We start from the raw sequence: 72,089 nt of genomic DNA on the forward strand, positions 1-72,089 counted from the left end.
CAGTGTGGGAGTCCACGTTTTCACCGATCGCTGCACCATGTGCCACACAAACGGCCGCACCGATTGCTGCACCATGTGCCGCACAAACGACTGCACCGATCGCTGCACGGCTGCATCGATCGGATGTGGCATGAAGGAGGATCTGCACTTCGGCATGAAGGAGAATCAGATCTAACAGATCGCTGTCTCCATCGATCTTGCCAAGGCCGTAACAGCTATCGGCTCAAAATCCTTTTAACTGTTGATTTGGTACAGTTACACGTATCGGGAATTTGGTACACGTATCGGGAGAACATACGACACAGCGGTTGTGAACACGATTATCGATCACGATTCACGATCATCACGATCATAGTGTATCGATCATGATTTGAATGAGGAAGGAATAATATTTACCGATATGAACAGTGATGTGGCTTTTATTGAAATACTAAAGATAGTTTAGATTTTGATGATTTGCGTGTAATATGATTCAACGGATGTTTATGTGAATCGTTTAAAATAAAAAAGCCTTCAATTTCTGATATTTTGCCATCGCCATATGCAGATTCGCCACGGACCCACGATCGATGTTTCTGTGCGTGAACGTACCCGTTTGTTTGCGAACTTGTACGTTGTTCATGGAAGTCCTTCACGAACTTGCTGTCCATGTCTGACGTGCGACTGAAGGTGCTACAGGAATGTGGAATTTATTGGTTTCAGGCTTTAGCATTCACCGTATCTGCATTGCCTGTTTGCTTCTGGCCTCCCACCCGTGCGTAGCACGGGTATTTCTCTAGTCTTGGAAATGTGGTTTTCCCAGGAAAGATCACGGCAGATAGTGAGACCCAAAAGCTTGAGTGACAGAACTTCTTTGAGAGGATTGTTGAGAAAGTAGATGGGAGGGTTGTCCAGACGGTCTTTTCAGAGAGGCAAAGTGAGAGTATGAGATTTGTCAGGATTGAAAGACATGTTCCACTTGTTTGACCAGTTTGTGATTTTATCCAGGTCTGCAGAGAGTGAGGAGGCTGCAGACTACCGATCTGAGGGATGAGAAATGGAGTGGCAGAGAGTGGAGTCATCAGCAAAGATAGAGAGGATTTTCCAGAGAGTCGGAGAGATCATTAATGAAGATCAAATAAAGCACAGGGCCCAGAACACTGCCTTGGGGAACTCCAGCCTGAACAGGAAGGGGCGATGAGAGAAATCCATTCAGGGCCACACGTTGACTACGACCAGACAGGAAGTCCGCAAGACATTCGTGGAGATTTCCATGGATACCATAGGAGGAGAGTTTGGTGAACAGAGCTGGGTGCCAGACCGCATAGAAGGCACGTGATATGTCAAGGGAGGGAATCTCTGATTTCCTGTTTGGCATTGAGGACCTCCATCCATTGTTGAGACAGCTCTGATTTCCTGTTTGGCATTGAGGACCTCTATCCATTGTTGAGTCAGCAGAAGCAGCATGTCCAAAGTAGAATGACCTGGTCTGAAACCAAATTGATGATCAGAGATCAAGCCATTGGAGAAGAGGAAAGATTTCATATCCGAAACAATGATGGATTCCATGACTTTGCTGATGATTCGGGGCAGGCTGATTGGTCTGTAGTTGCAAGGATCTGTTTTTGCACATTTTTTGTGTACAGTGGTAATGTTGGCTGATTTCCAGGCAGATGGTAGATGTCGTTGATCAAAAGAGAGGGTGAAGAGAATGGAGAGGGGGTGTGAAAGAGTGGCAGAGCAGGGTTTTAGGACCCGTGGGCTGATGCCATCTGGTCCAGTTGAATGTCTGTCCAATGTGTGTGAATGAATGTCCAATTAAAAATCTGATTGCTTTCTTATTTTATGTTCTTAATAGAGGAAAATAATCGTTTCTTTTATAATCTTAATACCGTAATAATGAAGACAGTAAAATAAAGTTTTCCGCTGGTCTAGTTGCCCCCTCCTGCACAGCGGTCCTGTGAAGAGGTTTCCATGTTTTTTCTTATTTTATTTTTTTGTATTCTAAGTCGAGGCTCGTGTAAGAGCTAACACATATAACATATAATAAGGGGAGCGAAAGACAAGAGAGGGAGAGAGAGGTAAGCACAACAACAGTAGGGAACAAGGACATCAGGAGATCTGTGGAAGGGAGAGGGCTGGGGCTGGGTACACGGGATAAACAAGATGGATACTGCGAAGACTTTCAGGTGTTTCATGATCATGACGAGGTGAAGGTTTTACCAGTGTTTCTTCTTTTTCTTTATTTCTGTAACCCTTTATAAACGAGTGGTTTTCAGCCTTGTTTTGGGCGAATTCCAACTAAAAAAACTCCTTTATTCATGGAGAGAAATTGCAAAAAAAACAATCCATAAACATATTAATTAAGGTTACAGTTCGGACAAATTTTAAAGTTGAACTCCCTCACCCTATTTTCCCCATTACACCTTAACTTTGCGCATCGTGTATTTGCGGTTCATGGGGATTTTCAAGAATGGGACCCCCATGATCGGCAGGCAAGACCCTCCTGTACTTCCTGTACAAAGCATTGGTGATGCCGAAGCAGTTTCTTGACAGGGGTTATCCTGGGTAGTTATTCATTACCTTCCCGGCAGTAATTAGGGCAGGAATTTGGAACTTGTTCAAGGTCCCGGTGATAGCTCACCTCCTCTGATGCCAGTCATGAGAAAATATGATTTCCATTTGACTATGAGGACAACAGATAGCTTGAAGTTGTCACAACAGGTACAGGTTGTCCTCATTCCACCTACGATCAGTAATCTCCTGCGTGATATTTCTAAAGAAGATTGACACCTGCATAATGAATGGATAAAAGATTCAGATAATTGGATGTTTTATAATGCCAATAAATCCCTCAACTTCTTCAGGCCCTGGAGACAAAGCTGTTAACACGGGGAATGAGTGACTTCATCAAAATTGCTTGCAGGCAGAAGCCAGAAAATCTGATGCATTTCCTCATTAACATTCAGAGTTATACTGTAGTTATCTTGGAGTTACACAATGTCGTTCCTTAGCAACGATTGCTACATCTTTGCAATCGCCAATGTAACAATCATTGGTAACAGGGAGCTTTACATTTGGATTTACATGAAAACAAACAATTTCATGAATCAATATGCCATCAAAAGATAGGTCCCAATCCTAACTATATCTGCCAACTGCTTTATAATGGCAGCTGTTAGTTTTTAATCAAGATGTGAATTGCATAATTTTGCCACTTATTGACGGCTTGCTATGTTGCATCGGCTGGAGATTGAACGATTCAGTAAAGCTCTGCCTTAGGAGCAGATTCCTGACTAAAATAGATGAGTTACATGAGGAAAGATTACATCGATGAACCTGCGTGCCAAACTCCAGGAAGGCCGAACAATAAAAGAATGAAAAAAGTATACGGACGCTAAGCCAAATGGCAAGAAATATAATAGCCGGCGAAGCCGGTGTTGTCAATGAACGCGTACGTATTATGTTGAAAAGCCAGATTTTGCTGGATCCTTTGAGAATTTCGAAGCTTTGACGCACCAAATCGCTCCATGAAAGCCGCCATCTTGCGGATGTGGAAGTATGCATAAAAAATTGCGAAAAAGTTAAATAGGAGTTTGTTTCACCCGTCTTTGTTTGATTCACAATCTAATGCACCTCTAATTTTTTTTTTTTTTTTTTTTGTATACACGATCGAGGCTCGTGAAAGAGCGAACATTAATCACACAGGAAGACAAACCGACACATAAAACAAATAACATCGGGAGCGGTAGACAATATGGGGAGAGAGGGGGAAGGACACAAACACAACATTTGAGAGCAGGGACCAAGAGACATGGAGACATCGAGAGATCTGTGGGAGATCTGTGGGAGGGAAAGGGCTTTGGGGGGGGAGGCATGGGAAGGGGCGGGGGGGGGGGTGGGAGAGGTATAAAACATATGGACACTGCCAGGACTTCCAGGAAAGAAGTTGGAATTTCAAACAAGGTGGATCTGGGGTGAATTAGTGGGGGTAGAAAAGATCAAGGTTTTGGATGGGGGAAGATAAGAGATGGTGGTGAACAGCTGTTTTAAAGACCTGGAGGGAGGAGTGGGATTGCAGGGAGTGTGGGAGTTTGTTCCAGAGGCGGGAGAAAAGAGTATTGAAAGAGTGAAGGTGAGCAGAGAGCCGAGATTTCGGCAGTTTAACCATCAGAGGGTTGCTGGCAGATCTTGTGCGACCTGTGGGAATATTTGGGGGACAGAGCACAGAGAGAGCTGGGGGAGCAAGGCCGGAGAGGAGTCGGTAGAAGACAGAAAGACCACCTACCTGCCTGCGGTGAGTGAGTGAAAGGCCCTCAGAGATAGCTTCATCGCGGGAGATTCGAATTATTCTGAAAGCTTTGGTTTCAACAGCGTGAAGACGAGCTAGGTGTGAGGCAGGAGCACCAGCCCACAGGGGAGAACAGTATTCCATTGAGCTGCGGATGAAAGCCTTGTATGTGGTGAGGAGCTCAGGTGTGCCGAGGAAGGACTTCACACGACGGAGGATGCCCAGTCGGCGACTGGCTTTGGAGGCCAGCTTGGAAATGTGGTTTTCCCAAGAAAGATCATGGCAGATAGTGAGACCCAAAAGCTTGAGCGACAGAACTTCTTGGAGAGGATTGTTGAGAAAGTAGATGGGAGGGTTGTCCAGTCGGTCTTTTCGGAGAGACATAGTAAGAGTGTGAGATTTCTCAGGATTGAAAGACATGTTCCACTTGTTTGACCAGTCTGTGATTTTGTCCAGGTCTTCAGAGAGTGAGGAGGCTGCAGACTGCCGATCTGAGGGAAGAGGAATGGAGCGGCAGAGAGTGGAGTCATCAGCAAAGAGATAGAGAGGATTTTCCAGAGAGTTGGAGAGATCATTGATAAAGACCAGAAAAAGCACAGGGCCCAGCACACTGCCTTGGGGAACTCCAGCCTGTACAGGAAGGGGAGATGAGAGAAATCCATTCAGGGCCACACGTTGACTACGGCCAGAGAGGAAGTCCGCAAGCCATGCATGGAGATTTCCATGGATACGAATTTGTAAATAAAATACTTTAAGACCAACCTCGTTCCCCGGGCCCGCACGGGCCCTGGTTATCTTCAACGAAAATCGTCACCAAACACCGGAACCAATGAGATTCGAGCATTTGAAAAAATATTTCAAAAAAGCTTATTACCGCATTTCGGAGGCTGAAAACGGCGTCAAATATTCTAAAATTGACGAAGAATTATTTTTTAGAAATCTCACGGCCGTAGGGGATAGTTTTTCACGGCCGGAAATATCCGAAGTTGAGATGGAAATAGTGGCAAGAGGCTTTGGCTTCGCCGGCTCATTGCGGCTTTGCAGTAGGGTCATATTATTTTACAGCGTAAACTGTAGGGCAATGCCATCTGGAACAGCGTTTGTCTGTCTGTCGGGTGTATGTATGTATGTGTGTATGTCCTTCACAAACATCCACCAATCAGAACTGAGGGTCTGGTCACATGACAGGGGGACGCATTTGATAACGATGACAGTTGCATTTTTTACTAAAAGGAAATGTAATAACCTTCTGTGGAACGTTTTGGGGTCCCGGCAGGTGTCGTAACGTAGATAGGAGGTTTCAAAATTCCTCAATACAATTATGATTTTGAAATATGATCCACACGGAACTTGCTTCAGAATCCGGAAGTGAACAGATGATGACAATTCTCTGGTTTGATAAAAATTTCTACAATCGTGATTTAACATTATATTTTGATATATTAATATTATAGTATTAATTTGTGATTGAAATGATGCTGTTTGGAATGTAAATATAAGAGATATTGAGTTTAAATCAGAATGAGGAAATGGCGTCAGGGTTTCCATCCGTGACATTCGCGGATTCCCCATTTGCAGTTTCGCCATTCACTGGATATAGCAACATTCAGACTGGGGACGTTTTTTGTCCAAGTCCTTCACGAACCTGCTGTTCATGCCTGACGTTCGACTAAAGATGGCACAGGAATGTGGAGTTTATTGAATTTTTTTTTTAAATACCGACATTATTTGCTTACTGCTGACGAATATCCCCACCCAGGTCATACTATCCTCAACTAAAGTATCAAACAAGCCTGGCTACGTGTTGTTAGACTATCAGTCTTGTTTCAATGAGTTCCCTGACAAAAACTCCAACGCAGAAGGCCATTAGGTCTTCTAATATAGAACGCTGGGGAAGAGAGTCAATGGCTGCGTCCGAAGGGCGATTGAGGACACCCTTGAAGTGTTCAGCGTAGTGCTCCAGGATCTTGTTTGGATCTGTGATAAGGTGCTGGCCATCTGAGCTACGGAGTACGGTGATACCACAAGAAGACGGTCCACACAAATATTTAAAAAATCATAGTTAACCACACAAATATCATCCCAAAAAATTATAGTTAACCACACAAATATAATCCAAAAAATTATGTTTTTGTTTTTGTTTTTTTTTGTATACAAGATCGAGGCTCGTGAAAGAGCCAACATCAATCACAAAAAAAATCAAACAGACACATGAAATATATAATAAGGGGAGCGGTAGACAATATGGGGAGAGATGGGGAAGCACACGAACACAACATTTGAGAGCAGGGACATCGGGAGATCTGTGGGAGGGAGAGGGCTTGGGGGGATGTGGCGTGGGAAGGGGTGGGGGGGGGGGTGGGAGAAGTAGAGTCCCTTTATACAGAGAGTAACGACAACTGGAGAATACGCCGCCATTTTGGGGCCAATTGTGCGGAACCACTGAACCGGCACATGCACAGTGCACTATGAGCTATGCGTGTATAATGCAATGCACCACTGCACAAACACGGGGCGGGTTAGGGAGTACGGTGAATGTTTTTATTTATTTATTTTATTGTATCGAGATGTCGGTCTATGAGTATTAGCTCCATTATGTTCCAGATTGCCTATAATGGGATATTAGTTTGTCTGAAAAAATGAGCGGTTGATGAGAAGTGAGAAAATGGGTGATTTCTGAATCCTCATTATCGCGATGTTGGCAATAATAATTTGGGTTACTCACGATGCCTGGAGAGAATTTGAACATACTATGTGACAAGGTAGTCTTGTAACCTAAAATAATCTTTAACCTCTTCGATTAAGAGGATAGGAAAAGCGGGGTGGGGGTGGGGGGGGAAGGGCATTAAAACACACGTGTGTTTTGTCTGAAAGAAATGAATTTAATGTAAACATTATCAAACTGTAACAAATTTAATGCGTTTTCAGAGCCTTGAAACTTGTTGCCCTTTTTCATAATTTGAATATTTCAACAACAAAAAATAGATTTAAAATGAAAGTAAGGAGAGATTTTCCTTATGTCTCTTTTATATATCATGACAGGGGCAAACTGTTTAAATTTAAATTCATACATGCATTACAAAAAAGTCTTAAACATTAAACAAAATTGTAAAACAACATACTTACAAGAACTTGACAATCTCTGAAGTTGTGGGTCAGCAGCATAGCTGTGGTCTACAAGGAGAGATGTCTCGTGTTGCTTGGGTGGACACATTTCTTTTGTAGGCCGGTCACGCCTTTTTGGAGACTTTCGTGACTTTGTGGTCCTTCGATGGCAAAAAATGGTAGGTACTGCAGAATTCTTCAGCTTCATTTTCTGATCAGCACGTTCAGATTCAAACTGATGAGGATCAAAATGTGCCTGTTCATCAAGAAAGAAGAAGAAATAGAAAGAAATATGTATTCAAGGTTGTCCGGGCTGCATCCCATTACACGTTAATAATTCAATTTGTTAACCCGTTCTCTACGGGAACCGGGTGCTCCCCGTGTTAAAGGAATACAATACATGGGACTGAACAGTAACTTGACCGACCTCGCAAAGCTTTGAAGACGAAGCTTCCAGCCCACTCGGCTCACTTTATTCTCCCATATTTTACGTCGATTGGGATCTGAAGGGAATCTGTACATCTTGAAACCCTCGTCATGTCTATTTGTGCATCCAAATGCACAACAACCCGGCATTTTCAGTGAACTAAGGCTTCCGTAGGTAGTCGAATCGATTGTACTTGCATAACGCGCGAACGCGAGAAGTTAAGCGAACGCGAATTTGGCTCCAAAATGGCTCCCTGAGTCACGTGACCGTATTTTTCCGGATCGTCATGTCGTTACTCTCTGTATAAAGGGACTCTAGGAGAAGTTAACCACACAAATATCATCAAAGCTATAAACCTAAACTTGTACGGGTGCTTATGAAGTTTGGGGATCCAGAAAAGCCGAGGAATACAAAGATTTACCTCTTTACATTTAATACTGAAATTATTAACTAAAACTTCCTGATGCTCAGAGATAATATCCTGGAGCGACTTATGACAAGGAACATATGTGCTATTTCCTAGACTTCTGAAAGTAACTGGATCAATGCCGAACCCTCTAAATAAAACCTCCACATAAAACTTTTTACAAACCACAACAAAATTATTAGCAGCCTTATCCGCTGGAGCTATGACGTATCTATCATGCAGATCCCGAATATCTTTACGAAAACTCAGCTTGCTCAACATTGGTTTAGAGTTTAGACCGACCCGGTGAAAGAAAGCCCCGTATACTAGTACGAGTACGAATTCTAAAAAACTTAATCCTATTTTCCAGGACTTCCACAACTCTGTTAAACCATACATTGAAACTGTTTGCACATAACTTTAACTTAGTGCACATTCTGTTAACAAAATTAGAAACAGAATATACGATGAATGTTATTTTCATGAGCGATTGAGGCAGCGGTCTTTTGCCTATACACCACCCAAATAAAGGGATGTGTCAGAAGAGCATGTTGTACGCTTGGTAGAAGACTGACCATTAGGTGGGTACTCTGCTATGGTATTAATAGTCATAAAGATAATAACATGACCACCCGGCAGCTCCTGTAGGGAGCGGCGGCTTCTAGGATTATTTATACTAGGACGTGCCCGTACGTGGGTGCCCGTTCCTTGGTGCGGCCCAGCATCTAGTCGAGACCCAGTCACCCAGGCCGATCACCCATTCCGACCCCAAATTCCTCATCGACGATAACTAAACAATATATTATATGAATCGCACCGTACATACCTCCTTCTAGATCTTGTTCTTGTCTTGATATACTCACTCAGGCTCACTCTATCACGACTGAGTCCTCCCAGCTCCTCCAAATGGCGCCCGCTACGCCTCGAATTCACATCGGCCACGCCGACGCAACAACGTGTTCTGTGATTGGCTGGCCTACCCTGCAACCTGTTCTGTGATTAGTTTGGTAAATAAATCGCCATAGCTCGGTAACTACTTCTCCGATTAATATGAAACCTTGAAAAGGCACATCCTCAGGTCCCCAGCAATATATCTGGCAAGTTTCAATTAGATCGGACCCGTGGTTGTCGAGAAACAGCGGTCACAGACAAACACACACACATACACACAGAGATTACTGGAATTATAGATAGATAAAGGGATGTGTCAGAAGAGCATGTTGTACGCTTGGTAGAAGACTGACCATTAGGTGGGTACTCTGCTATGGTATTAATAGTCATAAAGATAATAACATGACCACCCGGCAGCTCCTGTAGGGAGCGGCTGCTTCTAGGATTATTTATACTAGGACGTGCCCGTACGTGGGTGCCCGTTCCTTGGTGCGGCCCAGCATCTAGTCGAGACCCAGTCACCCAGGCCGATCACCCATTCCGACCCCAAATTCCTCATCGACGATAACTAAACAATATATTATATGAATCGCACCGTACATACCTCCTTCTAGATCTTGTTCTTGTCTTGATATACTCACTCAGGCTCACTCTATCACGACTGAGTCCTCCCAGCTCCTCCAAATGGCGCCCGCTACGCCTCGAATTCACATCGGCCACGCCTACGCAACAACGTGTTCTGTGATTGGCTGGCCTACCCCGCAACCTGTTCTGTGATTAGTTTGGTAAATAAATCGCCATAGCTCGGTAACTACTTCTCCGATTAATATGAAACCTTGAAAAGGCACATCCTCAGGTCCCCAGCAATATATCTGGCAAGTTTCAATTAGATCGGACCCGTGGTTGTCGAGAAACAGCGGTCACAGACAAACACACACACATACACACAGAGATTACTGGAATTATAGATAGATGAGGTCCAAGTATTCATGAAAACAATTTTTTTTTTAAACCTCCATGAGTAACTCGTGAAGCTCATCTTTTCAGTCTAACCCTTACTCATCTGAGGCACGATACCTAATCCGGCATTCCAAAGATTGCTTGAAATAGTAATGGAAGGTCTCATTCAAACAGTAATTTGTTTGAATGTCACAGCCTTAAATACGAGATATGTCCAATATGCTACGGCAATAATGTCCACCCACGTATGTTATTTCTTTCCCCCAACATAAAATAGTACAAACACATGGAGTGATGAATCAGGTTAACAAATCGTGTTATTAGAGGATTGTAAGTAATTATTTCACGAAAACAAAACTGTTACGGATCTCGAACGTCGGCTCTCCCCTTATCAAGGGGAGGGGGGGGGGGTTAATCCCCTTGTCCTCTTATCAGGCCGACGCGACCCTGGAAGTTATAACGTCCTTCCCGGCGCGGCGTTAGGTAGGGTTTGTTAGGCCGAGGGATTCGCTACTACCTAAGTACTAACGCCGACCGGAAACGAGGGAATAACTCACGCTCGAATCACGGATATGGATGGAATGTTGCCGAGCGGATAGCAATCCGCGACCCGAGCTGTTAGCAATTGACTAGACCCGATTCTAAGTGGTTGCGATCGTGCCAAGGTTACCCAATGGAGAAAAGACTAATGCGATCGGATGGAGAGGAAACCAAGAAAACAGGAAGAACAGATGGGTTTATTAATTATGTACAAATAGAAGAGGAAATGAAAGGATGTACAAGAAAGAAAGAGGAAGGAAAAGTACACAGGGCAGTCTTAATTACAGTCTCAACTTATTCCCTGGACAAACGGGCCCGTCTCACATACAGTCACTCACACAGGGATTGCAGATGGTAGGGTGGAAGGTCCGGCGATGGGGTCCAGGCTCCAGTCCGGCTCTAGTCCAGCAGACGAAACCTGGCAGGCAGCTCTTCGTGTAGCGTAACGTGAGCGGACACTTATAATGACGGGGGAAAAGCTGGTATATCGCATACGTAATATGCGCACGACTGGCGCCAAACGCCCCCTCCCCAATGTCCTTATACTCGCGAGTCCTTCGTAATCACGACAGTCCTCTGTAATACCATCAGCGCTTTTCCACAACGATCAGTCCTTTATCACGCAGCAAATTGTGCCAGTCCTCCGGTAATCAGCGCCAGGGAGTTCTTTCTGCACAGTCCTTTCAAGCCCTTCAAATCGCAGCAGTCCTCTCTGGTAAGTCCTGTTGAGGGCTTTTCGTGCGCGCTTTTATAATCAAGCCAGCGAACGCTCTCGAAGCCCAAAAGCCACGCCTATCATGCGATGTCACTCCAGCCCTGGTTGGCTGGTTATGGCTTACCGGCCCCGCCCTGACGGCTGGGTGACGTGGCCACACCTCCTCTCTGGTGCTCCGCCCCCTTTTTCCGGGCTTCACCTCATGGCTTATGGCGGCATTGAGCGAGCTCAAGGGCAGCGAAGGCTGCCGGCCAAGGAGCATACCAAATTGGGAGGGGCCATGGGGCACAGACTGGAGAGCGCTTAATGGCGTCGCTTGGAGGGAGGCTGCAAAAATGGATGGAAGGGCCTACTCTTATTTGATTGACGCAACGCAGATTCATCTATTGGAAAATGGCCTTATCTAACACATACTAAGAAATAACTGACGTCCTATGGTGACCTACGTGTTGCTTGTGGCCTATCTATGGGGTGCTACCTTTAACCTTTAATGATGTTATATTTATTTACAAGTGTGGGTTCTCAAAACCGCAACACTGCACCCCTCCTTTTGCCAGGCTCGGCCCGAGCCGAAACCTGGGGCAGGACTACTTTTACATCTACATGTGACACTTACGTGTAGTTTGCCTCTACATTTAACCTAATACCCTGAGTGCGACAGTTTTAACACTAGATATGTCCCACCTGCTTCGTTGTGTCCTACCTAACTGACTCACGCCCACAATTAACCGAATTACGGAATTATTTTCAAACTAAACATTTAAGCCGGTGGGGAGCATGTTATTTACAAGACACTACTAATTATTTTCAACTACGACCCAGGACCTGTCTTTTGTGGGAAAAAGAAGAGAGATTTTGATAAGAGGAAAATGCCCATTGCAATGTACTGCACCGATACACCATACCCATATGTACCAATAAATGCACCATAAAAAAAATGCACGAAAAGCACCATCACCCAACATGCACAAAAACATTTCAATAATTATTAAATGATGATGTCTTGTCCTTGTCTGCTGGGCCGATGGATCTTGGCTTGATCTTCTTACTTGATGTTCTAATTGATAAAAAGGGCACAAACCACGTCCGCCCCTTTATTCATGGCCAGCAGGGCCAACTCAGGTGGTTCGACTGCTGGGCATTGATGCCACTTAAAACAGTGGTCCGCAAGCCAGATACTGCTGGCAGCAATGGCCTGTCCCAGTAACGGTGCCAGGCCACAGAACGTGTGGTCCATAGGTGTCAGGCCACAGAACATGTGGTCCATATGGTGCATCAGTGCAGGGAGGCAGGCAGCAAGGGGGCAGGCAGCAAGAGTGTGGCTGCACCGCTCAGGGCACCTGCACACTCCCCTCGCACAAAAGACCATGGTCCATGAGTGGGGAGGCAGACAAAGCAGAGGTTAGTGGGGTGCAAGGGCGCAAGGGTACACATCAAAACAAGGCAATGCGACATGAAGGGCGCGGAAGAGCGAGCTGAGAAAGCTCGTCCCTACTCATACGTCACCCCCCATGTCAGCCTACACTACCCATGCCCTCCCCCGTATGTACACAATTTACAAATTCGTCTCTACTGTCTCGTCCCCCATATCTCCCCTAAACCAAATTCGTCTCCAATCCCTCCCAAAAAGGAAGGGATGGAATTTCACACAATGCCTCACCCACGTCAAGATGCGTCTTACATTCCAAATCATTTGCCAAAACCTGGTGTGGAGTCCTGTCACCTTGGTGAGTGTATGTGGATGGTGCGAAGAGATTTCCTCCTAACTATACTCTAATTGACATTAACATAGTCTACCCGGGGTCTCGCCCTGCCAATCCATTGGCCATCTTTACGCTATGCGGTTCTAAAAACCAATTCCAATTGCCCATACTGTGGTGCTCTCTCAATTTGGGGTCTCACTCCCCCCATTTTTCAATCTGTGCCCTCGCACAATTTCGGGGTTGGGTCGTGTGGCTCTCCCAGCAGGTCTACTTACCTGCGCACCTCCGCCACTGAAGCCACCTCCCGAGCTTGCCTGCTCCTGACGACTACCTAACCTGGGGAAGGCCCTCCTGGTGCTCTCACCCCGTCTATGCCCACCTTGGCATTGGGCTACCCGGGTCCTCTCTTAGGATCCTCGGGCCCCGCTGAACTCTATCTGAACTCTACCTGGCTCCCAGAGCCTACCTGCGGCCTCACCTGGCCGACAGACTACCAGTGGCGGAGTGCTCAATAAACACACGCACTAACAGGCTCACACGCCTAGCCATTCTACCGACTCATGCACCCCTCAAAGCACTTCTTTGCAACTACTCGCACCACAGATGTCAATATCCAACCAAAATTTACCTACTCCCTCTACCTAACTTTAAACTACCCTCACCGGGTATCCGTGAAGGGGTCCATCCTCCCCCCATTCACTCCTTTGCACCATGCACTCCACTCCACTCATTCCACACTACTCACTCCACACCATTTATTCCACACAACCATTCTCCACTTGCACACCCTGCAAGTCAATCACTCAACACAATGACACACATCCTCAATACTCCACTCATACACTTTCACACACACACACACACACATTCCTCTCGAGCATTGCCTCATTTGCTCACCAGCACTACAAGGACTTCCATTCACAATGCCTCATTTCCGCCTAAACCTCAAGCTCATATACACAGCACCATCTAGCTATCTACTCCCTTCTAATACTAGTGCTTCCCGTCATCCCTTACACTAAGCACTCCCTCGTCATTATCATCCATCTAATCTCTCTACGTCCCCACGACCTGTACAATGTCCCTACTTACATCTCAGTCTCCTATGGTCATCTTTCTAAACTCCTAACATTATCCTAGCCCACCATGGCTAGTTTTCACTGCCAAACCCCATAAAACGATAGCTCCTTTGCCCCAAAATGAATGGTACAACTACCATTCCTATCGCTACCGCCATTAGTCCACTACTCTCGAGCCTCGGTGCGGAAATATATTTCTACAGCTCGGCTTCGAAAAACCGAGCAATGTATGCGGATGGTCAGTCTCCTGTTGGTTGGGTCCATCCGGCATTTTCGATTCTGGGGAGGAGGCATACTCGGGCCGAGGTTCCAGGGTCCATCTCGGCGCGGAGCCTTTCGGTGTCCGGCCCGATGACCCAGCCTCACCTGGTCGGAACACTGTGCCCGCCAGGGGGCGAAGGTCCGACCTGGCCTTTCTCCCCCGGAACCGTGCCGTTCGCCTTGCCCGCGAAGGCGCAGCACCGACCATACAGGGCGGGAACCGGCCAGAATCGTGCACGGCACTCCATGCAAGAGCGCCGCAGCAACTATCCCCGCCGGCCCCCGCAGCACACAAAGAACACCACGCCCCGCGAGCTCGCGTCGGCTATACGTCGGCCTAACCGCTTCCCCGGTCTGCGTCGATGCTCGGATCGCATTCTCACTTTCACACGCAACCCTTCCCATACTCGCACATCGAGGCGTCCCAGCACCTCTCATACATTCCATGCACTCTGTTATTGCATTCTCCCGTGCACACTCTGTTACACACTTCTCTTCCATGCACTCCCTTACCGCACAACCAGGTGCACCCGTGCTTTCCACACACTCTGTTGTGCACTTATCTCGCGCACATTCTTGCGCACACCCTGGTGCACTCTCCTCTATTACGTACTCCATAACACTCATGGGTGTGCACTCTTGCACACACCGAATCACCCTCTCCGGTGTGCACCCCCGCACACGCTCCGGTGTGCATCCTCACACACTCTCCACAACCAACTCTGGTGTGCATTCTCGCACACTCTCTCCATCCATTGCACACTCTTGGTCACACTCACTCTCACACATACACTCCATTGTGCACTCACTCTCACTTCCACACTCTGTAACACACTCACTCTTCGTCGCACACTTTTTTCTCACACGCGCGCCATTCTCTTTCACGCAGCGCACCACGGACATTCCACAAGCGCCCGGGTGATGCCGGGGTCCCAAGCGCGCGAAAAACCCTTTCGCGCCAAACCTTTTCGTGCCATATACAGCCCGGCTTACCTTCGGGATCCTTTTCTCCTCACGCACCTGCAAATCTTTATTGGGATTAGCAAGTACGGCATCATGATGCGAACACAGACTTTGCACATATTCCATCTTTTCCTCCCGCGATTGCTCTTGTATGTCCGCCGTCTTCTTAATCCCAATTTCCACTATAATTATTTCATTTTCCTTTCCCTCGACGACCGCTGGCGCTAATAAAATAAAATTTTCTAATTCAACGGCCGTCGGCTTTTATATCCCCTGTGTCGCGATTTCTACCCCGGTCCAACCGGCTGTGCTTTGCTCAACCTCGCTTAACCCGCGCTCCGCAAGCCACGCTACCCCGTCGCATACCGATGTGCCTTCCCCGCTCGACATGCAGTCAATGTCTTCCCCAAATTTTTTATGCGGTCACCTATTTGCTCCCCCATTTTTTCATTTCCTTCTTAAGTAGAGCCATGAATAACTGCATTTCTTCAACACTCATTTGCACAACGGGGTTGGCCCCCGCCGCCACGTGCGAGGTCCCGCCACCTCCTTTACCAGCTGCCACACCCCTTTCTGCTTCCCTTACCAATTGCCTCTCTCGGTCCTGGGTTATTATTTCTTCATTTATTTCTACCCCCACCGGCATCCGATCGCCTTGGCTATCCATGGCACGAATTAAAATTTAGGTGTTAATAAAAATTTCGGCCACTCGTAATTTTGAACAAATTTGTCCAAAATATAAAAAATTTGGTTCGGACCCCAAATCCCACTCCCAGACACCAATTGTTGCGGTCAATATGCACAATTGGTGTCCGGAATTTGGTCTAAAATAAATTTAGTCCCAGGTTCCAAATCCCCACTCCTGACTCCTGACACCAATTGTTACGGATCTCGAACGTCGGCTCTCCCCTTATCAAGGGGGGGGGGGGGGTTAATCCCCTTGTCCTCTTATCTGGCCGACGCGACCCTGGAAGTTATAACGTCCTTCCCGGTACGGCGTTAGGTAGGGTTTGTTAGGCCTAGGGATTCGATACTACCTAAGTACTAACGCCGACCGGAAACGAGGGAATAACTCACGCTCGAATCACGGATATGGATGTAATATTGCCGAGCGGACAGCAATCCGCGACCCGAGCTGTTAACAAGTGACTAGACCCGATTCTAAGCGGTTGCGATCTTGCCATGGTTACCCAATGGAGAAAAGACTAATGCGATCGGATTGAGAGGAAACCAGGAAAACAGGAAGAACAGATGGGTTTATTAATTATGTACAAAGAGAAGAGGAAACGAAAGTATGTACAAGAAAGAAAGAGGAAGGAAAAGTACACAGGGCAGTCTTAATTACAGTCTTAACTCATTCCCTGGACAAACGGGCCCGTCTCACATGCAGTCACTCACACGGTGATTGCAGATGGTAGGGTAGAAGGTCCGGCGATGGCGTCCAGGCTCCAGTTCGGCTCCAGTCCAGCAGACGAAACCCAGCAGGCAGCTCTTCATGTAGCGTAACGTGAGCGGACACTTATAATGACGGGGGGAAAAGCTGGTATATCGCATACGTAATATGCGCATGACTCGCACCAAACGCCCCCTCCACAATGTCCTTATACTCGCGAGTCCTTCGTAGTCATGACAGTCCTCTGTAATACCATCAGCGCTTTTCCACAATGATCAATCCTTTATCACGCTGCAAATTGTGCCAGTCCTCCGGTAATCAGCGCCAGCGAGTTCTTTCTGCACAGTCCTTTCAAGCCCTCCAAATCGCAGCAGTCCTCTCTGGTAAGTCCTTTTGAGGGCTTTTCGTGCGTGCTTTTATAATCAAGCCAGCGAACGCTCTCGAAGCCCAAAAGCCACGCCTGTCAGGCGATGTCACTCCAGCCCGGGTTGGCTGGTTATGGCTTACCGGCCCCGCCCTGACGGCTGGGTGACGTGGCCACACCTCCTCCCTGGCGCTCTGCCCCCTTTTTCCAGGCTTCACCTCGTGGCTTATGGCGGCGTTGAGCGAGCTCAAGGGCAGCGAAGGCTGCCGGCCAAGGAGCGTACCAAATTGGGAGGGGCCATGGGGCACAGACTTGAGAGCGCTTAATGGCGTCGCTTGGAGGGAGGCTGCAAAAATGGACGGAAGGGCCTACTCTTATTTGATTGACGCAACGCAGATTCAGCTATTGGAAAATGGCCTTATCTAACACATACTAAGAAATAACTGACGTCCTATGGTGACCTACGTGTTGCTTGTGGCCTATCTATGGGGTGCTACCTTTAACCTTTAATGATGTTATATTTATATACAAGTGTGGGTTCTCAAAAAACCACAACAATACCATCACTGGGAGGTGCACATCTATCTGCAAAGCAGCGTTTCCATGCAAAATAATTTGGTCCATAGCGATGACCCCCCTCCCCCCCCCCCCCCCCCCAACAAGCTGTACAATCCCAAATTTCAGTTGTTCAAACAATATATACACAACGAAGAACCTATCCTACGAACCACCAAGGCACCCATCCTCACGAAAAGGCTAATTCCACTACTTTTATAATTTATGACTGGTAATACCGACTTCTACCATGCGGCGCTATACATTACAAATTTACTTTGATTTTGCATCTCACACAAACACATACATATACACACATAAAACACACACATACAGACACACACACACACACACACACACACACACACACACACTCACCCACACACATACACCCACACAGACATGCACATACATACACACACATATATACACACACACATACATACACACAACACACACACACACACACACACACACACACACACACACACACACACACACACACACACACACACATATATATATATATATATATATATATATATATATATATACATACATTATACACACACACACACACACACACAAACACATACACACTCATACACATGCACACATATACATACACACACATTTTATTACAGGTGTGCACATCCATGTGCAAAGCATACATAGTGTTAGGTTTATTGTGGGATAGATAAAAGAATACCTTCGGAGAGGTAGAACTGTATACGAAGTAGCATGGACCGCGTGACGTGTAGGAGCATTTCGATGTATTATGTAGGGAGACTATAGCTTAATGTTGTCTAATTGTGCATTATGCGAGGGGTGATACAGTGCTAATTCATAATAGTGTTGAAGGATCATGTTCCCCAGTGCGTGCCTTCCCTCTGTAAATTTTCCCTTACGTTTTTTTTGACAACCTTTAAATTAATTTTAAATTAAAACAACCGCCGACAAAAGTCAAAAATGAGCCAATCGGACTAAGCCCCGCCCCAATGGACCGAATAAGGAAAAGGCCCCGACATGAGAGGCGGAGAATCAGGGGGTGGAGAGAAAAGGCCAGCAGGCCACGCCACGAGGTACGCTATTGGCCTGTAGAAAGTGTGTGGGGCGAAGTGAGAGGGACATGCTGCGATTGGCTCTCAGGAGTGAAGAAGAGGAGAGTGTGCTCTATGCCGTGGCTTGAAGAAGAAGGCTGGCCATTTTGTGTGTGGCAGTTTTTGTGCATGCTTTTGGAGAAAGAGGAGCACTGGGCTGCGTTGGAGACAATTTAAAAAAGAGGGTTGCGACGGCTGGGCTCTTGGAGGGTTGAAGGCCGTGCTGTTATTGGCTCTCAGGAGTGAATAGGAGGAGAGAGTGCTCTAAGCCGTGGATTGAAGAAGAAGGCTGGCCATTTTGTATGTTGGCAGTTTTTGTGCATGCTTTTGGAGAAAGAGGAGCTCTGGGCTGCGTTGGAGACAATTTAATAAAGAGGGTTGCGACGGCTGGGCTCTTGGTGGGTTGAAGGCCATGCTGTTTGTCACAAGGACAAATACTTAGAGCTAAAGAGGGCCGTGCTCACCACTTGCCTCAAGGCCCTGTGCGTCCTCGATGCGCGGCACCCCATCCACCATCTTGTGCACTTCCCGCGGGGTGGCATCGAGCTTCAACGGCCACCAACTTAAAAAGATCCATTTTGAGGCCAAAGCTAAGTGCTGGCAAAAAGGGGGGATTTATTTTCATTTACCTTTCTAGTGGGGCGGCTTAGCCCAAATATTCAAAAGAATTGTGCATTTTGTGATACAAGCACCAAATTTGGCAGACTAGTAGACTATCATATTATGAAAAGATCTGGATATTGGGCCATCTCAGATTCAGAGATTTGATTTTTGCAAGATTTGCAGATTTTGCAAGCTGAGATTGCAATGCCAGGGACGGCCGACTCCTTCCTACGAGCTGCCCACGTCACCCGCACAAGAAGAGCTCATCAAATTACTGCAGCGGCACTGCACATCCTGCAACACCGTGCGTATGAACGCCACTGTATGACATATGCTGATGATGCAGAAGACCTGCCTGAGTTCGAAGACTGGTGTCACCAGAGAGGAGAAGACATTCCCAACTTTCAGTACTGGGCAACTGTGCTGGAACTAGAGATGTTGGTACTGGTCTACGTGCGTTCTCTGCGGCAGGCTTCATTCACGACGTACCTTGATGCCCTGACGGAACTGGTCCCATGGTTCCATGCCTTAGACCACACACACTATGCCAGGTGGGTCCCTGTTCACCTGAGGGACACGGTTGCACTCCCAATGAAGCACCCAGATGTAGCCAGAGAATTCAGGGCTGGCAACTTCACTGTACAGAAGACGAAGAAGGTGTTCTCTTCGATCCCAATCGAATCGAAATCTTGCAAAAATCAAATCTCTGAATCTGAGATGGCCCAATATCCAGATCTTTTCATAATATGATAGTCTACTAGTGTACCAAATTTGGTGCTTGTATCACAAAATGCACAACAGGTTTGCTATGCTGCTACACTATTCCCTTTGTGTATGTATTTGCAACTGCGTGGAGGCACCTAATAGTGCGATATTGAATTCCTTTTCACCACAGTATTCCTTTTCATTCCGTGTTAGAGTTTCATTTAATCATTTGTGTGCATTTCATTTGTTGTGTTTATTACTCCCGCTAGGGAGTAATGCATTTGATCGTGTCTGTCCGTGTGTGTGTTCGTGTGTGAACAATATATCTGGAAAAGTTCTGAACGGATTTGGATGAAAGTTGGTGGGATGATTGCCATTGGGATAAGGAAGAATTGATTAGTTTTTGGTGAAGCTCAGGATATTATTCCGGATCCAGGAATTTTTTGAAGGATTTTTTTACCATTGGAAGATAGGACTCAGCAGCGGCCACCCACGGCGGGAGTATGCGCTCTACTGAGTGGCGTTCTAGTTTGTTAATGGTTTCAGGAATAAACCTGTGTGTCCATTCAGTTAAACGCCTCACATCTCTTCCTTCTTGCGCGCGCTAAAAATAACTACCATTTTTGGGAGTCGTCTCGGGAGTTAAGGCTGCTTTGGCTGTCCGTCTCTGGTGATCTCAATGGTCAGGCGACGCGACAATATTGTCGTGTCCGTAGCTAGTTAACTCCAGCCTTGGACGGATGAACCAAACCAGCCTTAACTCCCATGGCGACCTCCCGGTTATGGCAGTTATTGTGCACGCAAGATGGAAGAGATATGAAGCATTTAACAACAAGAAAACATGGGTTTAATCCAAAACCCAACCAAAAACATAACTAAAATGTAACAATAATGATTTATAATAGAATGAGGTGCGGAATGAGAATAAAGAAAACAAGTCAGGAGACAACGATGGTTCACGAGCGAGCGGTATTCAATGACAAAGGACGGACTATAACCAAAACAGGCCCGGACAGGCCAGGCCCGGAAATGTCAAAACGAAGGTTACTGACCTTAAAATGAGATAGAAAATAATGTATAATCAGTTATGAGGTTAGTTAGCTACACAATACCGAAAATTCGGTTCGATTCAGACAACTTTGAAACTATGACCTTTGTGACCTTCAAAGGTCAAAGGTTGAGGATTCTGAAATTTGTTGGAAAACTTGTATTTCATGATGTATGTGATAATACAAGATCATGTACGACATTTCACCCTATCAGGAAGCGAACAATGTCCTAAACCCATCAAAAATCGACTCTTCTAAATTTCGTGACCTTGTGACCTTGACCTTGGGGCGAAAATGAAAAATCGAGCTCTGTGGGGCTAGACATATGACATTGGCCTAACCAGATACCGAAACCCCTGTCAGATTCCACCAAATCCCTCGGAGAAGATGCAGATTGAACTCGATTACACCCTAAAAAGACATTTTTTTCGGGCGTCGCTCCGCCCACAATGGGCGCAATACGCCCACTCTAGGCAGGACACAACTAGATCATGATATGAACCTCCCACCCAAGTTTCATCAAGATCGGATGATATCATCGGTTATTTATGCTGCGGACAGACAGACACACACACAGACACACACCCATGACGAATATAGTGGTCACTCTGTTTGATAACACGTGACCGATAAGGCTGAGGTAAAATGCTACATTGAGGATCCTCACATACAGACACAAACACGCACACAGGGAGAGGTAAGAAAATACAATTCATGGTCCGGCATACTCAACTGTCCCAAAAATCGATCCTGTGGTAATGTCGGCAGTTGTCGAAGCCCAGACCCACCAGGCGGGAAGCCTGACACAATTGCGGCAACGCCGTGCGTCGAAAGTGCCCGGTATCAAGGTGGGTGGAGAGCACGGCCCTCGTTCCCTTCTCCTCCATCCATCCACCTTCAGCATGAGAGAGGAAAGAAATCCTCCTTTTTGGGGAAGGAAGAAAAACGTCCTGCTGCAAGCACACCTGAGGAAACGAGCCTCCTAAGTCGCACTGCCAATGCGCTCTCCTCCAAATCCAATCTCCAAGCTTGTTCTCCAGCAAGACCCAACCGTGCTCTCTGCTTTACCCAACCAATCGCGAAGCTTCTTCTTCGAGCTCACCCACGTCATCCGGCTGCGTCACTCGGGAGGCGTGGTCTGCCGGCCCTGTTCCCCCACCCACTGTACCGTGATTGAGACAAACTTTCAGGGTAGGAGTGACACCTAAGCAGAAAGGTTTTATGATAATTGTGACGTCATAGGTCACGTGGTGTGGCAGCCATCTTCAATGAAACGCAAATAATTAAAAAGATATTTCTCAGAAACCGCTGAATGGAAAAATATGAAACTTGGCACATTGTAAAGTACTCCCAATGGGGAGCAAAAGCATGATAATGATGACATCATAAGTGAAGTGGTATACCAGCCAAAAATGTTTTAATCAAATTCCTTATCCTAAAAATCAGAAATTGCATGCACGTGATCTATGACCCATTTGTATTGAAATATTAAATTTATGACATCATGGGTCACATGGTTTGGCAGCCATATTTGATTTAACATAAAACGTTAAAAAAAAACATCTCCCAAACCACCAAATCGATTGACTTGAATATTTACATGCGTCAGTGACTAGGCATGGCAATTAAAAGATAATCACGAAAACATCATTGGCAACATGGTGTGGCAGCCACATTGGATTGAAGGAAAATATTAAATAATTATATCTCTGAAACCACTTACCCAATAGATGCGAAATTTTACAAATATCATCTAACACCATTGTTGCATATAGTTTGAAAATGATGATGTCGTAGGTCACGTGGTTTGGCAGCCATTTTGGATAGAAAAATGAACCTTATCAGATCAACACGAAACTTCACAAAAGTGATCCCCTACCCATACATACAGTCACGTGAAAAAGTAAGTACACCCCATGTAAAGCTTTGACTTTTTCAACATATTTCAACACAGCTATTTGATCTTCATTTCAACAATATTGATAGATAAAGGTGATATAATATAACAAATATCATGAAACATTTACATTTGTCGTCCATTGTATAATTTAAATAAACATAAATGCAAATTTCGCATGTGGAAAAAGTAAGTACACCCTTGGCTCTAATAGGTGGTATTGCCCCCTTTGGCAGGTACAACCTCAAGTAGGCGTTTCTTATAACTGTCTACCAGTCTCTGACATTGGGAGAAATTATTGCCCACTCCTCCATGCAGAATTCTTTCAGCTGTGCGATGTTTGAGGGGTTTCTTGCATGCACAGCTCGTTTCAAATCCCCCCACAACATCTCAATGGGATTTAGATCCGGGCTTTGACTTGGCCATTCCAGAGCCCTCCATTTCTTTCTTTTCAGCCATTTCATTTCTTTCTGTCTTCTACCGACTCCTCTCCGGCCTTGCTCCTCCAGCTCTCTCTGGGCTCTGTCCCCCAAATATTCCTAAGGGTCGCACAAGATCTGCCTGCAACCCTCCTATGGTTAAACTGCCAAAATCAAGACTCTCTGCTCACCTTCACTCTTTCATTCCTCTTTTCTCCCGCCTCTGGAACAAACTACCCCACTCCCTTCAATCCCACTCCTCCCTCCAGGTCTTTAAAACAGCTGTTTACCACCATCTCTTATCTTCCCCCATCCAAAACCTTGATCTATTCTACCCCCACTAATTTCACCCAAATCCTCTTTTTTGAAATACCAACTTCTTTCCTGGAAGCCCTTGGTATCCTTGTGTTTATACTTCTGCCCCCCCCCCTTCCCATGCCGCCGCCCCCCAAGCCCTCTCCCTCCCACACATTCCCAATGTCCCTCACAAATGTTGTGTTTATGTGCTTCCCCTTCTCTCCCCATCTTGTCCATCACAACCCTTTTTATACACTTTGTCTGTTTGATTTGTTTGTGTGATAAATGTTAGCTCTTTCACGAGCCTCGAGTATGTATACAAAAAAGAAAAAAAAAAGAAAACAAATTCCTTGGTGGATTTACTGGTATGTTTAGGGGCATTGTCATGTTGCAAGGTCCACCTTCGGTTGAGCTTCAACTTTCCGACAGATGGCCTCACATTATCCTCAAGCACCCTCTGGTACAATGAAGAATTCATCGTGGATTCTATGATGGTGAGCTGCCCAGGCCCTGATGCAGCAAAGCTGCCCCAAACCATAATATTTCCACCACCATGCTTTACAGTTGGTATCAGGTTCTTGTGGTCAAATGCTGTCTTTTGTTTTCGCCAAACATGTCTTCTGGTACTGTGACCAAATATCCCTACATTTTACTCATCTGTCCAGAGCACATTGTTCCAGAAGTGCTTGTCTTTGCCTTGGCAAAATCCATTGGCAAACTTTAGTCTTGCCCTGATGTTCTTTCTGGACAGCAAAGGTTTCCTCCTGGCACACCTCCCATGTAGATCAAATTTGTGCAGCCTCTTTCTAATGGTAGACTCGTGCACTTTGACATCAACAGTGGCAAGAGCTACCTGTAGGTCTCGTGATGACATACTGGGGGTTCTTAGAGACTTCTTTCTGAATCTTGCGGTCTGCTCTCGGGCTGAACTTGCTGGGGCGGCCTGGCCTGAACAAGTTGGCATTTGTTTGGAATCTTCTCCACTTGTAGATGATCTTCCAGACAGTCGAATAATTGATTTCAAATTGTTTGGAGATCTTTTTAAATCCCTTCCCAGACTCATAGGCATCTATAACCTTCTTTCTGAAGGCCTCAGTGAGCTCTTTTGATCTAGGCATGGTGACGCTGCACACTTCAACAACAAAGAGCAAACCAAACGAAATGTCTGAGGTTTAAATAAGACAGGTTCCTCCAAGATCCTCTCACGATGTTCTAATTATTTGCACCTGAGCTGATGCACCTGATTCTAATTTTAGGTATTTGAAGTAGTGATAAATGTAGGGGTGTACTTACTTTTTCCACATGCGAAATTTGCATTTATGTTTATTTAAATTATACAATGGACTACAAAATGTAAATGTTTCATGATATTTGTTATATTATATCACCTTTATCTATCAATATTGTTGAAATGAAGATCAAATAGCTGTATGTTGAAATATGTTGAAAAAGTCAAAACTTTACATGGGGCGTACTTACTTTTTCACGTGACTGTATGTGGAGTGCACATTTTTAAAGTGCATGTGTCACGTGGTATGGCAGCCATATTAGCTTGAAAGCCGATAACTAAAAAAATCCCTTCTCTGAAACCGCTTCACCGATCGATATGAAACCTGCCATGGCTGGTATGTGATACTTGAAAACAGCTGACCTGAAGAGATTTAAATCAAACTTGTTTATTTTTAGGACAGTGACCGAGGGCATCTTCCCGTTGTCACGGGCAGAGACTATGCAGAGGCATATTGGCGACACAGTGGCATTGCTCTTGTTTTAACATGGTCTTCGGCTCATTGAGGAGCTGCGAAACAAATAATGCACACATACAAACATTTACATGAGACAACAACAGACTTGACTTTCACACAAACACAGCCGCGCATCTTGGGGGAAGTGACGTCACTTCCTAGAGCACTCTGGGTACCAATGATATAATCTTTATGAAATTGCTTTTCTCTCCGCACTCAGGGTCATGCAAAAGGGTAATTGAGGAGGAATTTGAGGAATTTTCTCACCTCGATGGATGCTAAACGATGGTGTTTCTCCGTGCTCTGTCTTTTATAAATGCTGAATGTCAAGTGAGGAAGCAGCACGTAATATTCTTGAAGTCTTCCGTATAACTTGGCCGAGGTTCGAACATCCGACTTTCCATACCCAAAGCGAACAATTGAACCATTATGCCACTGGATCTGGTAAATAATATGCACAGTTGTAGAAAATAAAGTGTGACCATCAGGTGCATCTATTTCACTACAACATCCAATGGTGAAATTACAAAAAGAAGTACACACTTAGTTTATACTGAAAAAGGAACCAGGTGTGTACATCTCTACATTCTGCACAGAGGATAACAAGTGTCACTGCGGACTACAGGGGCGAGGAAAGGCTTTTGATGCGAACGGAAGCAGATGAAGGGACAAGAAAAGACAATGAGGCAAACTTTAACAGCACCAAGATGAAAGTATTTTGAACAAGGTGAAACAATTTCACTTATTCTGCCACCAAGGTGCTTGTCACATGATGCAAGGTCTCGTCTCTCATATTCTCATCAATTTCTAAATACCTGCTCTGTTGCTCACGCATATGTTCTTCGTACGCTGCTCACTCCACCATTTGCCCTCGGTCACCTTCCGTCAATATGGAAGTCAGCCAACATCCCTGCATTGCACTAAAAGGGATCAAAAACAAATGATCTTAACTACAGGTCTATTAGCTTACTTCCAATTATTAGCAAGGTCATGGAATCCATCATCACAGTTTACATAAATCCTCCCTTTTCTCCAAAGGCCTCATCTCAGTTCATCAGTTCAGTTTCATAAGTGGTCAATCCCTTCCGGACCTGCTGCTTTTGCTCTTCCAAAGGATGGGGGCATTCAATCTCACAAAAGAGACCAGAGCTGTTTCTGCTGGACAGATATCGAACATTTGATACTGTCTGACACCATACCTTTCTCTCCAATCTCTCAGCCGATGGAATCCAAGGCCACCTCCTCTCATGACTTCCTATCTTATTCCACTCGCTTGGTCAGTGTGTGGCTCTCAATGGGACCCTCTCATCTGCTCTCCCTGTCGAGCCAAGGGTCCCACAAGGCAGTGTCTTGGACCAAGTCCATCAACAATCTTTCTGTTCTCTGAAAGCCCTCCTTATCTTTTTACTGATAACTACAGCCCCTCTGCAGACATGGACAGAATTAGGAGCAGGTCAAACACTTGGAAAATCTTTCAATCCTGGAATATGCCACAACCTCACCCTGTATCTCTGAAGGGATCGTCGGGCAAACCCTCACATCTACTTCCTTCACAAATCCCTTGAAGAAGTTCATTACCTCAAACTTTTACACCTCCCCCATCAGCCATGACCTCTCATGCCACATATCCAGGTTGGCCTCCAAGGCCAGCTGCTGACTTGGGATCCTCCGTCATGCCAAGTCTTTCCTTCAAAAAACCGAACTTCTACCGACTTTAAGACCTTCCTGCACAATCCGATGGAGTAATGCTCTACACATGGGGTTGACGTCCTTGACTCACAACTTGCACATCGTGTTACCATGGAAACCTAGGGTCTCAAAATGGTTGGAATCTCCCACAATGAAAGTGATTCTCTGGGCCTGTTACTCCTGCATTAAAGACTTGTCATTGGACTCCCTGTTTTATACCGTATTCTTTCTGATCTTGCACCGTCTGTCCTTTTCGTGCTCCGTCCCCTCTTTCCACGTTTCTGCAGTAGATTAGCATCCTGCCATTCTGGGAAAACCCCCAAAATGGAGGCTCACTGCACTCATTTGTTTCTTTTGTTTTTTGTCCCCAAAATGGAGGCTCACTGCACTCATTTGTTTCTTTTGTTTTTTGTTCCCCAAAATGGAGGCTCACTGCACTCATTTGTTTCTTTTGTTTTTTGTTCCCCAAAATGGAGGCTCACTGCACTCATTTGTTTCTTTTGTTTTTTGTTCCCCAAAATGGAGGCTCACTGCACTCATTTGTTTCTTTTGTTTTTTGTCCCCAAAATGGAGGCTCACTGCACTCATTTGTTTCTTTTTTTTGTCGCCTGTTAAACCAACTTCCGCAGTCTGTTCAATCTCATTCTTTTATCTGGGGCTTCAAAAGGTGTGTTCTGCAATTTATCAGGTCACCCACCCTCCATACTCATGATATTTTATACCCTTCTTAACCCTCCCCAAACCTACCTTTAACTACCCATGTTGTTGTGTTTTCTCTCCGCTCTCCGCACCATCCTTTTTGTTTTTGTTCCATTGCTGTTTCACTCTTTGTTTTCCTTTCCTCTTCTTGCTGTGTTTGAGCAGCTTGTTCATCCTATGTGTTGTCCTTCTCCTTCCCTTGCTCTCATTCTGTCCCTCACATGATTCCTTCAAGTGTCCCTCTGTTGTGTCCCTCTACCATGCTGTTGGTATATTCCACTCTCCACTATGTTGGTTCTGTTCCATTATGCGTTCTAAGTCTTCAACGAACCTCGACTGGGTATAAAAAGGTACCGTGAAATGGGGGGAATATGGACAGCAAGGTGAATCGGGACACAAACTGAAAAAAAGTTCGGAAACTTTTTTCGCTGAAAATTGATAACCATACTGATTTGTTGATATTTGGGTTGAAAGTGTTCTCTTTTTTTTTTTAAAGCAACTTGTAGTCCCTATTAACCCCATATATGGGTTAAATAGGAATAAATAGGATTTTTATGGCTGTCCCTATTCACCCCGTTTTACGGGAAAATAGGGACAGTCACTAATACAAAAAAATAATAATCAAGAAACAATCCTGAGTTTCCAACTTATTGCTAAATTGATAGCTCAGATGGATGCACATAATATGCACCCATAATATAAACCACGGTGCCAATGAAAAAAAATATGGGATAAAAAGTTTCTCCAAACTGTCCCTATTTCTTGATTATTATTTTTTTGTATTAGTGACTGTCCCTGTTCACCCGTAAAACGGGGTGAATAGGGACAGCCATAAAAATCCTATTTATTCCTATTTAACCCATATATGGGGTTAATAGGGACTATAAGTTGCTTTTTAAAAAAAACAAGAGAACACTTTCAACCCAAATATCAACAAATCAGGATGGTTAGCAATTTTCAGCGAAAAAGGTTTCCGAACTTTTTTTCAGTTTGTGTCCCTATTCACCTTGCTGTCCCTATTCCCCCCATTTTTGCGGTTCCACAAAGTTTTTAACCAACACCAGAGGGTAGTGTCCTTCACTATCAGTGAGTGGAGAGGTGGGGGTTCCTGCAAAGCCTCTAAAAAACATAATAAAGCATCTGGAAACATCCATAAAGAAGTTGATTTAGAACATCTTGCACGAGTTCTGGCCGAATGGTGACAGCGAAGGCAAGAGCGGAGTGAAAAATGTCACCATGCAGTCCATCCCAAATCTTCCGGAAATAATGAAGACCCATTGGTACGGTGCTACTCCATGGCTCCTACTTCATTCTGATTACAAATGAGAGGTTTTGTTGGTTGAAGCGAGCGACGACCGCACGGGCCTTTTTAACGAAGCATAAGGGAACTTAAGAGTCGAGGTTCATGGACCTTTGTCACGAAGCGCATCCACACATGGTCTTAATGAAGTTCGTGGAACCCATAAAGAATAGTAATGCAGAGAATGCGAGAGACAGAAAGATGCACAATGGCGTCTCACCTGGAGGTGCAATTGCACCTGTATATAGGCAGTAATTTCATCAGCAATGGACAAACAGGAAATCTGTGCCATGCTGTGCAGTCGCAATGGGAAGGCGACGAATACCACCGAGTTAGCAAGCAGACTGTGCCCACGCAGCTAGCTTTGCCATTGAACCACGTCGGAAGCAAGAGAAAGGTTAAATTACCTTCCAAAAATTGTGAGATTGATCACCTGCAGAAGTCCTACATGTGTGACTGCTTTGTGCATCCTCATTTTGCTAACAAACAAAAAAACAAACAAAAAAACCCACACACAATTTAATATATCTCTATGTCTATATATCTGTCAGTCACATGAAGATGAACAAATAATGTCAAGGATTCATGGGTTGCAAAACAAGCCTATCATTAATGCATCGACGTCATCGTCACGTGTTGTATAAATCTGAGTGCATCACCTGAGGATATGGAAATATCACAATGTGAGTGAAGAAAACAAGCAGTTAAACAAAACAAAAGCATTAGTTACTTTCACCCATTTCCCTTGAGGATTTCATGAAACCAAATCCTTTGAAGAAAAAATATGTGAAGCAGAGAAATTTACAACACATGCACGTTGTGTTGATTAAACGTTTAAACAGCGTGTTTAACGTGAGGACAAAACACTTTTTATGCAGTAATTGAGTTTCTGCTTCGTTGGGCTGCCCGGATGGAATGCACAAATTTTGGTTCCGTCGGCCTGCCTGGATGGAATGCACAAATTTTGGTTCTGTTGGGCTGCCTGGATGTAATGGGCAAATTTTGGTTCTGTTGGGCTGCCTGGATGTAATGTACAAATTTTGGTTCTGTTGGGCTGCCCCGGATGTAATGGACAAATTTTGGTTCTGTTGGGCTGCCCGGATGGAATGCACAAATTTTGGTTCTGTCGGCCTGCCTGGATGGAATGTACAAATTTTGGTTCTGTTGGGCTGCCCGGATGGAATGTACAAATTTTGGTTCTGTTGGGCTGCCCCGGATGTAATGGACAAATTTTGGTTGTTGACCTGCCCGGATGGAATGTACAAATTTTGGTTCCATTGGGCTGCCCGGATGGAATGTACAAATTTTGGTTCCACTTGGCTGCCCAGATGGAATGTACAAATTTTGGTTCCATTTGGCTGCCCGGATGGAATTTACAAATTTTGGTTCTGTTGACCTGCCTGGATGTAATGTACAAATTTTGGTTCCGTTGGGCTGCCTGGATGTAATGGACAAATTTTGGTTCTGTTGGGCTGCCCAGATGGAATGTACAAATTTTGGTTCTGTTGGGCTGCCAGGATGTAATGTACAAATTTTGGTTCTGTTGGGCTGCCCGGATGGAATGTACAAATTTTGGTTCTGTTGGGCTGCCCGGATGGAATGTACAAATTTTGGTTCTGTTGGGCTGCCCGGATGGAATGTACAAATTTTGGTTCTGTTGGGCTGCCTGGATGTAATGTACAAATTTTGGTTCTGTTGGGCTGCCCGGATGGAATGTACAAATTTTGGTTCCGTTGGGCTGCCCGGATGGAATGTACAAATTTTGGTTCTGTTGGGCTGCCCGGATGGAATGTACAAATTTTGGTTCTGTTGGGCTGCCTGGATGTAATGTACAAATTTTGGTTCTGTTGGGCTGCCTGGATGTAATGTACAAATTTTGGTTCTGTTGGGCTGCCCGGATGGAATGTACAAATTTTGGTTCCGTTGGGCTGCCCGGATGGAATGTACAAATTTTGGTTCCGTTGGGCTGCCCGGATGGAATGTACAAATTTTGATTCTGTTGGGCTGCCTGGATGTAATGGACAAATTTTGGTTCTGTTGGGCTGCCTGGATGTAATGTACAAATTTTGGTTCTGTTGGGCTGCCTGGATGTAATGTACAAATTTTGGTTCTGTTGGGCTGCCTGGATGTAATGGACAAATTTTGGTTCTGTTGGGCTGCCTGGATGTAATGTACAAATTTTGGTTCTGTTGGGCTGCCCGGATGGAATGTACAAATTTTGGTTCTGTTGGGCTGCCTGAATGTAATGGACAAATTTTGGTTCTGTTGGGCTGCCTGGATGTAATGTACAAATTTTGGTTCTGTTGGGCTGCCCGGATGGAATGTACAAATTTTGGTTCCGTTGGGCTGCCCAGATGTAATGGACAAATTTTGGTTGTTGACCTGCCCAGATGTAATATACAAATTTTGGTTCCGTTGACCTGCCCAAATGGAATGTACAAATTTTGGTTCCGTTGGGCTGCCCGGATGTAATGTACAAATTTTGGTTCTGTTGGGCTGCCCGGATGGAATGTACAAATTTTGGTTCTGTTGGGCTGCCTGGATGTAATGTACAAATTTTGGTTCCATTTGGCTGCCCGGGTGTAATGTACAAAGTTTGGTCCCACTTGGCTGCCCAGATGGAATGTACAAATTTTGGTTCCATTTGGCTGCCCGGATGGAATTTACAAATTTTGGTTCTGTTGACCTGCCTGGATGTAATGTACAAATTTTGGTTCTGTTGGGCTGCCTGGATGTAATGTACAAATTTTGGTTCCGTTGGGCTGCCCGGATGGAATGTACAAATTTTGGTTCCATTTGGCTACCCGGGTGTAATGTACAAAGTTTGGTTCCACTTGGCTGCCCAGATGGAATGTACAAATTTTGGTTCTATTGGGCTGCCCGGATGTAATGTACAAATTTTGGTTCTGTTGGGCTGCCTGGATGTAATGTACAAATTTTGGTTCTGTTGGGCTGCCTGGATGTAATGTACAAATTTTGGTTCCGTTGGGCTGCCTGGATGTAATGTACACATTTTGGTTCCGTTGGGCTGCCTGGATGTAATGGACAAATTTTGGTTCTGTTGGGCTGCCAGGATGTAATGTACAAATTTTGGTTCCGTTGGGCTGCCCGGATGGAATGTACAAATTTTGGTTCCGTTGGGCTGCCCGGATGTAATGGACAAATTTTGGTTCTGTTGGGCTGCCCGGATGGAATGTACAAATTTTGGTTCTGTTGGGCTGCCTGGATGTAATGGACAAATTTTGGTTCTGTTGGGCTGCCTGGATGTAATGTACAAATTTTGGTTCTGTTGGGCTGCCTGGATGTAATGTACAAATTTTGGTTCTGTTGGGCTGCCTGGATGTAATGGACAAATTTTGGTTCTGTTGGGCTGCCTGGATGTAATGTACAAATTTTGGTTCTGTTGGGCTGCCTGGATGTAATGTACAAATTTTGGTTCTGTTGGGCTGCCTGGATGTAATGTACAAATTTTGGTTCTGTTGACCTGCCTGGATGGAATGTACAAATAGGTTCTGTTGGGCTGCCTGGATGTAATGGACAAATTTTGGTTCCGTTGGGCTGCCTGGATGTAATGTACAAATTTTGGTTCTGTTGGGCTGCCCGGATGTAATGTACACATTTTGGTTCTGTTGGGCTGCCCGGATGGAATGTACAAATTTTGGTTCTGTTGGGCTGCCCGGATGTAATGTACACATTTTGGTTCCGTTGGGCTGCCTGGATGTAATGTACACATTTTGGTTCCGTTGGGCTGCCTGGATGTAATGTACAAATTTTGGTTCCGTTGGGCTGCCCGGATGTAATGTACAAATTTTGGTTCTGTTGGGCTGCCCGGATGGAATGTACAAATTTTGGTTCCGTTGGGCTGCCTGGATGTAATGTACACATTTTGGTTCTGTTGGGCTGCCTGGATGTAATGTACAAATTTTGGTTCCGTTGGGCTGCCCGGATGTAATGTACAAATTTTGGTTCCACTTGGCTGCCCAGATGGAATGTACAAATTTTGGTTCCGTTGGGCTGCCTGGATGGAATGTACAAATTTTGGTTCCGTTGGGCTGCCCGGATGTAATGTACAAATTTTGGTTCCGTTGGGCTGCCCGGATGGAATGTACAAATTTTGGTTCCGCAAGAAACATACTTTATGACTTCTTCATACAAGTTGAGGTCATTCGTGTGAAGAAGAATGAGCATTAGAACACAGGAAGGGAAAATCCATTGGAAACACAAAATAGATTCTAATATTGCTGCCACTGAAATCGAGATAAAAGCCATAAAATCGAGATCTGACATAGCGGAGAAATAGAAAATCCCACCTCATCGCTTTACACTGAATGTCCTCACTGAAGAATGAAAGGAGCTACACAAAGATTAATGTTTCCCATAGAAACAAGCCAAGTTCTCGCCGAAGCGAACCAATGGAATAACATCACCCAACCTGATCTGTATGTAATGGCTGGAATACCGTTGTCTCTAAAAGGGAAAAACACACTCGCGTCCCATTTCTCAGCCTTATGCATGTTGTCCAAGTAATGTGTACGAGCATAATTCAAATATGAAACAATCGCATGCGCCTGTCCCTAAAATATTGAAGCAATCCGTTGTGTACACGACAAACATGTATTGATCACAGGGAGTTCATACTGGAGGGGATGCAGGGACTCCATTTTGTTCTGCGACATGAATACCATTGTTTGTAACCTTGTAGGGCAAAAGTGAAACTGAGTGAAGTCAGCTCCATATTGTGCTCATTGTTATACCTTATTGTGCGACTTTAAGTAAGTAAATGAGATAAATCTGAAGTGATGGAAAACGTATATTTCCTAAAAATAAACATATTTGGTGTATATATATATATATATATATATACACATATATATATATATATATATATATATATATATATATATATATATATATATATATATATATATATATATATATATATATATATATATATAGTCACGTGAAAAAGTAAGTACACCCCGTGTAAAGTGATGACTTTTTCAACATATTTCAGCATACAGCTATTTGATCTTCATTTCAACACTATTGATAGATAAAGGTGATATAATATAACAAATATCATGAAACATTTACATTTTGTAGTCCATTGTATAATTTAAATAAACATAAATGCAAATTTCGCATGTGGAAAAAGTAAGTACACCACTACCTTTATCACTACTTCAAATACCTAAAATTAGAAACAGGTGCACCAGCTCAGGTGCAAATGATTAGAACATCATTACAGAGGATCTTGGAGGAACCTGTCTTATTTAAACCTCAGACATTTAGTTTGGCTTGCTCTTTGTTGTTGAAGTGTGCGGCGTCACCATGCCCAGATCAAAAGAGCTCTCGGAGGCCTTCAGAAACAACGTTATAGATGCCTACGAGTCTGGGAAGGGATTTAAAAAGATCTCCAAACAATTTGAAAGCAATCATTCGACTGTCCGGAAGATCATCTACAAGTGGAGAAGATTCCAAACAACTGCCAACTTGTTCAGGCCAGGCCGCCCCAGCAAGTTCAGGCCAGGCCGCCCCAGCAAGTTCAGCCCGAGAGCAGACCGCAAGATGCTGAAAGAAGTCTCTAAGAAACCCAGAATGTCATCACAGGACCTACAGGTAGCTCTTGCCACTGTTGATGTTAAAGTGCACGAGTCTACCATTAGAAAGAGGCTGCACAAATTTGATCTACATGGGAGGTGTGCCAGGAGGAAACCGTTGCTGTCCAGAAAGAACATCAGGGCAAGACTAAAGTTTGCCAATGAACACCTCGGCAAAGACCAGCACTTCTGGAACAATGTGCTCTGGACAGATGAGTCAAAGGTAGAGCTAATTGGCCACAGTACCAGAAGACATGTTTGGCGAAAACCAAAGACAGCATTTGACCACAAGAACCTGATACCAACTGTAAAGCATGGTGGTGGAAATATTATGGTTTGGGGCAGCTTTGCTGCATCAGGGCCTGGGCAGCTCACCATCATAGAATCCACTATGAATTCTTCATTGTACCAGAGGGTGCTTGAGGATAATGTGAGGCCATCTGTCGGAAAGTTGAAGCTCAACCGAAGGTGGACCTTGCAACATAACAATGACCCTAAACATATGGGTAATTCCACCAAGGATTGGCTAAAAAGAAAGAAATGGAGGGTTCTGGAATGGCCAAGTCAAAGCCTGGATCTAAATCCCATCGAGATGTTGTGGGGGGATTTGAAACGAGCTGTGCATGCAAGAAACCCCTCAAACATCGCACAACTGAAAGAATTCTGCATGGAGGAGAGGGCAAAAATTTCTCCCAGTCGATCTCAGAGACTGGTAGACAGTTATAAGAAACGCCTACATGAGGTTGTTTCTGCCAATGAGGGCAATACCACCGATTAGAGCCAAGGGTGTACTTACTTTTTCGACATGCGAAATTTGCATTTATGTTTGTTTAAATTACACAATGGACTACAAAATGTAAATGTTTCATGATATTTGTTATATTATATCACCTTTATCTATCAATATTGTTGAAATGAAGATCAAATAGCTGTATGTTGAAATACGTTTAAAAAGTCAAAACTTTACATGGGGTATACGTACTTTTTCACATGACTGTATATATATATATATATATACACAGACTTGGCATTTAATATGGGATATTTTTTTGTGGGGGTGAACTTACTTTTCAAGATGTCTTAGAACCAAAAGTTCATTGGAATTATGTTGAAATTATTCTAGATTTTGTTAATGTGACCTTTAAAAGAAACAAAAACCACATTTGACATTTCGAAACAAATAAATTGATCCTTGAAAGTGATGTGAACTGATATCGAACTCAATTCATGGACAGTACTGTGTTAAACTTCTGTACGTTTTCCAGAAGTATCTCTTTATTTTGCACATTAGCCAAAAATTTTTTTAACAAAAACAAAAGTTAAATTACGACTGGGATTACCGACACTAAAATTACAGTTCAGTACTTCGTGTAACGCCCACGAGCATTCAGGAGAGCACGTACACGTTGAGGCATGCTGTTCACGAGATTTGCCAAGGTTTGGACAGGAATCGCTTGCCATGCGGTGACAATAGCCTGCTGCAATTCACGCACAGAGGTCGGCTGCTGGTCCAAGTGGTCAATTTGACGCGTTAATTCTGCCCACAAGTTCTCTATTGGATTCATATCCGGGGACGTGGCAGGCCACTCCATATACTCTACACCACGGTCAGCAAGAAAGTGTGAGATCATGCGAGCACGATGAGGCTGTGCATTGTCATCTTGGAAGACAAAGTTTCCTCGAAAGGCTGCACGAGCAAATGGAAGCAATGTTTCTTCCATAATGGCCCTGTACTTGAACTGGTTCAGGTTTCCATTCAGAACAACCAGGTCAGTTTTGCCCCCTGCATGAAAAGCAGCCCAAACGGTCACCCCACCACCTACAGCTTGGACTCTTGGCACTATACAATCTTTGTTGTAGGCTTCATGCACTTGTCTGCGCACTCGGACGCGGCCATCTTGATGATAGACCATAAATCTAGACTCGTCACTGAAGATCACATGATTCCAGTGTCCTGGCTGCCATTGACGGTGCTCTCTGGCCCACTGCAATCGGCGCTGGTGGTGTTGTCTGGTCAGGCGTGGCTTTCTCAGGGGACGCCTGGTACGATAGCCTGCTTGAACCAGTCGTTGGTTGACTAGCCTTCTGGATACAGGCACATTTGTCAGTTGCTGCCACTCATCCCTAAGCCGATTAGCTGATTTGGTACGGCCATTGCGGACTAACCAGTGCAGCTAACGATCATCCCTCCTTGTGGTTCTGCGGGGACGTCCTGCCCTCGGTATTGGAGTAGGGACACCCCTCTGAGCATTTCGTTTCAGGATCTTTGACACCTGACCTTGAGTGATGCCATACTGCCGAGCAATAGCACGCTCTTTCATGCCGTAATTTCGTAAAGCCACCACTCCATGACAAACAGCATTGTCGAGTTGACGGACCATCTCCAGAGGAAGCGGCAATAACTTTTGGAGACGTGCAGCAGTTGTTTTCCACTAATACAGAACGCAACAACGCTTGTATACCCGACTGTGAAGCCAATCGTCAAATGCACCTGTCCGTACATTTTGCCACGCCACCTGTGATATAATCCTGTTGTTGACTTCTTGCTGCGACAGACAATCAGTGACATGGTTCTTTTAACAAATAAATCACCAAAGTGTAAAAGAAACTCACCAGATTGATATACTGAGTTAAGAAAGTAAACCCAAGTCAAGAAAAAAAAAATTCCATATTAAATGCCAAGTTTGTATACATATTGTTGTGCAACCGCCGAAATTAATATCTGGCGGTCGCGGATTGCCGATCACGAAGGCTTTAACTCCTGAGGCAGAAACTCAATGGCAGATTCCAAAACCTAAAACACCCAAGCGCGCGGAATGGAGGGGAACGGCGAGAGCCCTGCAGCCTTATCTATTAAATCAACCACCCGGTAAACTGCGTTCAGATATATGTTCAAAAATAATGCAAGGGTTTATTGAGGAAAAGCAAAGACAGTGAAAGCACGCGCCGGTAATAAAATAAGGTACTAAATTGGGATCCCACACACACAGATATCAAATACAAACAGGGGATGTGAATTAATAAAAAGAACACGTTATGTTAAATCGTGAAATGTGGTGTGAGCTTATCTGTCCGTCGTCCTGTATTGCCGCCATCCACCATGGCCCCGGTGCACCCACGAGGCCTTGCTCCAAGCTCCGATCCTCTCACCGCCCATGAGGTCCGTGTACCAAGCACCAAGGCACCCAACGCAGGCCAGCGGCTTCACACGAGGTCGATCCCCACACGAAGCACAAAAAGACAGGAACGGAGAGAACGCAGGTGTGACTGCACGTCTCGTCTTTCCAACTCGCTTCTCAACTGCTCACTGCCAACTGCGCACTGCAAAACCAACTCTCGACCACGAATGTCACTCTCTACTGAACTGCCAGGGGCCAGGGGTGAACTCGTCTCAGCTCAACACCAACACGTGACTCATGGGCTGCGCGACTCTCGACTCTCAGTCCTCCTGCTCAACTCTGCGCACTCAACTCTTGCTCAACTGCCAATGGCGTTCGGCAACTAACTGCTCGAAATGGCGTCCGGCACTGTTAATATCCCCGGCCGATGACGTCAGCTTTGGCGCACTGTCCTGCCAATCAGAGCCTCCCCCGACTCGCCGGCTCGTCCACGGGCATGCCCACTGCGCCACTCTCACTCCCATCTCCTATTCCTTGGTCACAGCACGTGCTATGCGAGGCGGATAGGCCTCTCGGAGTTGTAACTGGTGGCGGCCATTTGTGGCGGTGTTCTGGCCTGCTTTCTTTCTAAGTCATGTCAGGGGGGAAGGGCGTCATTGGTGTTGTGCTAAAGGGGTCCTAGCCAAGTGTCTATGTGGTCCGTAGTGCCATAAGGGACAAAGGTTTGATTACCAGGTGAGGCATACAAGGGCTCTACCCATTAACCCCTACACTACCTATCACTCGAATTTCCCGGTAGATTCACAATTATACACCTTAACCGACAAAACGCCTACACATGACTTATTACCGGAAGTGTTCCTTACTGCGACATCTCGAAGCATGTTACCTACTCAGATCTACTCTGCTCTACATATATCACTACCCAAATTCGTAACAATATATATATATATATATATATATATATATATATATATATATTATATATATATATATATATATATATATATATATATATATATATACATGTATATATCATATACTCATACTGTATATATGCCAAATCTATTACAGGGATTTATTACAGGGTGAAAATGGGGAAGACGAAGACAGTGACAATCGCAGTCTGTAACAAATTAATAAGAAATAAATTAAACACGACGTGCCCTCGGAACCACGCTGGCTTAACAAGTTTGTCTTATTTCAATCATTTGTGGAAACACGGGACAGAAAAAAAGAGAAGGCGAGACAAATAGAAAACCTGCTCCGTGTGCAATGCTCCCGCATGCGGTTTAGGGTGGCCATTCGGGCGGGTATTGACTGGGGCGGGTGTGGTCCTCACCATGCCTTGTGTGCTTCCCCAGGCACATTCACATTGCACCAGCTCTCCAATGGACTCTGACTCATGCTACAAGGCTAAACCATGAACCACCGTACACCACCGTACCACAAAGGACCAGACAGGAGCCATAAAGCAGCAAACAGGAACCAACAACAACTACATAAGCACCTTTTATAAAGTCCTACAATGGGGGGTGGGGCGGGGGGGGGAGGATGCAGCCTGAGAAATCATGGCCGATGGTGTGTGCCAGCCAGGAATATTCCACATGTTTGACAGGCAATAATGGGTGGCCTTGTCTACATACCCATCCTGACATCTTATCATGGGGAAATTACATACAGAGACAGATTTTGGGTAGGGGAGAAGGAGGCATCCAGGGCTTAGACACAGACATTTGGGTGGGGAATACGGGTTATTTCTAAACAGTGCTCGACACACTTTATCTCTCACGGGGATTGCATCACACTTACTCTAACGTGTACTGTGAAATAATTATTCTATATATACAGTCACGTGAAAAAGTAAGTACACCCCATGTAAAGTTTTGACTTTTTCAACATATTTCAACATACAGCTATTTGATCTTCATTTCAACAATATTGATAGATGAAGGTGATATAATATAACAAATATCATGAAACATTTACATTTTGTCGTCCATTGTATAATTTAAATTAACATAAATGCAAATTTCGCATGTGGAAAAAGTAAGTACACCCTTGGCTCTAATAGGTGGTATTGCCCCCTTTGGCAGAAACAACCTCAAGTAGGCGTTTCTTATAACTGTCCACCAGTCTCTGATATCGACTTGGAGAAAATTTTGCCCACTCCTCCATGCAGAATTCTTTCAGCTGTGCGATGTTTGAGGGGTTTCTTGCATGCACAGCTCGTTTCAAATCCCCCCACAACATCTCGATGGGATTTAGATCCGGGCTTTGACTTGGCCATTCCAGAACCCTCCATTTCTTTCTTTTCAGCCATTCCTTGGTGGATTTACTGGTATGTTTAGGGTCATTGTCATGTTGCAAGGTCCACCTTCGGTTGAGCTTCAACTTTTCGACAGATGGCCTCACATTATCCTCAAGCACCCTCTGGTACAATTAATAATTCATAGTGGATTATATGATGGTGAGCTGCCCAGGCCCTGATGCAGCAAAGCTGCCCCAAACCATAATATTTCCACCACCATGCTTTACAGTTGGTATTAGGTTCTTGTGGTCAAATGCTCTCTTTGGTTTTCGCCAAACATGTCTTCTGGTACTGTGCCCAAATAGCTCTACCTTTGACTCATCTGTCCAGAGCACATTGTTCCAGAAGTGCTGCTCTTTGCCTTGGTGTTCATTGGCAAACTTTAGTCTTGCCCTGATGTTCTTTCTGCACAGGAAAGGTTTCCTCCTGGCACACCTCCCATGCAGATCAAATTTGTGCAGCCTCTTTCTCATGGTAGACTCGTGCACTTTGACATCAACAGTGGCTAGGTCCCGCGATGACATTCTGGGGTTCTTAGAGACTTCTTTCAGCATCTTGCGGTCTAATCTCGGGCTGAACTTGCTGGGGCGGCCTAGCCTGAACAAGTTGGCAGTTGTTTGGAGTCTTCTCCACTTGTAGATGATCTTCCGGACAGTCGAATGATTGATTTCAAATTGTTTGCAGATCTTGTTAAATCCCTTCCCAGACTCGTGGGCATCTATAACCTTCTTTCTGAAGGCCTCAGAGAGCTCTTTTGATCTAGGCATGGTGATGCTGAACACTTCAACAACAAAGAGCAATCCAAACTAAATGTCTGAGTTTTAAATAAGACAGGTTCCTCCAAGATCCTCTCTAACGATGTTCTAATCATTTGCACCTGAGCTGGTGCACCTGATTCTAATTTTAGGAATTTGAAGTAATGATAAATGTAGGGGTGTACTTACTTTTTCCACATACGAAATTTGCATTTATGTTTATTTAAATTATACAATGGACTACTGAATGTAAATGTTTCATGATATTTGTTATGTTATATCACCTTTATCTCTCAATATTGTTGAAATGAAGATCAAATAGCTGTATGTTGAAAAAGTCAAAACTTTGCATGGGGTGTACTTACTTTTTCACGTGACTGTATGTGTGTGTGTATATATATATATATATATATATATATATATATATATATATATATATATATATATATATATATATATATATATATATATATATATATATATATTCCTTTTTCCAAAACTAAGGCACAACAGTTTTATGCCAGTCATTTTGGTGAACAGCAGAAGTGAACCACGGAAGTCGGAAGTTCGTAACGGGATTTCAAACATCCGCCTCATCTCGTTTATTCCATCGTCATTAAGTTTTCCATTGTCGTTTGTGTTAAGACATAATGTGCTCCTCTTCTCTCTATTCTTTATGTTTTTCTTTGCGAATTCCATGATTATTTCTCTCAATCAAGTTCTTTGGAATAAACACCCAATGTTGAAATTGAACAAAACTTGCCGTATTTACAATAGATCATTAGAAACAGGACATTGGTATGCAGGGTCCAAATAAGATGGTGTAGTGGTTACCTTATGCACATGTCACGGTTACCTTATTCACTTATCCACATGTGACGGTTATCATTACGATGGGTTTGTTCTAACCCACGCACACGGGCGTTTGGTTGTGTCGTCGTGACGCACGCACGGCTGTTGGAGCCACGCCCTCCGAAGAGGGTGCTTGTTTTATATAAGCTGTTACGACTTCCGTTCGTGAGCAGTTGCTGGAGATTTCTGTACAATAAACAACCTTTTGTACCCAATGAAATGGCCTCTTCTTATCGTCTTCGGCAACCGCTAAACTGGTGACCCCGTTGCCCCTGAACGTATTCGGGGGCCGAATGAACATGGCAGGATTGTGACCGCAATTTCTTCCACACTGGAGGGGCGAACCAGCTCCGGGACCCTCTGAAGGACGCCGTTACGGGGCGTTGGCGGCACGGCTACTTCGTCGCCTTCGCGCACACAGGCCGAGTACTGCTACTTCGTCGCCTCCGCGCTCACAGGCCGGGCACGGCTACTTCGTCGCCTTCGCGCACACAGGCCGAGCACTGCTGCTCGTCACCTCCGCGCACACAGGCCGAGTACTGCTGCCCGTCGCCTTCGCGCACACAGGCCGAGTACTGCTACTTCGTCGCCTCCGTGCACACAGGCCGAGTACTGCTGCTCGCCACTCCTACTACTGCTCCAATGGCGGATCCCGAGGCTGATGCTGCTGCTCACCTCGTGGGCGCCGCCACGCCCCGCCCACCACTCCCGCAACTCCTACTACTGCTCCTACGACGGATCCCGAAGCTGATGCTGCTGCTCGCCACTCCCGCAATTCCTACTGCTGCACCTACAACTGCTACCACTGCTCAGCACCCGCGGCCCGGCTCTGTTCCACCCACGGCCCGGCTCTGTTCCACCCGCGGCCCGGCTCTGTTCCACCCGCAGCCGGCTCGGTTCCACCCGCGGCCCGGCTCTGTTCCACCCGCGAACTACGTACATGCCCGTGGCGTGCCTTCTGGGGGGGCGCATGTAGTGGTTACCTTATGCACATGTCACGGTTACCTTATTCACTTATCCGCATGTGACAGTTACCATTACGATGGGTTTGTTCTAACCCACGCACACGGGCGTTTGGTTGTGTCGTCGTGACGCACGCGCGGCTGCTGGAGCCACGCCCTCCGGAGAGGGTGCTTGTTTTATATAAGCCGTTACGACTTCCGTTCGTGAGCAGTTGCTGGAGATTTCTGTACAATAAACTACCTTTTGTACCCAACGAAATGGCCTCTTCTTATCGTCTTCGGCAACCGCTAAAATGGTATCTTGACTTCCATATCAAAAACATAATGGAAATAGGACGTCTGGGTTCACATGTTTTTGTTGGAAAATGTGCTCCAGGACACAGCAGCCTGGCTGCCTCCAACCAGAGCTACACTTCTTAATTGTCACATCATCATAAACATGCAGGATTAACAAACTAGATGAGGAGAAAGTGATCAGTGAACTATCCTGTGACCACTCCACATTACTCCCACATATAAAATGATAGCCCACACGTTAGTACTAATCATGTGGCACATGGTCCTTTGATACCCACAGAGGAATAACACAATTAAAAGGAACTTGCAGGCGAGCCGAGAGCAAACACCTGGAAGGGAAAATGCCCAAGAGGTCTCCTTAAATCGCTCCACTGCATGGTTTGTTTAATTATTTTGGCCTCATACTCCACTGGAGGCTTCCTGCAATCACAGCATCCAGCAACCATAGTTCCACATTGAGCTACAGAATAATTATAGCACCGTGTGCACAATGGAATTACAAATAGAGAGGAATTTTAGTAATCGTGGCGAAGCGACGAATAATGGAGATGGAGATTGAGGTTAGGGCCATTCTGCATGACCAACTTGACTTCCTCACATCTAAACTGGAGTATGCTTGAGATTAAAGCAGAATTTAAAATTAACACATTGTTTCCCAAAACTACATCAAGCCACGATCGACGAATAAACCTCAAGGACCTCTTTATGCAAGCCATGATGCATCCACCATCTTGCTCAGAAAGTCATGCACGTCCTTGCATAAGGTTTATGAGGTGGTGCTAAAGTCAAGATGTTTTCATTGTGCATCAGTCAGCCAAAAAAAGTTTCCTCTGTCTCATCCTCTTCAAAAGTATCAACAACAAGACGGAAAATGTAGAAACTAAAGCAAAGCTTTTTTGACTCTCGAGCAAAATGTATTAGATGCCATGGAAACAAATCCACAGGGATATGGAAGGAGATTCAAAGTAAAATCCACAATTTTTTTGTGTGTGTGGGACATCTGGAGAATTCTTTACAAAGTCAGCTTACGAACACTTTACTCCAAAACAGAAATTGTTTCGAAAATACATAAAACATACAAGTATACTCCTGGGGTATGCTTGCGCACTCAAAACAACTACGCGCGTGCATCTTACGTGCAGACACAATAGATATAAACTTCATATATTTGATGATGTGGAATGTGCTTGCATTCTTCAAACACCAAAAAAATTCAAGTAAAACAACAATTAGTGATTAGAATGAGCACCTTATTTAAATAGATACATCTGCATTAATTTTTAATTGAAATACAGCAAAGTTATAAAATATGAGCTGGAAGAGGTTCGTGTTAGCATTGCCTAGCAACCAGCTCAAGTGTAAACTCTATTGTCTCGGGTGAAGAAACGGTCGTGCTGTTCCTTGCACAATCTTCCACGGCCGCTGCTTAAAGTGAAATGAAAAGCTCGGTGTGCGCAGCTGAATAATAATAATAATAATAATGCATTTATTTTATATAGCGCTTTTCAGGAAGCCCAAAGACGCTTAGAGTCAGTTGTTGAATATATCAGTTGTTGATTAGTCAACTGAATATATCAGTTGTTGCCATGCCATTAGTCTGTGAAGCATTCAATTTATTTGTTCATTGTCTTGGGTCACATGACACCCAGTGAGCAGACCAAGGCTGCACTGGCCGACTTTTATACACAGATATTTTCGTTTATGAAAATTTTCCAACTGTTTTGTTATTTTCCTGGGATATTGGCTTCTCGTTGCAGCAGCATGCAATATTTCAGCTTTCTATCCATACCTAGAAAGTACTATTTACATTAGTGAATCAGTGGTTAGAAAGATAGATATTTATATATTCAATGTGTACGCCCATACACCATAAGGGAGATACTTGTGAGGATTAAATAGACAAGTGTGTGGAGAAAACCCGGTTTTAATATTATTAGTACACCCGATCACTACAGGAGGGGCAGGCAGGGTCATTCTTATTTGGGGTATGTAGATTACAGTCGATCTATGGTTGGATCTCAAGAACATTGGGTGTGTGTTCATTTACCAAGTTTCTTGTGGAGGGATTGCCAAGTGGTTTATGCATTTGAGCAAGCACTCCATTCAAAACCGTTAAGGAACGGCTGGCTTGGCAAGCGCTAGCTAACTGCTTGGTAAAGGCGCCCAACCCGAGCTTCTCCCTTTCAGTTTCTTATCAAACAGCAGGAGCCAGTATCAAAAGTTCGCAACGAAAAATGCCACGGTAGCGGCAGAAAGGGCCATGTTATTAACCCAACATTTGTGGGTTATATAGAGTACAGTAGATCTTCGCTCTGTTCTGGAAGTAAACCTTACTTCACGGATGTCGGGATTCCTCCATATTTCTTCATTTAGTGTTATAAAGAGCATTGGCGACTGTTAAAAAAGCTAAGCATACGTGTTTGTGGTTTATAATATGTTTACTTCTTGTAGAAGCCGTTGTTCCCACGAAAACGCCATTATAACTATAATCTATTTATACACGTTATCACTGCAGGAAAAATGCCTCAGGGAAGTGGGACATTATTCGTATTAATATTGTTTTGTAATAACATTAATAATATGTAATTATCATTAATTTTGTTATTAAAAGCGTCTTTGGAAAAACGCCACGATAAATCTTGTTCTTTGGACAAACGCCACGATAAAGCTAATTTAACATTGATATACACCTCAACACGCATCGCCATTGACGGCAATGGAGGGGAAAAGCCGCTCGGGGGAGAAACCCACCTTGTGGAGGAGGGAGGAAATGAATGCGCTACAACCTTCATTATGTAACCCTTCGTCGTCCTGTCAAGTTTGGTTTAGCTTGGATAAGTAAGGACGGAATGTATTGGCGTCAAAAATTCATCAGACAGACGAACAGACAGACACTAAATGGCGTATTTTAGTATGATTTAGCGATACATTTAAATAAAATATCATGATTATTTTTTCCCCATTGATACAGAACACAATTTGTGTATAATGTAACAACAATATCGCATAAATGAATATAGATAGACAAGGAAATGTTTTTGTTTTTTTAGCGTGATAATTATGTGTCAATATGTGAAAGGACACAGAGATAAACAGGTAAGGAGAAGACTGGTTCGTCACCTGTGTACCGTGCTATTATTGCAGGTTATGAACCTTTTAAAACGTTTGCTGAAAGCTTGGCCCTCATTTATCAAAAGGCCCCAATCAATACAATGACTTGTCTCATGAGATGATCAGGATTAACTGAGCATGTGCTGGAGGCTAAGTCCTTCCAGCGACAAATAAAATGTCACTCCCTTGCTCTTAAATCAGGGCGACTTGACATTCTAATTGTGGTGAAGAAACTACGGATTTCTGTATTACAGCCCGCTAGAGAAGAGTGCAGCAAAATGAGGAAGAAAAATTAATTCAAAATGTAAATGAATCCACTTGAGCATACCAATATGGTGCAGTGGTGGCAGCTTGATGAGAACGCTGGACTGGCATTGCAGAGGCTGTGGGTTAAATCCAGCTGAAAAGCAGCAATAGTAGTATTAAGGATTGGGAATTTAAGCTTCAGGAAGTCGAGTTCGTTTCAGGAGACTGGCCATGACACTATTTGATCGTCAGTAAAACAAAACAAAAATATCTAGCTCATGAACGACCTCCATGGACAGATAATCCGCACGTAAGGAGGGTCGACCTACGCATGACACTCGTTCACTCACTGTATTTTACTCTTATTCCCCTCCCTTGTTGTAGGTCATTCTGAATGACCAATCCCTCTTTACATACAAAATAAAATAAAAGAAACACATTAAGTGACTGTGGAACAGGAACGTGAACAAGGGATGAAAACTACAACAAGCTAGAACGGCACTTGGTAGAGAGCGTACCTCCACCAGGCTGACCAGTTTACGGTGTGTATTCCACTTATAGGTCGGATCTGGATTCAGACCTGAACCAAAATCTAATCAGCTTCCTCTTGTCACCAAACCAACTTTTCCACCAAGTTCAGTCATAACTCGTCTATAACTTTTTGTGATCTGTTGTATATCGGTTTTAGCCCGAACTCTCAATGGTGAAGAATCACTTAGAAATTAAACAATTCTCGTATCCGAATCCATATTCAGATCATCACCAAAATCGAATCGATTAGTCCTTGTCACACCCATAACCTCTCCACCAAGTTTCCTCCAAATCTGTCCACAACTTTGACATATCCTGCTATTTATCTTTTTTGACCCTGTCTCTCAATGGTGAAGAATCACTTAAAAAATTAAACAATTCTTGTATCCAACACACAACAACAACATGCATTTTAAGGCCATTTTCCCTGCTAGAGCGGGGGTTAGCCTTGCGGTCCCCATGACAATCTTCTTCATTTCACCCTATTTTCTGCATCTCTCCTTGTTAACCCCCTTGCCCGCATTTTTTCTTCCACCATCTTTAGCCAAGTCTTTCTCGGTCTTCCCCATCCTCTACTTCCTTCTACATTCATTTCCATCACTCTTCTCAACCAGTCACATTCATCCTTCCTCAACACATGACCAAACCATCTCAACCTGTTCCTGTTCACAGCATCAATCACAGGCTCTATTGCCATCATCTTTCGCAATTCATCATTTGTCTTCCTCTCTCTCAACGATACTCCGCACATCCACCGAACCATTCGCATTTCCACCCTTCGTTGCTGCTCTACGTTCATTACCCATGTCTCGCTCCCATAAATCATAACACTTCTCACACATGTAGCATACCTTTCCCTTCAGCTTCAACGACACTCCCCTCCTCATCAGCACACCACTCAGTTCCGGAACCTTCTTCCATACACATCTCACTCTAGCAACCGTTGCTGAGTCTGATCCACCTTCTCCATTCAGCATGTCTCCGAGGTAGCAAAATGTTTTCACACCTTCAAGCTTCACGCCGTCTCCAAGATCCAACTCAACATTTCCTCCATCTGCAGCTCCCTCTGTGCACACCTTACATTTGAATGTAGCTGCCACACTGGTTAATGACCCTCTCAGACCACTACATTTTTGATGAACCCACTCAGCGCACATTGTACATTGAATGGAGTCACTCCGACACCCTTCCTGCACACAGCACATGGCCACTTCCCAGTTCTTTCCACCTCACCACATGCTTTACCACCTGCCATCACCTTCGTCTTTCCGATATTCACCTTCAGACCTTTTGTCTCCATACATTCCTTCCACTTGTTCATCTTTTCCTTCAGTCCATCCATACTTTCCGGAATCAACACCAGATCATCTGCATACAACAACTCCCACGGTAAACCCTCCTTTACGTTCTGAGGCAGCACCTCCATCACAGCTACAAATAGTAGTGGACTTAGTACCGACCCCTGATGCACTCCCACCTTCACCTCAAACTCACCACTGTTCCCGTCCTTCGCCCTTACAGCTGTGCACGCTCTTTTGTACATTACAGTCACGACTCTGATCAACCATTCCTCCACTTCTAACTTCCTCAATGCCCATGTCAATACTTTGCATGGTACCCTATCGAATGCTTTCTCCAGATCAACAAACCCAAGAATCAACTTCTTCCTCTTCTCCATGTACTTCTCCTGCAACTGCCTCACAATAAAGAGCATGTCTGTCGTTCCTCTTCCTGTCATAAATCCAAACAGCATTTCGTCGATCTTCACCTTCTTCCTTATTCTCCTCTCCAACACCCTTTCCGAATCCATATTCGAATCCATATCTATATCATATCTATATCATATTCTCGTATCCGAATCCATATTCAGATATTCACCAAAATCGAATCGATTAGTCCTTGTCACACCCATAACCTCTCCACCAAGTTTCCTCCAAATCCATCCACAACTTTGAGATATCCTGCTATTTATCTTTTTTGGCCCTATCTCCCAATGGTGAAGAATCACTTAATATATTATACTAGCCGGATCCGAATGCAGATCCTCACCAAAATTGAATCGTTTGGTCCTTGTTACATACTCTACCTCTCTGCCAAATTTCGTCCGAATCCGTCCACAACTTTTTGAGATATCTTGTTCACAGATAGAAAAACAAATAGAAAAACAGACAGGCAGGGTATCTCATTCGGTTTCTAAGACTAAGCTCTAATGTTTCCGGTGGACCAGTAGCTCAAAGGTTTCCAGTAGACCAGTAGCTCTAAGGTTTCCTCTAGACCAGTAGCTCTGAGGTTTCCGGTACCCCAGGAGCTCTAGGGTTTCCGGTACACCAGTAGCTCTCGGGTTTCCGGTTGACCAGTAGCTTTAAGTTTTCTGGTACACCAGTAGCTCAAAGGTTTCCAGTGGACCAGTAGCTCTCAGGTTTCCTGTAGAACAGTAGCTCTAAGGTTTCCGGTACACCAGGAGCTCTAAGGTTTCTGGTAGACCAGGAGCTCTAAGGTTTCTGGTAGACCAGGAGCTCTAAAGTTTCCGGGAGACGAGTAGCTCTAGGGTTTCCAGTTGACCAGTAGCTCTAAGGTTTCCGTTAGACCAGGAGCTCTAAGGTTTCCGGTAGACCAGTAGCTCTAAGGTTTCCAATACACCAGGAGCTATAAGGTTTCCGGAAGACCAGGAGCTCTAAGGTTTCCGGTAGACCAGTAGCTCTAATGTTTCTGGTGGACCAGCTCTGAGGTTTCCGTACAAGTATAAAGATATAAGGCAACCAGAAGCCACCATTTTCATCTTGTTGGTGACGTTAAAGATCTGAGGGTATCTGATTCGGCAAGCCCAAATAATAACCTCTTAAATAATCTACAGATATTTGGGCTTACGTTCAATGCATTACATTGTCAATCAGAGGTAGGCCAAATCCAAAGTAAGTTAGGTCTATACCCATGTGAGTGTAGGGTTGACTAGAGTGATTTGATACGAACTCAAACTAAATAGGTGTAGCACTCTGGGGCATCCCTCAAAAAATGACAGAGAACTTTAGGACAGGGTAGTAATTTGGGCTTCTTCCTCCAGTGCACATCGACAAATTATTTGAATTGGATGACCAATGTAGTAAGGATTAACTGCAGTATTGGATATTGCATAAAATATGATGGGCCAAATGTTGTTGGGGCTTACTAGATCATATTTTGAGAATGTAAAAAAATCAAAAAAAATCCGTGAATTCTGAAACTACGACTATGACTAATACTATAATGACCCTAATTATTCCAACCTTCTTGTATGTCTTGGCCAGGGAACGTTTCGGTCCAAGTCTTTTGCACACTGGCTGGCCAGACCTGAGGTTGCCTGAAGCTGACAGAAACTTGAAATTTGTTCAGGTTACCAGAAATACATCGCCTACTCTTTGCGACGTACACCGTGTGATCTTTAGCGTCCACCAATTAATTCCGGAGACGGGATGCCCAGTTTAACGTCCATCCGAGGCAAGACACATATTGATGCTTTGCCATGCCTGTGAAATTCCAGGATGACAGTTTACAGACCCAGGCCAGGCGGCCTAAACAGGTCAGATTTGAGTCTGCATACCAATCAACCCAAAGTGATTTCTGAAAGTCAGCATTTAAATTAGTAGCGGTTGAATCAAACATACCAAAATGGCAAAAGATGGAGCTTTTCATTTATGGAACGTTCACAAAGCTCCAGAAACCTTGAATTTTGCTAGTTCGGACTGTGGGACATGGAGCATAATGCAAGTTTGGTGGAATTATTCTTGCCAGTTGTCGTATTCACAAGCATTGTGCTTTCAAGAAAGGGATTTAAATATTTTGCTCACAGAGATCTCACCAGGGCCCCTTTAATCGAAAATCCAATGACCCCAAGTTACGCAGAGGCTATAAAAGCAGTTGTTAAATTTAAAGTAGGATGTGGGGAAGCTCTTAAGCTTTTACAAACGCTTTCTGCAAAATGTACAGGGCTGAAAAAGAAAATCTCTGACAGATCTTCGGCTTCAAGACAGGCTTAACAGATTGGGCATGCACTTGCGCAATTATCGACGCAAGAGACGCCACGTGATCCAGGCCTTCAAAACTTTAAACGGCTGCGACAGGATTTCTCAAGATCATTCATTTCTGAAGACAAGATACCAATCCACGAGGGATCACAAATGGAAGTTTTTATTGGTAGGGAAGCATGACTAAACATCAGAAAAGGATTCTTTCGTTTGAACAGTCTTCCAACATGCATAGTCGGATCCGTTCAAATAATCACTGGAAATGCAGGAAAATCAGCTGTTGCCAACTCTCCCACATTCTCCATAAAAAGTATATATATTTCACAAATAATTAAAGAATCTGCAGGTTTAACATCCTCTGTTTCTGTATATATTCCTTTATTCTGTATAGGGTAGCTACTACTAATACTCGTTTAAAGACCATTTTCCAGTATTAGGGCATTGGTCGCTGAAGGCCACTTTATTTCATCCAATCAAAAGCATCCTCCTCCATTAACCAGGCCTGGTGTTGGCTTAGCGCTTAGGGTGCCGGCTTGGGATCCGAGGATCCTGATTTTGAATCCTGGGCGATCGCTGAATTAACGCCAGGGGGTTTGACTCAGCCTGTCATTCTTCCGATGTTGGCAAATTGAGTACCAGTTCACTGGTAATTCCCTGTGTGTCGCAGGAGGCGACTAACTGGGTTGGCGGCAGGAAGAGTCTCCGGCCATAAAACATTGCTTCAAGGATGCAGTGTGTCCATGGGTTGGTGGCAGGAAGAGCATCCGGTCATAAAAACATTGCTTCAAAAAGGGGACCACGGTGCCCGAAAAAGGCCAACCCCTGCTCTGCAGGAAAAAATGGCCTACAAAGGTGGTTCCTCCTCCATTAACCCCATCAACTGCAAGTCTCTTGATCACATCATTCCAGGTCTTTTTTTTCCATCTACATCTCGGTCTTTTCACCTGAACTACTAAACTCGTGACTTTCTTGGCAGACTCGTCTTCTCTCCTTCCATCGCCGCATGTCTAAACCACCTTAATCTTCTCTTTGTCAACTCTTACTCGGTGCTGCTAACTTTGAACCTCTTTCCAATATTCCTACTGGATACAAACCAAAGTTTTCCATATCTGCCATGAGAGTTGAGTTGAACTTGCATGACAAAACCGTTTGAGAACATTCTCCATTGCCCATTTCCTTTCTGGGCGTCTGCGTCACGAGTTAAAAGGCCAAATAATGACTGTTGGGTTCTGGAACAAATGCTATGATCAGTATCAGATGAAAAAAGATACAATGACTCCTCCATGTGATCATCCGCAAAGATTATGGTTGAAACTCAAATGGAGGTGTTCTCCAAGCAACTGGTTTCACAGGAGAGAGAAACCCTCAATATTCCCATCCCCTGTGCTCCTGGAATTGGGAAATCTCACTCTGACACTTCCCTTCGATTCCTTTCCACTTATTCTGTTACTCAAGGGTACCTTTTAATGGTGACAAAAGATGTTAACGAATATCTCAGGAGGATGCAGTGTGTCCATGAGTTGAATGAGGTCAAATCAATTCCTTTCTCTTTCCTATCTTCTTCTGATCACACTCCCAGAATTGGGTACTTAATAGTCTTTCAGAGTGAAAGAGCAACCCTTTGACCCGTGTAATGTATTTATTAAAGGAAGAGTGACGCTTCTCCTTCCTCTTAATTTCACCCAAAGGAATGGGCTAAGTGGCGATGTTTTTTTTGTTTCACGATATTTGTGCAAATGTTGCTTTGCCTGGATTACATCAGCTTTCAATTCATGGGATAATGTTCCCTTTAGAGACATTGACTGAAGTCTTCAATGGAGTCAGGCTTAGGACTGGAAGTCTCTGATAAAACGGAAAAACTATCAACATCATAATCATCACCAATCAGCTGCTGAAACGGTTTTTTCTCATGGGTTATGCCAAGTGGTTTGCTCTTGTCCTCCCAGAATTCATTAAGGACAGGAATTCAGAATTTATCCAGGGTGCCAGAAAACTAGTCGACTCAGTACAAAGAGGTTGTGGGATCCTCAACATCCACTAACGACTAGCGCTGACAAAAGTGTCCTCCAGCTGAACGTCCTTCCGAGGGGCCAGTCTGCAGTTGGGCCAAGGCTCAAATCCAGGAAATAGAGCTCATAGGTGAGTGCACATACCTTCGTCTGCTGTCCTGCCAGCACGATACAATTATGACGAGGAGTCGATACTTTAGGTCCCCGAATTTTGGGTGGGATGAGAAATACACCTCTGTGATATGAAAGCTAAATCTAGAACGGTTTTTTAAATATCGCGTACACAAGCCAAGTTACCGAGATGGATGGTTGCCATGGCAACATAATTCAGCCAATCACAGCTGTGATTTAATCAATTTGAAATTATGTCATGAAGAATAGATATCTGCAATATAAAAGCGAAATGTTCAACGCTTTTTGAAATATCACGTACACAAAAGTACATGGACCGATGGTCTTCAGTCAGTCGACACGGAACGAAATTTAATGTCCCTCCCCAATTTTAATGCAAATTTTACTCCCACCTTTAAAGCATTTTTCTCTAGCAACAACAATATGAACTCCATCACTCGAGGCTGCAACAATTATTACCTCTGCAAATTTCACCGCTGTCTGTTTGTCTGTCTGTCTGTCTGTTTGTGAACAGGATATTTCAAAATGTGCACGAGTTATGACAAAACCTGGTGGATGAGTTGGGTAACTAACAAGAACAAGCCGATTCGATCCGAATCGAGATCTGGCCTATCAGTGGATACAAAACGTATCTGTTCACCTGGCGGAGGTACCTGCTCTACCAAGTGAAGCTCTATGTATGCCACTATTAAGCCAATCACTATGCAAACAATGCAAAAAAAATTGAACAATATGAATGTGCAACTCCAAGAACAGCTGTTCACCACCATGTCTTAACTTCCCCCATCCAAAACCTTGATCTTTTCTACCCCCGTTAAAACACCCCAAATCCACCTCTTTCAATCTCCAATTTCTTTCCTGAAATTCCTAGTAGTGTTCATTTGCTTTATACCGTGTACCCCTCCCTCCCTCTCCCTCTCCCTCCCACAGATCTCTCAATGTCCTTTTTCTCTACTGTTGTACTTGTGTGCTTTCCTCTCTCTCCCCATCCTGTCTCCCACTCCCTTTATTTCGTCTTATGTGTCCGTTTGTTTTTTTTGTCATTAATGTTAGCTCTTACATGAGCCTCGATCTTGTATATGAATGAATGAATGAATGAATGAATGATCGTTTTAAGGCCATTTTCCCCGCTAGAGCGGGGGTTAGCCTTGCGGGCCCCATGACAATCATGGTTCCCTGTTTGAGGCAATGTTTTTATGGCCGGATGCCCTTCCTGGCGCCAACCCTTGGTCACGCTCTTACGATGCGCAGGGATACGGTGTACCTATTCTAAACCGGGGTACACACCGTGATCATTCATCCCAGCAAGCTGGTACTCAATTTGCCGACCTCGGAAGGATGACAGGCTGAGTCAACCCCCCTGGCGTTAATTCAGCGATCGAGCGGGATTCGAACCCAGGATCCTAGGATCCCAAGCGGCACCCTAACCGCTAAGCCAACACCAGGCTGTATACAAAGAAAAGAAAAGAAAATGCGATTTGAGAATGCCTGCAATGGAAGCAGCTCATGTTATAGCATTAGTGCTGTCTGTACATCTTCACACGCTTGTGTGATTTGATTTTCGGTGGATTTCCAACACCAGATGCCCACCTGGATGGTGACCCACTGTGGAGCAGAAACAGTCACAGGAAGCATGCAGTCTATACATCCATAAATGAGTGCCTCATGCCATCTGCTGGACAAAATGAACTGATGACCTGGCTGGGCCTTTCATCCACGAGTACCGGCATTCTGTACACTCACTATATCAAACCTGATGTTGGATGCAAATAAATTTCATTTCACTCTTATAAAAGGCATACCAGGCAATACGGTATTCAAGCAGAAGGTAAAAAAGATCCTGCTAAATGCACAATTAGACATCATGAAATAAAATTGTGGGTTCTACGCAGGATGCTCGATTAAAGGAGCAAATACTTATTCATAATAATTATAGATAACTAGATTAAAATCATCCATCGTCACATGATGAAATACTACAGCTGATTATATGGGTTTTCAAACCACCACACAGGTGGACATCAGGTTTCATTTCTGTGTTGAGTGTGTTGTCCAAATACTTTTGGTGACATCAAGATAGTTTGTCATGTACATCAATAACCCGCATAATAATCACAAACACATCAACAATCTAAACCATTCCAAAATGAAGGAGAAAGCAACGAAGGGCATGTCCGCGTCCGAGGCTGAACAGGGTCATTCGAGGTGGAAATGAAAGAGAGACAATCGATCAGAGACAGACAAAGTTTAGACCGAGGAAGATTGATGACGGACAAGTTTTCTGATGTTCGTTCACGGTCCAGTGGGACCGGAGAAGGATGGACAGCGGAGAGGTTGTCAAAGCAAGGTCAGAGGAGAGATATCGTTGAATACAGAAATATCGCTCATAATTCTATTTCCGTTTGTCCTGTAGAGTGTTGTACAGGTAGTCTAGACAAAATAACTACATGCAGAAAGGATATCTGACCAATCTCCCTGTATGCAGTTTACAGTTGGGCTTGCCGTGCATTAAAAAGGTAGGAGGGTGAACGAGACGCAGACACCGAGAGGAGACGGCAGTTTTTGCTTTTCCTGCTTTTGAGTAACATGACTATGATGTAAACACCCAATCAAATGTTCCACCTTATTATCACCCACTCATCACTTGGCCCCAACATACAGTCTGTCACCACATCGCTGCACACCCTTTAATAAACGCTTCAAAGCAATGCTTCTTGAAGCCACAACAATAAAAAGGAATCCAAAGAACATCATGAAACTGCAATGTGATAAGGACTTATCATTAACCAGGATGTTCCGCTTTTATTAGGCAAAATGCACGAAACGATGTGTTCCTTCCTTCACACGGAGCTTGTTAACCCGTATGTGCAACTAATGACTAGTTCATCGCCGAGGCTTCTTACATTTGTACTCATTAGTCTTTTCTTGAAAACAAAATTAAATGTCATTTGTCACCTCCGCCACCAAAGGTGAACAAAAGGTGGACGCAGGTTGTTTTCACCCTTGTTTGTCTTTCTCTTTGGCTTGCTTTGAGTAGGATAACTCAAAAGGTTATGGACGAATTCGGACAAAATTTGGTGGAGAGTTTGGGTCTGTCACAAGGATGAATTTATTAGATGTTGATGAAGATCGAAGTTCGGTGTGTGACATGGACGAATTGATTAAAATACGATAATTTTTCAAGTGTCTCTTTACCATTGAGTGATTGGGCTAAAAACGATAGAGTTGGTAAAAACGATACATACGGTTTTTTAAGATATCGTGTTAAATACCGATAGGGTATATATACAACACGATATCTCAAAAAATAATGGACTGTTCACCACCATCTCTTATGGGGTAGTTGGTCCCCCATCCAAAACCATGATCTTTTCTACCCCCATTAATTCACCCCAGATCCACTTTTTTGAAATACCTACTTCTTTCCTGGAAGTCCGAGCAGTGTCCATGTGTTTTTTTTTCATTACCTCTCCCCCCCCCCCCTCCCTTCCCATGCCTCCTCCCCCCAAGCCCTCTCCCTCCCACAGATCTCCCGATGTCCCTGCTTTCCATCTTGTCTCCCGCTCCCTTTATCATATGTTTTATGTGTCAGTTTGTCTTTTTGTGATCAATGTTAGCTCTTACACGACGCTCGATCTTGTATACAAAAAATATATATATATAAAGAAAAAAGATTTGATTGGTGATTAACACATGTATAAACTAGAACGGCACTCGGTAGGGCACATACCTCCGCCAGGCTGAACAGTTTACAGTTTGTATCCCACTGATAGGCCGGATCTGGATTCGGACTAGAACCAAAATATAATCGGCTAGATCTCGTCACCGAACCAACTCATCCACCAAGTTTAGTCATATAATCAGCGCACAACTTTTTGAGATATCCTGTTCACAAACAAACAAGAAAGTCATTGTGCAGAGCACAATACTTGCAAAATCCACCACCACAAAATCTCCAAAAAGAAGTTGTCATGGAGACATCAAATTGTCCCTTTCATTAAGATTAAAATTAACGATCTTAATCAATACTCATGTTAGTCGGATGAAAATAGATGATTTTAGATGTTTGACATTGAATTGACCTTTGACCTTTTGACCTCAAAAATAGTTGGTTTCCCAATTCAGTGAATCGATCTGCAAATGCACTTAATATTTCAAGTTAATCAAATAAAAAACGACAATTTTAGAAATTTGACCTCAAGTTAACATTTGACCTTTGACCTCAAAATCAATAAGCTTCTCAGTTGTAACCACCTCGACGTTTTGGTAAGGTTTCATGATGATTGGTTCAGAATTGTGCCCTGTAGGCGGTTGACAAACTAACAGACAAACAGACAGTCAGAATAACGCACAAGACCAACCAATATATACTTGATAAATCTTTGATTTTGCAAGTACCAAGAAATATGTCGTGCAGAGCATGATACTTGCGAAATCCCTGAAATAAATTTGATAAATTGGTGGTTAAATTCAGTGAGCCGATTTAAAATCCTCTTCAAAAATCAAGTCAATTGGATGCAAATTCATGATTTTAGAAATTAGGCCTCTTTTGACGTTTCAACATAAAAAAAATAATTGGTGGTTGAAGTCAATGACCGGATATGCCAATCTTTTTTTTTTTTTTTTTTTGTTGTTGTATACTGAATCGAGGCTCGTGAAAGAGCTAACATTTACTTCACAAACAAATCAACCAGACAAACAAAATATATAAAGAGAGGGAGCGGAAGACAAGATGGGGAGAGAAGGGGAAGCACACAAACACAACATTTGAGAGCAGGGAGATGTGTGGAAGGGAGAGGGCTTGGGGGGAGGAGGCGTGGGAAGAGGGGGGGGGGGAGGGGGAAGCATAAAACACAAGGACACCAAGGACTTCCAGGACAGAAGTTGGTATTTCAAAAAAGTGGAATTCGGGTGAAATTAGCCGGGGTAGAAAAGATCAAGGTTTTGGATGGGGGAAGATAAGAGCTGTTTTATGTGAACTGGTGAACTGGTGAATAGTTGGTTGAACTGGTGAACAGCTGGTGAACTGGTGAACAGCTGTTTTAAAGACCTAGAGGGTGGAGTGGGATTGAAGAGAGTGAGGGAGTTGGTTCCAGAGGTGGGAGAAAAGAGGAATGAAGGAGTGAAGGTGAGCAGAGAGTCTTGATTTTGGCAGGTTAACCATAAGAGGGATGCAGGCAGATCTCGTGCGACCTGTAGGAATATTTGCGGGACAGAGCCCAGAGAGAGCTGGGGGGGCAAGGCCAGAGAGGAGTCGGTAGAAGGTGGAAAGACCACCAACCTGCCTGCGGTGAGTGAGTGAGTGAGAGGCCCTTCGAGTTAGCTTCATAGCGGGAGATTCCAATGACTCTGAATGCTTTGGTTTCAACAGCGTGGACGAGCTAGGTGTGAGGCAGGAGCACCAGCCCAGAGGGGAGAGCAGTATTCCATTGAGCTTCGGATGAAAGCCTTGTATGTGGTGAGGAGCTCAGGTGTGCCAAGGAAGGACTTCGCACGAAGTCTGAGTCGGCGACTGGCTTTGGAGGCCAGATTTGAAATGTGGTTTTCCCAGGAAAGATCATGGCAGATAGTGAGACCCAAAAGCTTGAGTGACAGAACTTCTTGGAGAGGATTATTCAGAAAGTGGATGGGAGGGTCCATCATTGCTTCAGATATGAAATCTTTCCTCTTCTCCAATGGCTTGATCTCTGATCATCAATTTGGTTTCAGACCTGGTCACTCTACTCTGGACATGCTGCTTCTGCTTTCTCAACAATGGATGGAGGTCTTCAACGCCAAACAGGAAATTAGAGCTGTCTCCCTTGACATTTCACGTGCCTTCGATACGGTCTGGCACCCTGCTCTGCTCACCAAATCACCAAAGAGTTCCGCTTCCGGTCCCTCGAGCGACGGGGCTTGCTTTCTCTCCACGGCATCAAAGTTTGAGTGTTTTCCCGTTCGTTTCTTTGTCAAATTTCCGCTGCGCATTTTGTTGTGTATGTGTTATTGTGTGTTTCTATTTGGTTTTGGTTTTGTAGTTGTTGAAAATTTGTGTGTAATTAGTCGTTTCTTTGTCCGCGCCTCGTGCGGCCTGGTGTCTCGTGCGGCCTCCTCGTCTCGACTTGTGCCCCGCCCCCTATATTCTCGTTTGTTCTTTCACCTCTGCTCCTGCTTTCTCAAATCCACGTTCTCACTTAGAGACTTTTCCCAGATTGTTTTCATGGTTTTGTTTAAATATTTATTTAAATATGTTTAAACCGTAGTGGTGATCCCCCCCCCCCCCCCCCCCCAGGATTTCCATGTTTTAAACGTTTCCCAGTGTGTACCCTGGATAAGAATAGGTGCGCCGTATCCCTGTGTGTCGTAGGAGGCGACTAAGAGGGTTGGCGTCAGGAAGGGCATCCGGCCATAAAAAAAACATTGCCTCAAAAAGAGAACCATGGCAATTACAACTACATGTGGGCAGGGTACAGCCCAAAGTGGAGATCGGCTTCTGAGGTTTGGGACATGGAATGTCGGGACAATGACAGGGAGATCAGGAGAAGTGGTGGAAGTATTGGTCAGAAGAAGAGTGGACATATGTTGTGTGCAAGAGACGAGATGGAAGGGAAGTGGTGTGAGAATGGTGAAGGGTAGGCAGGGACAGAAATACAAGTTTGTGTGGCAAGGGTGCCTGGAGGGCGTGAATGGTGTTGGTGTCCTGTTTTCTGAGGAGTTTGTAGACAGTGTGGTGAGTGTGACTAGAGTGAGTGATAGGTTGATGATGGTGAAAATGATTATTGGAAAGCTCTTGGTGAACGTCATCTCGGGATATGCTCCGCAGGTTGGTCGGAGCGATGAAGAGAAGGACAAGTTCTGGTGTGCGATAGAGAAGCTGATGGAAAACGTGAAAGATGAGGAAGTTGTTGTGGTAGGAGGAGACCTAAATGGACATGTGGGAAGGAGTATGGATGGTTTTCACGGAGTTCATGGGGGTTACGGATATGGTGTGAGAAATGGAGAAGGTGAAAGGATTTTGGAGTTTGCTGATGGAGCTGATTTGTTGATTTGTAATACTCAGTTCCAGAAAGAGGATAATAAGCTTGTTACATACACGTCAGGTGGGTCGACGACAACCTTTGACTACCTGATGGTGCGTAGGCGAGATAGGGGGCACCTCCGAGACACAAAGGTGATTCCGGGGGAGGAGGCTGTTTCACAGCACCACTTGGTTGTCTGCGACGTAAGGGTGAAAGGTGCGAGGAGAGCTCGGCGGGTGAAGTACCAACCGAGAATGAAGGTGTGGAGGTTGAAAGAGGTGACAGTAAGGGAGGCATTAAAAGAGAGGCTGAGTAGGGTCGAGGATGATGTGGTTGAGCTTGAAAGTGGTTGGATGTCAATGAAAGCTAGTCTGTTGGGAGCCGTTGGTGAGGTATGTGGATGGACAAAAGGACCACCGAGGCACTCGGAAACATGGTGGTGGGATGATGAAGTTGGAAAGAGGATTGACGAGAAGAGGAAGAAGTTCAAGGAGTGGCAGAAGGCGAAGGGTACGGGAGCAGAAACAGCAGAGCATGAAAGTTATAAGGCAGCCAGGAAGGCTGCACAGAAAGAGGTAGCAAAGGCGCAGGAGGCATGTAGGAAAATGTTCGGAGAACGCTTGGATTCGGAAGAGGGTCAGAGAGCGGTATTCAGGATTGCAAAGCAGATAGCGAAAGAGAGGTGTGATGTGATGGGGGTGAGCTGCTTGAAGGATGAAGTGGGACAAATCGTTGTCGACCCAGATGGAATTAAAGGAAGATGGAAAAGATATATGGAAATGCTGTTGAATACAGAGAATGAATGGGATGGCAACATAGAGAGTAACCCAGTTTTAGGACCGGCAGAGAAGATAACTGAGAAGGAAGTTGAGGAAGCGATAAAAGCAATGAAGGGTAGAAAAGCGGGAGGGCCGACGGGAGTTGTGGGAGATATGTTGAAGGCAGCAGGAAGTTGGGGTGTGAAGAGAATGACAGAGATCTGTAATCTGGTGGTGAAAGAAGGCCGCATTCCAGTGGATTGGGAACTGAGTACCCTTGTCCCTCTATACAAGGGGAAAGGTGACCCTCTGGAGTGTGGCTCGTACCGAGCGATAAAGTTATTGGAGCATGGAATGAAGGTATTGGAAAGGGTGTTGGAGAGGAGGATAAGGAAGAAAGTGAAGATCGACGAAATGCAGTTTGGATTTATGCCAGGAAGAGGAACGACAGACGCGCTTTTCATTGTGAGGCAGTTGCAGGAGAAGTACATGGAGAAGAGGAAGAAGTTGTTTCTTGGGTTTGTTGATCTGGAGAAAGCATTCGATCGGGTTCCACGCAAAGTATTGACATGGGCATTGAGGAAGTTAGGAGTGGAGGAATGGTTGATCAGAGTAGTGATGGCAATGTACAAAAGAGCGCGCACAGCTGTAAGGACGAAGGACGGGAACAGTAGTGAGTTTGAGGTGAAGGTGGGAGTGCATCAGGGGTCGGTACTAAGTCCACTACTATTTGTAGCTGTGATGGAGGTGCTGGCTCAGAACGTAAAGGAGGGTTTACCGTGGGAGTTGTTGTATGCAGATGATCTGGTGTTGATTGCGGAAAGTATGGATGGACTGAAGGAAAAGATGAACAAGTGGAAGGAATGTATGGAGAGAAAAGGTCTGAAGGTGAATATAGGAAAGACGAAGGTGATGGCAAGTGGTAAAGCATGTGGTGAGGTGGAAAGAACTGGGAAGTGGCCATGTGCTGTGTGCAGGAAGGGTGTCGGAATGAACTCCATTCAATGTACAATGTGCGCTGAGTGGGTTCATCAAAAATGTAGTGGTCTGAGAGGGTCATTAACCAGTGTGTCAGCTACATTCAAATGTAAGGTGTGCACAGAGGGAGCTGCAGATGGAGGAAATGTTGAGTTGGATCTTGGAGACGGTGTGAAGCTGGAAGGTGTGAAAACATTTTGCTACCTCGGAGACATGCTGAATGGAGAAGGTGGATCAGACTCGGCAACGGTTGCTCGAGTGAGATGTGCATGGAAGAAGTTTCGGGAATTGAGTGGCGTGCTGATGATGAGGGGAGTGTCGTTGAAGCTGAAGGGAAAGGTGTATGCTGCATGTGTGAGAAATGTTATGATTTATGGGAGCGAGACATGGGTAATGAACGTAGAGCAGCAACGAAGGTTGGAAAGGGTGGAAATGCGAATGGTTCGACGGATGTGCGGAGTATCGTTGAGAGAGAGGAAGACAAATGATGAATTGCGAAAGATGATGGGAATAGAGCCTGTGATTGATGCTGTGAAGAGGAACAGGTTGAGATGGTTTGGTCATGTGTTGAGGAAGGATGAAAGTGACTGGTTGAGAAGAGTGATGGAAATGAATGCAGAAGGAAGTAGAAGACGGGGAAGACCGAGAAAGACTTGGCTAAAGATGGTGGAAGAAGAAATGCGGGCAAGGGGGTTAACAAGGAGAGATGCAGAAAATAGGGCAAAATGGAGAAGATTGTCATGGGGACCGCAAGGCTAACCCCCGCTCTAGCAGGGAAAATGGCCTTTTAAAATGCATGTTGTTGTTGTTGTTGATGGGAGGGTTGTCCAGTCGGTCTTTTCGGAGAGACATCATAAGAGTGTGAGATTTGTCAGGATTGAAAGACATGTGCCACTTGTTTGCCCAGTCTGTGATTTTGTCCAGGTCTGCAGAGAGTGAGGAGGCTGCAGACTGCCGATCTGAGGGATGAAGAATGGAGCGACAGAGAGTAGAGTCATCAGCAAAGAGATAGAGAGGATTTTCAAGAGAGTCAGAGAGATCATTGATGAAGACCAGAAAAAGCACAGGGCCCAGAACACTGCCTTGGGGAACTCCAGCCTGAACAGGAAGAGGAGATGAGAGAAACCCATTCAGGGCCACACGTTGACTACGACTAGAGAGGATGTCCGCCAGGCATGCGTGGAGATTTCCATGGATACCAAAAGAGGAGAGTTTGGTGAGCAGAGCGGGGTGCCAGACCGTATCGAAGGCACGTGATATGTCAAGGGAGACGGCTCTAATTTCCTGTTTGGCATTGAGGACCTCCATCCATTGTTGAGAAAGCAGAAGCAGCATGTCCAGAGTAGAGTGACCAGGTCTGAAACCAAATTGATGATCAGAGATCAAGCCATTGGAGAAGAGGAAAGATTTCATATCTGAAGCAATGATGGATTCCATGACTTTGCTGATAATTGGGAGAAGGCTGATTGGTCTGTCGTTGCTGAGATCTGTTTTTGCACCTTTTTTGTGCAAAGCGGTGATGTTGGCAGATTTCCAAGCAGATGGAAGATGACCTTGAGCAAAAGAAAGGGTGAAGAGAACAGAGAGAGGGAGTGAAAGAGCGGAAGAATAGGATTTTAGGATCCGTGGGCTGATGCCGTCAGGACCAGTTGCAGAATCAGAGTCGAGGGTTGACAGAAACTTTTCCACCTTGTCAGGAGGAAAGGACACAGAGTCCAGGAGCAGCTGGGTATGACTGGGTATGGTGGGTACAGAGAGGGATTGGTTTGGGACACAAGATTTAGAGGTAAACACAGAGTTGAGGCATTCAGCTTTTTCACGTGCGGAGTCAGCCATGTGGCCATTTGAGGTGAGGGAGGGGATGGAGGGGGAACAAACACCAGAAACAGATTTGACCAGACGCCACCAGGATTTGGAAGAGTGCGACAGATAAGAGAGTTCGGTCCTGAGAACGGACAGATTTTGTTTCCTGGGTCTCCTGAGGGTGGACACACACTTGTTTCGGGCTTTGTGAAAGGAAATGAGATTTCCTTCCGTTGGATTTGCTTTCCAGGAGACGAAAGCAAGTTGTTTCTGGGCAATAGCCTCACCACAAGATTCCATGTACCATGGACAGGAGGAAGGGTATGACAACTGAAGACGAGATGGGATAAATCTGTGCATGAGAGAGAGCAATTTACTTTGGAAGAATTCCCAGGATAAGTTGATGTCAGAGGCGGTAGAGATGGGAGACCAGTCCAGATGATTGATGGCTGCTTGAAGACCGTGCCAGTTGGCCTGAGTGAAATGCCAGACTCGTCGATGCTGAGGAGGCTCTCTGAGAATGGTCAGAGAGATGTCCACTTTAACAAGCACATGATCAGATGAGCCGATTGGAGCAGAAGACCAGCAGACATTTTCAGGGAAGTTAGTCATAACCAAGTCCAGAAGAGAAGATGCTCCGTTGACTGCGATCCGGGTCGGGAAATTGACAGATTGTGTCAGTCCCAGTGAGTCACAGATTTCCTTTGCTGAAGAGCCATGGCTGGTGAGAGAGGTACCCACACCCAGCCAACTGGCATGGTGACAATTGAAATCACCACATATGAGGAAGAGAGAGTTGGGATGGAAAGATAGAAGTTGGTCCATTTTATCAGACAGCGAGATGTAGATGGAGTCATCACTGTTTGGTGGATGGTACAACACACATATGAACAAAAGATGGGAGCGAAGGGGAAGCCGTAGCTAAAGGTATTCCTGGGGGTGAGGTGGAGAGAGGGCAGTGCAGGGTGAGTGAGGAAGAGAGTTTTTTTATAAAGATAGCAACCCCACCTCCAGGACAAGGCTCAGGTCTATCATACCGGAGGAGGGAGTAACCTGGGAGAGATACCAAGGAATCAGAGACATCATGAAGGAGGAAAGTTTCTGTTAAGCAGATCACGTCTGGTTTGTCAGAAGCAACCTGTATGTTGAGATCAGTCAAGTTTGAGCGAAGGCCCCGGATGTTTGAGGTCCATACTGTTAAAGAAGAGGAAGGGGGAGCATCGGATACAGAACGGGGGGGGGGGGGGGGCGGTAGGGTAAGATGTGGAAGAGGAGGAAGAGGTAGGGAGAGCTGTTGAAGGTGTGTCAGAGATTTCAGAATAGCTTGGAGAAAGGGAAGAATGGGGCAGACAAAAGGTTTGATGGTGATTGGGTGAGGCGCAGTGAGGTGTTATTTGAGGAGGGGAAGAGTGAGGCAGAAGGTTGAGGGAGATGAAGGTGAAAGTTGGAAGGGGGAAGAAGCGGGGAGGGCGCTTTGAGGAGGAGGGGTGAGAGGGGAGTCTAGGAGGGGAGGAGCGAGGGAGAGTCTCGGAGGGGAGGGGTGTGGGGGGAGTCTAGGAGGGAAGGGGCAAGGGGGGAGATTTGAAAGAGATGGGTGATGGGGATGATTTGGAGGGGAGGGGAAAGGGGTAGATTTAGAGGGGAGGGTGATGGGGAAGTTTTGGAGGGGAGGGGTGATGGGGATGTTTTGGAGGGGAGGGGTGATGGGGAAGTTTTGGAGGGAAGGGGTGATGGGGAAGTTTTGGAGGGGAGGGGTGATGGGGAAGTTTTGGAGGGAAGGGGTGATGGGGAAGATTTGGAGGAGAGGGGTAAGGGGGAATATTTGAAAGAGATGGGTGATGGGGAAGATTTGGAGGGGAGGGGCAAGGGGGTAGATTTGGAGGGGAGGGGTGATGGGGAAGTTTTGAAGGGGAGGGGTGATGGGGAAGTTTTGGAGGGAAGGGGTGATGGGGAAGTTTTGGAGGGAAGGGGTGATGGGGAAGATTTGGAGGGGAGGGGTGAGATTGGATTTTGAAAAGTGTACGATTAATGGGAAACGAACATTTATTGCAAAATGAGTTTCTTGAGACCTTCAAGTCAAAAATATGTTTGAGGACGCTGAAGGATGGGTGGAGTGCTGGAGAGTTTAGGGAATGTATGAAAGAGGCACTCTTTCAGGCACTGTTCCACGTAAGAGGCACTGTTCCACGTAAGAGATGGAATTTTTTTTTGGAATGAATAGATTTGGTGAGCAAGTCGAAAGCATCCTTTTATAGAAGAAGAAGAAAAAGGTGTTATAGTATACGACAGAATACAGTTCTTCAGGGGACAGATTAAACATTTTTTTTCAACGTGATCACGTGATCACGAACAACGTGGTCGAAGAAACGAACGAACAAATAAGAACGAACAAACGGATAAGAACAGAGAAGGAAATATTTTTTGGGTTTTTTTTTTGAGGAGATTTTAAAACAAGGAGGTATGGGGTGGAAAGACTGGGAAAAACAGAGACCGAAAGTAATTGCAGCGCGATCGAAGAACCGCCGAGACAAAAACAAAGCCTCAAGCCATGGTCGGACACGGTAGCCTACTACACTAGGCCTCAGAATACGCGACACGAACTAACCGACGATTCTGTACACAGGTATGAAAAACCAACACCGAGAATCCTATTAAAGACACACCAAAAGGTACATACACCGAAAGAAAGATACAGTTTCGACAAAAACACAATTGTGAAATTTGAACCTTCTTCAAATTTCAAGTTAATCGGAAGGAAATTGACAATTTTAGAAATTTGGGCTATGTTGACATTTTGGCCAATGTTGATCTCAAAAAATAGTTGGTGGTTGAATTCAGTTAGCTAATATGTAAATCTTATTCAAATTTCAAGTCAATCAGATGAAATTTGAGGATTTTTGAAATTCGAAAAGGTTGTTGACCTTTTGGACGATGTTGACATTTTGGCCTAAGTAGGCCTCAAAAATTGCTCGTGGTTGAAATAAGTTCCCTGAATTGCAAATTATATTCAAATTTCAAGTCAATCGGATGAAAATTGAGGCTTTTAGAAATTCAAAACGGTTGTTGACCTTTTGGGCGATGTGGAACTTTTGGCCGAAGTGGTTGTATTGGTGGTTGCATTCAGTTAGCTGATAGGTAAATCCTTTTGAAATTTCAATCAATTGGATGAAAATTTAAGATTTTAGAAATGCAACCTAGGTTGTTGACCTGTGGCCTATGTTTACCTTTTGACCTCAAAATCAATATACTTCTTGCTTATGACCAATTCTACTGTTTGGTGAAGTTTTGTGAAGATCGGTTTAAAATTATGACCTAAAGGCAAATGACATACATACAAACAAACAGACAAACAAGAAAGATGTCTGCATAGCACAATAATTGCGATAATAAAAATAGTTGCCATGGAAACAGCAATTTGGTAATTTCGAAAATTTGACCTATCAAGTGTTTTTACATTATGGAATGTTGTGCATAATAAATTATATTAATACATATTGTAATTGCCACCTAATTTGTGTTTTACATATTTTGGATGGAATTGACCTTGACTTTTGATTGACTTTTTCTATTCCACGTGGGACTTTTTCTATTCCACGTGGGACTTTTTCTATTCCACGTGGGACATTTTTCTATTCCACGTGGGACTTTTTCTGTTCCACGTGGGACTTTTTCTATTCCACGTGGGACTTTTTCTATTCCACGTGGGACTTTTTCTATTCCACGTGGGACTTTTTCTATTCCACGTGGGAGTTTTCTATTTCACGTGGGAGTTTTTCTATTCCACGTGGGAGTTTTTCTATTCCACTGTGGACTTTTTCTATTCCACGTGGGACTTTTCTATTTCACGTGGGAGTTTTTCTATTCCACGTGGGAGCTTTTCTATTCCACTGTGGACTTTTTCTATTCCACGTGGGACTTTTCTATTTCACGTGGGAGTTTTTCTATTCCACTGTGGACTTTTTCTATTCCACGTGGGACTTTTCTATTTCACGTGGGAGTTTTTCTATTCCACGTGGGAGTTTTTCTATTCCACTGTGGACTTTTTCTATTCCACGTGGGACTTTTCTATTTCACGTGGGAGTTTTTCTATTCCACGTGGGAGCTTTTCTATTCCACTGTGGACTTTTTCTATTCCACGTGGGACTTTTCTATTTCACGTGGGAGTTTTTCTATTCCACGTGGGAGTTTTTCTATTCCACTGTGGACTTTTTCTATTCCACTGTGGACTTTTTCTATTCCACTGTGGACTTTTTCAATTCCATGTGGGACTTTTTCTGTTCCAATTGGGACTTTTTTCTATTCCACGTGGGAGTTTTTCTATTCCACGTGGGACTTTTTCTATTCCACGTGGGACTTTTCTATTTCACGTGGGAGTTTTTCTATTCCATGTGGGACTTTTTCTATTCTAATTGGGACTTTTTTCTATTCCATGTGGGACTTTTCTATTCCACGTGGGACTTTTTCTATTCCACGTGGGACTTTTTCTATTCCACGTGGGACTTTTTCTATTCCACTGTGGACTTTTTCTATTCCATGTGGGACTTTTTCTATTCCAATTGGGACTTTTTTCTATTCCATGTGGGACTTTTTCTATTCCACGTGGGACTTTTTCTATTCCACGTGGGACTTTTTCTATTCCACGTGGGACTTTTTCTATTCCACTGTGGACTTTTTCTATTCCACTGTGGACTTTTTCTATTCCACTGTGGACTTTTTCTATTCCATGTGGGACTTTTTCTATTCCAATTGGGACTTTTTTCTATTCCATGTGGGACTTTTCTATTTCATGTGGGAGTTTTTCTATTCCACGTGGGACTTTTCCTATTCCACGTGGGACTTTTTCTATTCCACGTGGGACTTTTTCTTTTCCACTGTGGACTTTTTCTATTCCATGTGGGACTTTTTCTATTCCAATTGGGACTTTTTCGATTTCACGTGGGACTTTATCTATTCCAAGTGTGACTTTTTCTATTCCATGTTGGACTTTTCCTATTCCACGTGGGACCTTTCCCTATGCGATTAACCAAGACGAGCAGAATCTGAAAAATAAGAAAGGGGAATTAAATTAATTAATTCTATTTTGCACCCTGTTATCTTGGTACTGAGGTGATTTACCGATGGGGGCCTTTTGATTTATGACTATTGAACATCAAGTGGTATTGCAGAGGGTTTAACAGGGTCTATAGGGTCTTATGGGACTAAAGGTTTATAATAGGTTCTTGTTCTTGAGGATCTTGATAAAAGGTTTACAATTTAGGGTCTTTGGAGTCTTTAGGAACTTAAGTGTCGAAAAGGGTCTTTAGGTTATAAGTGGTTTTAGGGGTCTTCGTGGTATTTGGAGTCTAAGTGGGTGTAAAGGTTTAAAGGTTATAAATGGTCAATATCCAAAGGGTATAACAGGTTTAAAATGGTCTAAAGCTTGTAATGGTTGTTATGGTCTACGTGTCTAAATGGTGTGTTCCAAGAGTCTGTAAACAGGGATGAGAGGCTATTGCAATGCCCGTGTGTGTGTGTGTATGTGTGTGTGTGCATGTGCGTGTGTGTGTGTGTGTGTGTGTGTGTGTGTGTGTGTGTGTGTGTGCGTGCCCCTGCGTGTCCACGTCTATATATTTTCGCTTTTAAAAAAAAACTAGAGGTTCCAGGGAACTCAACTGGTCGATATCAATATGGTTAGAATATGCATAATAGAACCACAAACTGACAAAAATTGATTTTTCAATATGGCCGCCCTGCCGCGCCCATTTTTGGGCGTGCAACGCCCAAATGTAATCCCAAACTAGTTTATGTCTTAAAGATGCTGCATAACAAGTTTCATCAAATTTAATCAATATCTGTGACTTTTAGAGCGTAGACGTCGAATTGTTTACAGACGACAGACGGACGACGGACGACGGACACTGGGTGTCGACAAAAACTCAGCTGGACATAGTCCAGTTGAGTTAAAAAAGAATGAAAAGTATCGAAGGGGAAATATAAATGAGAAACTTTGATGAAGAAGTTTGTGAAAGCACAAGGCAATTTGACCTTGGAAGCAAAAACCCAGGGCATGATAACTCCTGTATTGTCAGTTCACTTCGATACAACCAAACTCCAATGAAGAAAAGCATCTTAGTTTACACCATCAGAGATACAGTACGAGCAAAAAACATCTACCGAGCCATCTTAGAGTGCCCAACCAGGATTTCGCAATCCTACATAGACTAGTCAATTCGACCGCATACCTGGAAGGATTTCTACATGGTTTTATGAAAATAAAAAAAGTCTTGCCTCTCTCTCGACCAAATTAAAAGCCCTACTATTACAATTATCTTACTATAATTCACCAAATGTCCGTCCGTCTGTCTGTCTGTCTGTCTGTCTGTCCGTCCGTTCGAAGGTACCGCAAAAACGGCTGAACCAATCGCAACGATATTTTGGGTGGGTAATCCTGGGATCTCCTGGAGTAAAATAGGGTATATTGTTTTTCCAATTTCAGCTTTGGCCTCCAGCATTTTCAGGTTTCGACTCCCGCATAACGTTATTTTCCCGGGTGCCGCACAAACGGCTGCACCGATCGCTGCACGGCTGCACAGATCTGACTCGGTGACCTCGGACAAGATCTTTTATAAGAACACTAGCAGAAGTACCCAGCATTGCCGGGCGGGGGAGTGGAGGGGAACGGTGAGGAGGGGAGGAGAGGGGGGAGGAGAGGGGGAGGGAAGAAGGGGAAGGGGTAGGGGGGAAGGGGAAGGGGTAGGGGGGAGGGGAGGGGAAGGGGGAGGGGGAAAAGGGAGGGGGAGGGGGGAGGAGGGAGGGACAAGGGAGAAGGGGAGGGGGTAGGGTGGAGGGGGAAGGGAGGGGGAGGGGAAGGAGGGAAGGGGAGGACGGATGGGGAGAGGAGGATGGAGGGGGGGAGGGGAGGGGGGAGGGGAGGGGGGAGGGGGAGGGGGGAGGGGGAGGGGGGAGGGGAGGGGGGAGGGGGAAGGGGGAGGGAAGGGGAGGGCCAGTCAACAATGACGTTGCAGTTCTCATGGTAGGAGAGCAGCACAACAATCGCGACATCGTCCTGCATCTTCGCAACAACAGCACGAAGCGGATTTTTGAGACTCACCGATCCTGTGACGCCCTCCAGTACCGGCATTGCCGGGCGGGGGAAGGGAGACCCGTACATTCCCGACCCGTACATTCACCCTCTCGACTCAAGCTCACTCGGACAAAAGCCTCGCACAAATTACACCATGAAGGCCCAATGGCCATGTCTATGCCACAAATCAAGTACGTGAGCGAGTCGGGCACACTGAATTGAAAATATATAGAACGCTCATACTCCGCGAAAAGTGAAGCCGCCGTGTCGCCATCTTGGTTAGCAAGACTCGACCAACTCGCTTCGCGGATCTCGTTTGTTTTGAACGTGTCCCAGATTTTAAAAGCCAGACAACTGTTAAAATGCCATTTTGTGCGGCAATAAACTGCTCCAATCAGTGAAGGAAGGGTTGTGGAAAGACGTTTCACAGCTGTTTCAAAGACATTTAATTCATATCGCACAAAATCGACAAAAATCGACACAAAACACGATCGCACAAAAGGGGAAAAAACGCAATCGCTTTTCGCTCTGAATTACGTGCAAACGTGTGACGGAAATCACCACCACCCAGCATCGAGTGCCAACCAAGATGGCGCCCGGTAGCTGCATCTCCACCTATGTGGTGTGAATGGCAATGGTCATTCTATATATTTTCAGTTCAGTGGTCTGGCGGCGGGGATGGAACATCACGTGATCGCTCTGAGCGAATCAGCGAGCTGCTCTGGCACCGGCTGAGATTCCGTGTATAATGTTCCTCGCTGAAATGCGCTGAGGTAAATATGAATTTAAAATACTAGGGCATGCCCGTACTATATATATGCCCGTACTATATATCTATCTAAAATTATTTCCCCCCCCTCTATTTACATGAAATGGTTTGGTCCATTCGCAACGCCAAAGCGAACGGCGAACGGCTTGCGAGTACAGTGACAATCCCCCCCCTCTATTTACATGAAATGGTTTCGTCCATTCGCAACGACCACAGAACCCCCCCCTCTATTTACATGGAATGGTTTGGTCCATTCGCAACGCCGGCACACGCGATCGTTCGCTGCTCTCTGATTGGTTGAATCGTTTTTTGGACATAGCTCGGTAAGTAATTGTCCGATTAATATGAAACCTTGAAAAGGCACATCCTCGGGTCCCCAGCAATATACCTGGCAAGTTAAAAGTATATCGGACCCGTGGTTGTCGAGAAACAGCGGTCACAGACAGACAAACGTACAAACGTACAAACGTACAGAGATTACTGGAATTATAGATAGATGGATCTCGTCAAATATTTTGAGGTAGGCCATGTTCTTCCCAGGCTCAATGGCCATGTCTATGCCAAATATCAAGCATGTGAGCCTCTCCGTTTAGGAGTCTATCGGTAACATTACACACACACAAACTGTGTTTTATATATATAGATGGGTTGAATCCCTG

Source organism: Myxine glutinosa, chromosome 13, assembly GCF_964187855.1.
Source record: "Myxine glutinosa chromosome 13, kmMyxGlut1.1, whole genome shotgun sequence".
Taxonomy (NCBI): Eukaryota; Metazoa; Chordata; class Myxini; order Myxiniformes; family Myxinidae; genus Myxine; species Myxine glutinosa.